The sequence below is a fragment of the Oreochromis aureus genome, linkage group 17 (assembly GCF_013358895.1).
Source record: "Oreochromis aureus strain Israel breed Guangdong linkage group 17, ZZ_aureus, whole genome shotgun sequence".
Lineage (NCBI taxonomy): Eukaryota > Metazoa > Chordata > Actinopteri > Cichliformes > Cichlidae > Oreochromis > Oreochromis aureus.
Genome location: NC_052958.1, coordinates 12,639,035 through 12,711,123, shown reverse-complemented (window position 1 = coordinate 12,711,123; position 72,089 = coordinate 12,639,035). Strand labels below are relative to the sequence as shown.

Genomic DNA, 72,089 nt, shown 5'->3' with positions numbered 1-72,089 from the left:
GAATTTTCATTGTTTACGAATCAGTTTGACTAGTGATTTTATGGTGATTTAAATGCAGAGCCGAGAAGTCTTCCTACTGGCAGATTATATTTATAACCCCCCCCCCCCCTAGAAAAACTGATGTTTTGCTGACATAAAATGTAATGATACATGGCTTTTTCCACACCCTGTCATCATAACATAAACTAGATTGTGTAATATTAGTTAAATGCCAGTATACTAACATAGGAATTATACATGTTTTTTTTTTACCTTTAGATGTCTGGAAAGCACAGATCTGTGGGTGCTGACATGAAATGAATCATTTGGGATGTTATATAAGCTGTGATAACCCTTTTAAAGTCTTCATGACAAGAAAGGGGTTCGAGGAAAAAAATTTAAAAAAAGAATGCAAAGTCGTGTCTTACCGCTGAGTCTGGGGGGCTGAATCCACACAGGCTGCAGACCTGATTCTTACACTCAGTACAGTTATTGTAATTAGGTGGCTCCTTAGATCCAACGTTCAGCTGGGTGGTTTTACATAGCGGGCAGAGCCCAGCTGCAGGCTTTCCAGTTCCCTGCTTAATAGGGGGCCCAGCAGTCTTTGCTGGGGCTTCAGGATGTGCACCAGGCCCCTGTGGCACTTGCTGTTTGGGTCCAGGTTTCCCAGGTCCTTGTTGTTGTTGTTGCTGTGGTGGCGGACCACCTTTTTGTTGTAGAGGGCCTCCCTGTTTGGGTCCTTGACCTGGGGGTCCTTGACCTGGTCTGGGTGCCTGTGACCCTGATGGGCCTTGACCCGGTGGTCCTTGACCTGGTCTGGGGGCCTGATGCCCTGGGGGTGCTTGGCCAGGAGGACCTTGGCCTGCTTTTGGCCCTTGGCCTGGTGGTCCCTGAGCTTGTCTGGGTCCTTGACCATGGGGTCCTTGCCCTGGCTTTGCTCCCTGTCCAGGAGGGCCCTGACTCTGTTTCTGGGGTCCTCCCTGCTGTGGTCCCTTCGGACCTGGCCCTTGCTGCGGGCCTTTCCCTTGTGGCTTCCCTCCCTGCTTGGACTCAGAAGCTGCAGGCAAGCCTTCCTCCTCTTCATCCCCAAACAGTCCAAATTTGGGAATGTTGACAGAATCACCCATGGAGGATATGGAGGAGGAGACAGACGAAGTCATAGATGATACAGCGCTGAGGGGGTTGGCCCCGCTGAGAAAACTGGAGCCGAACATGCCGGATGACTTGGTCTCAGAGTCTTTTGGCTCCTGCCGGAATTTTGATTCAAAAAGGCTGAGCGACGAAGGGCTGCGGCCTGGTGTGGGCTTTCCGAATGGACCCTGGTTGAAGGCGTCAACAGTTCGGCTTTTGCTAAGACCTGTTGGGCCCCGGGAGGCTCCTACCTGCTGGGAACGCTGCTGTGCGTCAGATTCTGATGGTCTGGAAGAAAGAAAACAGACACAGATAGGTTTATCTCTTATACAGATGGATAATAACACCTAACTGGGAACAAGACTTTAATATCTGGATAGTTCCAAAATCCACTTCAACTCCACCTTCATCCATTAATCTTTGTATTTTTAGAGAACAACCCAACATCTGGCGGCAGTTGAAAATTTGCCTTTGGCTGAAATTAACACATTTATGGAGCTTTAGATAAATGTGCACTGTCCCTGAAAAACAACTCATTTGTGTTATTGTTTCTGCTTGAATCATTCACATTGACTTTGACACTCCAACACATTTTCTGAACAAACGCTAAAAATAAACCAAAGCCAATCGCATCAGCACCACATGCTTTTAACATCTACCTGAGCCTTTTGTCTTAGTTACGCGTACATTAATGCTTAATAAAGCTTCCTTTTTTCCAATAATATTCTGAATTACTGGGAATAGGAACATTTATCATCTCCTTTTTTTCTTGGACTGTTTGCATGCTATGCTATTAATCCTTTCAACAACAAAACCTAAACTCATAAACTCATAAACGCCTAAACTTCATCTGTAGCATCACTGTGCTAATAACACAAGCTAAGCCCGTAGCTCTCAGGCCTATTCCACACATCAGTGAGCACAAAATGTGTAGTGAGCAGCCCTGGGGTAAAGCTGACAGGAAAGTGAATACCGTTGAATGACATGGGAGTGTAGATTGTTGAGATAGAGAGGGGAGACGCTTGGCTCCACGGGGGTAAGCTGAGACGTCTTTGTTAGCTCAGACTGAGAGGCAACATGCAGTAAGCACAAGCCTAGCCAAAGGACTGCAGGATCTTTAGAGAAACGCATCAATGTGCTAATGGACCGACTGGATACTGTTTGTTATTGTATCACCATGTGTGTATGCAACATACAGCCGAGATATATTGGTTCTGCTGTTTTAAAGTCTCTGAGGCTTTGGCCATTATTAAATTACATCCTCAGGCAATAAAGTTTAATGCAGTAATGAATACATGTGATTATTTTTATAGTGAGCACAGGCTGTGTGGGGGTACTTTAAGAGCCGAGCAAACAATGAAAAGTAGTGGCGGCGCAGTGCTTGCTGTGAGCCAGCCCGCTGCATTGTGGATTTCAGGACCACGGACAGCGACCAGCCTCATTCCAGGGCAGATGTGTCCACAACAGAGGCTGAAACCCGACTTAGTTAAACATCCAGCTATGAAGACATATATGAGTGATGACATTAAGGCCTGTTCTGTTCTATTTATAGTCATATTAATATTGATGTGCCCCCCTCCCCCCACTCTCAGCCTCTAGCTCAGATATAAATAACACCCCCCACCCCCCGCTGGAGCCAATTAGTAAGGCAAATCTTGGCATTTTATCCCACACCTATTCACAAACCTTTCACCGTGATAAACATGACGTAAAACCCAAATCTGCATATTGTTTTCGTCGGTGGGTTTCTACACCCCAGTTTCACAACCCAGCACCCCCCCCAGACCTCCTCCTCCACGACACCATCGGTTAAAATCCAATTCGGTGAAATTCAGGGGTAAACGTTTAATTGGCGACACCGGAGCGCGCATTCACAGCTGACGGAGGTGTCGGGTTTGTTTTTAGATGGGTGTTAAGGCGTCGTTCGATCGGAGAAAAACACACTGGGCACGACAGATTTTCTTACCCAGCAGGCATTTCGAAAATTTCGCATAAATACTGGAGGTGTGTCTCTTACGCACATACCACACATAAACAGTGACCAATACTGTATATTTCTTAATACGGAACACACACACATACACACAAATCGTTTGCTGGGTTAAAATGAGACTTGCACGTCTGCGTTAGAAGCGCGAATGGCTGCACGACTTAATTGCCAAGAGAGACATCACTCTCAGCCATGCAGATCATCAGATCTCGGTGATTATCCATAAGAGCCAGCTCTAAGAAGGGAATCATTTCTTGGTGCGGTTGACATGATTTTTTTTTTTTTTTTTAATGGGCGTGATCGGGCTCTCTGCCTCCTTTAGAGCATCTCAGAGATTCCCAAACGATGCTTAGCACAACCACAACACATCCACTCGTGCCCATCCTCTCTCCGTGTCGTATAAAATGGCCTGGTTAGTGTGGGTATTTGAAGTGCATCATAAATGCGGTTTAAATTCCCTGCCTTCGTCCAGCCGCCGCGCCTCCGGGCTGCCTGCCTTGCGCCCTTGACATCGCCGCGGAGAGCTGCCGCCTCTGCTCCTCGCTGAGTTCACTCAGGTTGACCGGTGTCCCGTCTGAGACCCGGACAAAGCCCCCCTTCCCGTCAGGTGCCAGCCCCTCGGGTAGCCCAGACGGCGGACCTTCGCCTCCTTCAAGGCTCGCTTCGTTCCCCATGATCGGCCCCTCCCGTCCCCCTGTTCTTGGATCAATGCGCGATCCTCTTCTCGGTTTTTTATCTCCAGCGGGAGAAAGCGCTGCGAAGATGCTGCTCCTCGGTTTCTCGAAACATCTCAGATGATTTGTGACGGCGGTTACTTTACGTTCAGGTCCGGTGTTGCCCTCTGCTTCCTTTCTCGACGTTTTTCTGTCCCTCGCATCTCTGCAGCTGTAGCTACAGCACAGTTAACCACAGTTTTCCGTAAGAGGGGTCTCCGTTTTTACAACCGCTCACAGCCACAAAAGCTGGTTTCCGGTACAGTCTTACAAAATAAAATCAAAATTAAGAGGAGAGGAAAGCGTTTTTTTTCTGAGCATTTAAAACGTAAACTGTGCACACAACGACGTATTTGGACTTGTGAAGGTTAAAAACGGATTAGTAAGGACCGTAAATGAAACTGAAAGAAAAAAAATAAACCAATTCATCCTTAAACGTTTCATCTTCAATTATGACAATTGGATGCCTTTATAGTGAAGAGGAATTTGACTTCCGCTTTGTAATACTTGACGTTTTCACGCAGGTTTTCCACCAGCCTCTCAGCTCTGATGCCCACCGCGCATGTTCCTCCTCTGACAGGTGATCCGAAGACATCAGCGGGGGGAAATATGGATTTAAAGGAGACCCATTCGTCATAATGTATGGAACAGGCGGATTCAATGATGCCTTCATTTTGAGTCGTATGTTCAGCTTCTCACAAGTTAAAGCAGGTAAAACAGATCAGACAGATTTGGAGCTCCTTGGAAGTGTTTATTGATGTTGCTGTAAAATGCCCACACCTGGACTAACCATTCAGTTATAGTTAAATTATATAGATCTAATATAAGGAGGAAAACATTCACAAAGTATGTAACGGACATCTGCAGTAGTCCACAGATGGCTCCTAACGTGAAGAGTAATTCATATGCCTTTTCAGTTGGCAGCTGTACATCTCTCTTTCTCAGTTTCTTTTTAATCTAAATACATTATATTGTCAGATATGATAATGTGCATTTGAAGGCTGGCTGGGAAAATCAGGTTTCACTGACTGAAGCCAGATAAGTTGCAATGAATTCTTTATCTCCTCTCTCTTTGTGAAGATTTGATTGCTGTTGTTATCATGGAGAACACAGCACAGGATCAAATGAGCGTAATATAAAAGGAGGGTAATGAAAAGACAACGCAGAGGCAGCAGTATGTTGCATCTTTAAACCATAACACCACCACAGCAACACACACACAACAGTCCAAAGCTGTAAACAGAATTACATTAAACCTCCTCACATGTTGCAAATTAAACCTACAGTGTATTTAGCTCTATTGTCTTGAGAACATCCACAGCAGGCCACCAGATTCGGCAAGTAGGATATTACAATATGTCTTCTCCGCTGTACATCATGGAGATATGTCACGATATGACAGCAAGTGCTCATTTGCTGTTTTGCATGTGGAGCTCTGAGGGGGGAAATGTGTCCTCACTTTACCCAGTTCAAAGCCCTTAGTACCTGGACTAGCTTGGTAAAGGGAAAAACTGGGTAACCAGATAGTGTTGTAGAAACAACAAAGACCAGAGCTTTAGTGCTTGTGTCTATTTCTTCCTGTTATATTAATAAGAGAATGGTTAGGAATAAGAGCATGTGGCACTACAAATCATCATTTTACCACTGTTTACATGGCATGACAGCCCCTGCAAGTGGGATGATATTTGTTTGTCCTTCAGATATCTTTGTTTTTAGGCATTGAAAGCCATAAGCCTACACATGAGAGTACAGTCTTTTGATTTTTTGCTATAATATGTTGGAATAGAAATAATTTGATAAAAATATTTGATAAAAATCTGCCATTCAATCTATTCAGAGAGATTATTTAATTAAAGTTTGGTATAGATGACATTTTAGATCAGATGATCACTCTTGTGTCTAAGACCCAAATTTGGGGCAAACAGCCCCCCCACCCCCTCAAAATTTGGATTATTACACATTTAGAGGTTTTAATTAGCGTTTTTTTTTTTATATAAACATGTACACAAATTATGGGGAAAAAAGTGATTTCATCAGAGTTAAAAATCAGCAAGGATTCCAGAAAGTTACTCAAAACACAGGTCAAGAAACAGTCTAGCACATGATTTGCACAATGTGTTTTTTCAGTGCTGAATAAAGAAACAGTGAGTGCGTAGGGTTATTTTTTTGGGAGTGTCTTTAGCTTTTATTTTTTGGCAAGAGAGTAAAGAGCAGACAGGAAAATAGGGAGAATGACATGCAGCAAATGGTCTGGGGTGGATTCAAACCCAAGCCCCTGCAGCCTTTTGGCATATGGCTCCCACACACAACCAGGTGAGCTATAATAGCCTGTTTTTTCCCCACTTCTCCATATTCCAGTTTTTATTGACACCCAAGCTAACCGTCTCCTGGCTGTAGCTTCACATTTAAGTGAAGATGCGTGTTAAGCATCTCATTTAGTTGCAGAAGAAGAAAAAAAGGCCAAATGTCACATTCTTTGTTTCTTATATTTTAGAGTAGGAAAATGTTAACCATAATTGGTGTGGCTACAGCATTCAAATCCACGCTTTACTCCATCACTCTCACTGTTTCCTGTAATGCTTTGCTTTTTCTCTGAGCCTTTAGTAACTCTTTCTGCAAAAACGTGCTTTCTTCACCCTAACTTCACCTCTTTGGCTTTCACAGATGTGGATATTTTTATAGTTGTCTCCCTCTTTCTGCTTTCTTCCTGCTTCCTCTCCTCCTCCTCCTCCTCCTCCTCACCTAAACGAATGTGTACGTGTAGGCAGAGGTGAGTTTCGGTGTCTGTCTTCGATGATAAATGATGGTGGTGTAGCGATTGCTCGGTTCCTCCCCTTCTTTTCACTGACTGCCGAAGCATGCCCTGATTGTCTCTACGCTGTGAGGCGGAAGCAGTCCATACATGCGCCTCCGTCTCTGTGCGTGTGTGTGTGTGTATGTCTCATCCACATAGTCACATAAACACACTGCCTGAAGTATTCAGTGATGCAAAGCAAAAGCATTCACTCAGACAGACGGACGGGCAGACAGTCACACATACAAACACAAACCAGCGTACAGGCGCAACATCAAACACAGGCCTAGGGACAAGCACTCTCTGAGGCATGTGCAAACCCAGCAATTTATACAGACACATACACACCTGCATACAGTGTACACATACACTTATTAGTACAGTGCTACCAGGGCCCTTTAGGCATGCTTCTGTTATAAAAAGCAAAACTGCACAGGAGTGAAATGAGTATTCAGATCATCTTGTTAATTAAGAGAATGAATCAATACAAAACAATCTGAAAGCGCTGCATTACAAGTAGAAATCCAACACTCCCAGGACCATGAGAAGTAATTTCAATACACCACTTCACTGGACATGTTGACACTCATGAGGCAAACATACACTAAAGCATTGATTTAGTCTTTAATCAGACATATATTTGTTTAATTTTTTTTATGTTTTATGAAGAACTTTAAATCAAAAATGCAACCACAGCTTTGTGGACTAGAAATGTACAATACTTCCTTCTGTATTAGAGTAGAAGTTGCTTAAAGTGTAGCTTAAAAGTACAATAAAACTAAACTTTAGTAGTACTTTAGGTACTCTCCAACACCGAATCAGGTGTTCTTCTGGACACTGCGAGAGGTGTGTGTGTTCGTGCTGTGTAGCCTCATAAGTGTAACTTGAGTCTGGTAACCAGATAACACACACTGGGCTGTGTTCATTAAATTTGAATAGTCAGTTGGGGTATGAAGCAAAGAAGCTAACAAATGCAATATGTACATATATATGTATTTTGCTCTTGCACACCACTGCAAAACTCAAGTTTAAACTACAATTTCCAAAGCACAAGAATAGGCTTACACTGTTATAAAATTAACCAAATACGCCCAGACACGACCTTGTAGATTGATTCCTTTGTGAATACAGTGCAACACCTGTTTTTCCCGTCTTATATTCTTGTCTAAAATTTAAAAAACAAAACCTGCTAGAAATTTCCCAACTTCCTCCAAACTGCCGTCCTTATTCTAAGAAGAGCAAGCAAGAGCTACATACCTGTGTTAACGTGCACAAATATGCGCCGCCTTCTCTCTCCAAAGTCTGTGTGCGATGAGGTGAAGCATCTCCCAGGTGACGGTGTACTTGCAAGTGACGTTTAATTTCTGGTACATTAGGACTGAGCTTTCCTTAACCTTATTAGCGTCCTGGCACAAGCCTAATTCCGCCCTCAGTGCCAATTTTTTCCTGACCACTGAGGCACGGTGGACTAAAAATATTTTTAAAGTCGCAGAGCCGCCTTCCCTTCCTTTCGTTTCTCAATCTTACTAACCTTATGCACAGGAGCGGACGCGCGTGGTAGGCGTGCTTGAGTGCACCTGCTGCCAACACACACACACAAACACACACTGACAGACAAAGACACACTCATGCACAGACATAAGCAGCCACTCTAATCCGCTTTCCCTCTGAAAGATAGGCCAATCACACACTGCTCTGCACTGTAAGCTGTTTTCTTGTATACAGACTTCATGTGAGCAGATCTCTGCTGTGACTTGGTGCCAAACTTGAGGGTCAAGTTAGCCCAGTGGGGGAAAAAAACACCCAAACAAAAACAAAACAAACAAGCAAGAAAAAAAAAAGGGATCCATCATCAATTATTCATCTCTTGCCAGACTTCATTTTTCCCCTCATTTCTTTGGCCTCCAAAACTGCACCGAGAGGCCTCGACACCACCATCTGTTGAACCCAGTAAACACAAACAAGGGGAGTGGGTAGCAGTGACATGACAGCAGCATTACAGAAAACATAGGATTACTCTGTGGTATTTAAGAAATAGGACGCGCTTCTTTCTCAGGGTATTGCTGAGGCCGTTTCCTTGGAGCTAAATTCTCTGTGAATAGTGTTCGTCGCTCCCTGAAGACACACAAAGGCGTCAGATTCAGAGACTCAACACAAGTTATATAAATCCCTTTGTTTCATACAAACACACAGCAGCACAAACACAAAGAGCTGAGAATGTCGACGTATGTATGCGCGATGAACTGTTGAAAAGCCTGAAATCATGTTTGAAATGTGGCTTGAAATATGATGAAAACCAAGTAAGACTTTTTCTTTGCTTCATCTGCACGGAGGAGGAGATGGAGTCTCACAACACCTGTCCTCATCTGCATCTTCTCCTCGATATACAAAAGGAGCACAGACTCGCTGCAGTATCACAGTGGTCAGCGCAAAAGATTTCAGGCTTCCAGTTTTAAAAAAATTGCAGGAAAAAAATCTAAAATCGATGTGTGTTGGATTTACTTCCAGGAGGTTGTTATGGTGCTAGGGTGAAGGGCGTGGGAAGGAGACTTTAACTGGTAACAGAACTGTTAATAGGATTTACAGGTCATTGTCTGGGAGCCAATCTCCAAGCCAATTTTCCAGTAGCTGACTGATGTAACAGCAGCGTACACTTCTTGCTAAATAAAGGTGAAGTGGTTACAGCGGGGTCTGGATATGAAAAAACTACAGGAAAAGGGGGTAATTATAGCACAAGTAGCCACAGTTTCCACTTTAGGCTCAGCTGGTGAGAGGCACTTGTTCCCAGTGATCAGTCAGCGTGACAGCACTCTGATGTTGTGTTCCTCGGAAGTTTGAATTCCTGTGAGCATACCAGTCATTGCTAAGTCTGCTCAATGGAGGCGGCAGCTCGTGCTAATTAAGAGAAACTTTCTGCAGCGCGTTCCACAGAAGCTGCAGTCAAGTGAAAACACACAGCGCAAGGATCCTTCAGGGGGGAAACTGCCTAAAAACTGGGGTTTTAAAACAGCGGTGAGCTCCTGTGATTTAGCATTAATTTTAATGTAAATAAATAGATTATTACCTTAAAAAGGCTTCTTAGTATTTCTTTCTGTTTCCTGAGAAGTCATGGAAGAGATACGGGGAGGGGGGAGTCGCCTCAACAGGCATTTAAGCAAATGAGACATCCCTGCTTCAGAGCTGTCATTTTAAAGTGATGTCAATTAATTATGGCGTATGGCACAGTTGCAAAGCCTGCTGCTATATTTTATGATCTCTGAGCATGACCGTGTTCGTGACAACTTATTTACTTTTAATTGAACTCACAACGTGCTCTACTGAGACAAGAATTTATTAAAGTCATACAAACACCCACAAACAGTGAAGGGCTTTGAAATTCACGCAGAGCTGATTATCTTTACAGCTAATATAACTCACGAATAGAAAAGGAACGTTTATTTGTCATGTTTCCACCATGTTTTTTTAAATATTTATTTATTTATTTTATTCCACTTCTGTGTCACACCTCTCTTATACTTTATGGATCCAAAAGACTAATGTTAAGGATATACAACTGCATCCTTCTCACATCTCCTCCAGCAGGCGTACACTGATGGTAAACTGGGATGAATTTAAGAGTCATGGACAAGAGGAAGGTGGAGATGATGTAGCTGGTCATGGTTGTTATGGTCCTGGGTTGAGTTTTATTGGACTTTTAAGTTTTGTTTAATTATTCATTGTTATTCCTGGTTTGTGTAATAGTTTTATTACCTTCATGTAGTCCTTAGTTCTCAGTTGTTTTAGCATTATTCCTCCCTTAGTGTTCTTCTCTCCTGTGCCATGACATGGAAGCATGCTATCCTTGCACAGAAGACAACTACAATCATGAGGGAAACAGCCAAAAGTCTCCCAAACTAACAAAATTCAACTACCAGCAGCTTTTAAATAGAAAAGATTGAAAAAAATAAAAGAACCACATAAAGACAAAGAATCTGAAAGTTTGGCTAATCATTGCATGGTTCTGGATTTATAAATTTAAAAACATTTTCAGTACCAAATCACGTGCACATGTTTGGACTGTGAGAGGAAGCTGAAATTCCTGGAAACAACCCACATAAACCGCACACAGAAAAGGCTCAGACTGGATTCAAATCCAGGATCTATTTGCTGGGGAGGCAAGATTGCCACCACAGCACCGCCCCAAACTGTTCTTTAATTTGAAAATGATCACGTCACTCTTTACATCAGCAACTCATCTGCGCTGTTGCTCATCAAAATATGTAATATGTATTTGCAATTCTAATCGCTGTTACTTTATCAAAAATATCTCAGTGAGTCAGATAGTAGATATCAATCTTACATTTCCTTCCGTATTTTATTTTCTCAGGGTAAATATTCAGTTTGAGAGCACTCTCCTAAAGCACGACTCACTGCTATAATGGATTTGTGTTGTGCCCCTCTCCCACTCTCACTCCACATTCCTCTTTTATTCATTGCAGTGAATTGACAGAAGTTGACATCTTAACTAATGCTACTCCAGGATCTAATGAGCTGATTCATCAGTAGTGGTGCAGGACTGAGAGTAGCCCTTTGTTGGGGGAGAGGGGGAGGTAGAGTGCTCATTTTGGAAAGAGAGGTGAAAGGGTTCATGTCAAAGTAATGTGGCTTTAAATGCCAATCAAGTCATGCACACCCCCGTGGTTTATGAATCATTAACAACACACACCTGTTGTCAGGGCAGTGCGTCACAGATCGTGGCATCGTCATTTTGCCACAGGGGAGTAAGTCCCTTGTGTTTAGCTAAACTAAACACAGATGAGTCATAGTGAGGGCAAATTCAACTGAGCATGTCCATTCAAACACATCATATTTTGGAGCTAACAAGGGGGTTACATAAAATACTCCACAGGGCTTGGGGTCATTCTCTACATGCTGCCGTATTTTTCATAAAGTATTTTCCTTGGCTTGTAAAGCTGCTTGGACCAGAGAGCTTCGGCAGCCCTTGAAGATTTACCCAATCCTTGAGCGTAACTCCACAGTCTCGTGTGAATCAGTATTCTCTCCAGAGATGGTCAGGAATAGGTCATTGACCACCTCATCAATCACAAGCAATCAGCGAGTGGTAGTGGTACGTGGCCGAGGTCAAACTGGTGAGTGCGAATCAGTTTATAAATGTACCAACACAATAAGGAGGAGGGATCATGATAATAAATCACAATTCCACAAGAGAGACCAACAAACAGGACACCTAGAAGGCACTGACACCCTCATTAACTTGGTGTTTAGGAAGAATATGGAAGTCATGCATGACTGAATGGCTTTTAGTTCAGTCCAAATTAAGGTATCTTTAAAGTCGAGTATGTTAAGAGGCATAATTGTGACTCATTTGCATGTTATCAGTTAATAAAGAAATCCATAAAATTCACATACTTTACACAACAAGCACCACGGGCAGAAACAGTACAAAAAAAGAGGTAACTATTTTGAAAGATGTGGATTTTATAAAGCAATAAATCTAGTGATTCTCAAGATGCATGATGGGAAATGTAGGCTCGAATCCACTGTTTTGGATTTGATGATATTAGACGGTAAAAACATGAAAGGTCTGGTTACTGACTGTGTGTAAAAGATAAAAAAAAATCACTGTGAAAAATCGAGCTGAGTGTTTTCACAAACCACACTGCCATTTTGAAACTGGACATGGCAAGTGTATACCGAGGGTACAGATCAAAGGAGAAGTAAGGATGATTTATCACAGACCATAGAAGGAGAAGAGGAGTCGCCTCTTGCTGGTCATTAGAAAGAATACAGGTTTAAAGATTTCACTCACTTCACTTTTCATACCCCAAATCTACAGCCATCCTTTATATACAGACTATGCTTCAGTATTATCATTATTATTATTACTCCTGAATGTTATCCAACCTGTACGTACAATACTAAACTAATAGAATAGAATTTTAATAGAGTAAAACCTCTATTTGTTAAGAGTAGAATCATAGTACTTTATATTAAAGCACTCCTAATTTTTAATTTGAATTATAAAGCCAGATCATTTAATATAATATACTTTAAATACATATTAGACTGAGCAGTGGGAAAATATATATTCATTTAAATCTATTTTCCATAAACCTTTCAAGATCTTGGAAGATTTAGAAAATTTTCAGCAGTGTGCCAAATCCAGTAAATTAAATCAGTGTGGAGCCAAGAAAAGAAAGCTGCACCTGGAGAACACAGTAGGGTTCAGTCTTGATGGGAAATGTCATCTATCATCAAGAAGAGCAGCTTTGTATTACATCCCTCCCCCAGTTGCCATGGTTTCCAGCTGCCACTCAGCTGCAGGGTTCCTAATTATGGGATCTCTTGAAGATTACTGCAACATGCATCAGTTGCATGAAGTATAGTGCAGCTGAGGAACATTATAGACTGTGTGTAAAAGATGGACAAACATGAGACAGGCCTATTCACTATTTGCCATTTTTAAAGGCATTTAAGCACCATTTGAGTTATGAAAGAATTTGCTGTAGGACACCCATAATAAGAGACCAGAACAACTAGTCTATGCTTTAAGAAATTTTTTGATGCACGAGCATGTGCAGGAGTGGACGTTAATGAACGTGCACGAGAACCTTCTGTTGTCATTTCCACAGTTTGCCATAACATCCTAACGGACATCTATCTATCTATCGCTCTCACACAGATGGACACACAAACACAGACATCTATGGGATGATCTTTTGCACATCGCACTGTCTCTGCCATAAATCTGTAAGCAGAGCAGAAGCTGACAAAACTGCATTTGTTTAATTGAGCAAAATGTTGAAATGCTACAAACTGATTAATATGCCTATAAGCCTAATATGTTCCTAAAATGTAACATTATTATTTCCTATTTTTGCAGAAAATATGTGAGAGTTAAATTCTTTGAACAAATATTTGGGTGTAAAGACCAAAAGCAGCTCAGATAACCTTAACCAAACCTCAGAAGACGACCTCAGAGACCAGCATATTTCTTCTTTCACCTGATGTTGCTCGCTTCTTCTCTCTTGTCTTCTCTTCTGACCTTTAGTAGTTAAGATCCAATTTTTTTAGTGTTTAGAAGTTTAATTTTGCTCAGTGTAGCAAAATGTATCATACACCCACAGGCAGTGTAACATAGTAATAAAATATTTCTCTGATAGTTGCCTTGAAATATTCCAACAGTACTGACTCTATAAACATGGTTTAGTTGTTCATGATTCAAAGTCAATACTCAAATGAGCTCAGTTGAAGCCTAGCGGACAGCTAAGGGAAATTAAATTAGCTGTAGAAAACAAAATGTCTTTTGCACCAGACTGTAAACATGTTCATTCATGCTTCATAGCTAAACACTTGCTTTTTGAAACGGCCCCAAGTGGCCAGTGCAGGAACTGCAATTTATTAAACTTGCCTTCCTTTTTGAGCTGTTGCTTGACCACTGTCTGTACATATGTGTGCCAGTGCTTCTCACAGCAGCTTTTTACAAGTAAATGACAGTTGTATGCAATGGCTGAAGCATTCAGAACTACATCCAGGGCATAGTAAGAGTTGAGCAGCAGCCCTCGAGGTAAAACTGAGTTCATAGAGAATGAAAAAATCAAACTGGAAAAAAAGCTGCACAGTATCTTCTGTATCTTTGAAATATACTAAAGTAGCAGAGAGAGGGGACTAGCAGTGAGCTCAGCATTTTGCTGCTATCATGTCCTGCCGTTGACCTAAATCTCCTCCTCTCTCTTTGCCCACAGACTTGATTTCCCACAATCCCTTGGGCTAGCTCCTGGGCAAGAAGGAATGAGTCAGAGCTTCTGAGCAGTGCAGAGCCTACTTTCTAAAAGTCGTGAGGACCTTTGGATGTGAATATACATATATTGCAAATGCACTAGCACATATCATGTACTTTATTTAAATAAAGTACAGTTAGCTAGAAGAAATCTGAATCTGGACTTTTTGCTCTTCCAGTACCTACTGTAAAATACTACTGAGATACTATTATAATACATTTGTGTGTAGACTTTTAGTAATAAATTTCAAAAACTTTCTTGTTCATCTTTCACACATTATGTTGCTCTTACATTTTCGTAAGCAGTCCACAGTTTAATAATCCACAGTTTAAAAACACTGTGGATTATCAGCACCCCAAAAAAAAAAAGAAAGAAGAAATAATGTGGTTTCAAATAGAAATGTAGCTTTGAGGCACGGATATGATAGGAGACGTTTAGAGGAAAGCACTTCAGACAGTGAGAAGCCCCCTTGAAGCAAAGGAAAGAGGAATAAAATCCCCCAACATAATGGTCAAGACATCCTGTTTCTACAGCTGAAAGTGAGTATCTTAAGAACTCAGACTGACACACAGGACATTCAAAGACAGTAGTCATGGTAACAGGAGCAGTAAATTCACAATGTGCATAAAACTTGAGGGGCAGGGAAGCTGTTTGCACCAGTCTATTCACTTCAGCTGACATACAACATGCATGCACTTACACATCCACATGTTACCTTTGAAGTCATTGCAACTGGATTTGAATGGAAGCTATTTTCATATATATATCTATAGATAGATAGATAGATAGATAGATAGATAGATAGATAGATAGATAGATAGATAGATAGATAGATAACCTTAGTAACTTCACAATGTGCATGAAACTAAGGTGGTGGGCCAGCAGCGACCTCTGGTGGATCTTCATGAGAAGCATATTTGGGTCTGAGTTTAAGGCTGTCTATAGATGGCACGTGATCACTAGAAAACACATAATTAACAATATTTTTCAAGAAAGATGAGCGTTGCAGTTTCAGGAAATAGAACAGGAAGATTGCTGATATTATAATAAACATCAACAATGCATCCATTCTGGCAAGTAAAGAGGTCAGTTTTGCAAGTCATCATAACTATAGTTAACTCCCCAGAGAGCTTCAAATGTGGGTGTAGATGTTTGCTAGCAGTGAAGAGCTAGTTCAGTCAAATTCCAGAAATAAAAATCTCACTTATCTCAAGTGGCATCGAGCCTTGCAGTCAGTTTCTATTGCACAAGTTGCCCCTGAGATTTTTGGCAGCATCACAACACAATAAAGGCACATTCATTATTAAAGCACTATGCAGATTGCACTTTAAAAATGTAACACCAAGACATTCCGCTTTCCAGAACAGGCAGACATTTGGACACTTGTCATAGCCGGGCACGCACAAGGGACAATATTTTGGTAACGACGCCTCAGTAAACGGTGCCAGTGAGCCGACATGCACAGAACCTTGCAAACTAATTCACCTAGCTCATTATGTGCTGTGCCAGGGATATTCCAACTGTGGTTTGCCAGAATGTCTGTAATGACTCTTTAAAACCAGGAGCTTATTATGCTGAACTTTTATTCCAAGAAATAGTCCCGATGGAAAGTGTTGTCAGTATTTTCTGCGAAGTTAATAAGCAGAGTTTAATACACTGCTGTGGAAATTTTAGCTATGCTCCCTTACCATCACCAGTAGAGCTTTCATCTGTGTAAAATACACTTACTGGCCACTTCATTAGAGACACCTGTCCAACTGTATGTTAACGCCAATTTCTGGCAGCAGCTCGATGCATTTAGGCATTTGGTCAAGACTACCTGTTGAAGTTCAAATAGGGTATTAAAATATTTCACCAACTGCTGATCTGAATGTTTTTCCACACAATCACCTCTTGGGTTTACACGGAATGGTGAGGGGGAAAAAAGAAAGAAAATATCCAGTGAGAGGCAGCTCTCTGGACAAAAATGCCTTGCTGAATCCAGAGAAGGGCCAGACTGCTCCCAACTGAAAGGAAGGCAACAAATAACCCAAATAACCACTACTAAGGTATACAGAAAAGCATCTCTGAATGTCAGACCTCGAAGCAGATGGACTTCAGCAGCAGAAAGACACACTGGGCACCACTATTTTCAGCTAAGAACAGGAAACTGAGGCTACAATTCATACAGGCTCGCCAAAATTGGGTAACGGAAGATTGGAAAAATATTGTATGGTCTGCTGAGTCTTGATTTCTGCTGCAACATTTGGATGATGGGGTCGGAATTTGGCATAAACATGAAAGCATGGATCCTTCCTGCCATGTAGCAGAAGTTCAGGTTGAGGGTGGTGTAATGTGAACCATCTAGTTTAGCCAGTTTACCTAATGAAGTTGAGCATAAATCAACAGTGACTCAGAATTCAAATCTCCAGAAATTCATCTTCTGGATGGAAGTTCCCAGAGCAGGGGTGTCGAACTCCAGGCCTCGAGGGCCGGTGTCCTACAGGTTTTAGATGTGTCCTTGATCCAACACAGCTGATTCAAATGGCTAAATTACCTCCTCAACATGTCTTGTACCTCTCCAGAAGCCTGGTAATGAACTAATCATTTGAGTCAGGTGTGTTGACCCAGGGTGATATCTAAAACCTGCAGGACACCGGCCCTCGAGGTCTGGAGTTCGACACCCCTGTCCCAGAGGATGAATCCAGTGCTGGTGGGTCTAGACCAGGGGTGGGCAATTCCAGGCCTCGAGGGCCGGTGTCCTGCAGGTTTTAGATCTCACCTTGGGTCAACACACCTGAATCACATGTTTAGTTCGTTACCAGGCCTCTGGAGAACTTCAGGACATGTTGAGGAGCTAATTTAGCCATCTAAATCAGCTGTGTTAGTTCAAGGACACATCTAAAACCTGCCTGGAGTTGGCCACCCCTGGTCTAGACTTTTCATCTAGTTCCAACATGACTTTAAATGCAGTCAGAATCAAAAATAAAAAAAATGTAATTATTTAATCAGAATGACACAGCTGTTTTTTGTCAAACTAATACACAAATGTCATCAACTGTCAAAAGGATTTCATTATGCAAGAGTCACTTTTTCTATAGGCTCTCAAAACCCAAGAAAAGGCCATGCTTTTTTCCTTATATCGGTAATAAAGTGCCTGACTGAGCTGTTTTGATTGGCAGCCTGGTATGATGTCATAAAAGGCTGGCTAGGCACCTCTCCTCAGGAAAGTCCAGGTCTGGAATGGCGGGGTGGCTAGCAGCAACTCATTTGCATATAACGCAAAAGACATTAAGAATATCAATTTTAGAGCAGAACTTGAAAAAACAAACAACAATAACAAACAGGTGTATAAACACATGAAAGAATGAATCTATATGGTGTTATGAGCAGAAACCTGAGAGACACATTCCAGGGTCATGAGGGTGCCCTTGGGCCCTTTAATTGTAGGAGGGTGAGGGCGGATCGAAAGGTTTTTTTTTTGACATGAATGAGAACAAAGACGCTTGTTCTTGTAACAGAGATGTTTATTTAGACAACTGAATGCATGCCAGAAAGAACTGTGTTACAGCAGTGGTAACTTTCAGCTCTCTCACATTTCTAACTCTGAGGGAAAGACCCGGATTAGGGACACAACAAACTTTTGAGCGTTGGTAGGGAACACTATCTTGCTCTAATTTATTGCATTGACACATTACTCTCGTCATGAACTCGGGGGGCGCGGGGAGACAGGAGGTACCATTGTTGAATCAAAGATTAAGGAGCTTGGACCTTAAAACAGCTTTGGCTAGGATATCATGAGTTGTTAATATCACTGTTTGGCAAAATTAATTCACACGTTGCGTTGAGGGATTTTTTTTTTCCTTTCTTTTTTTTAACCTCTCACACAAAACACGTAAAAAGACAATAAAAAAGATGCACTTACTGTAGGTAGCATTCACATGCAGTATAATGTGTCTTCTCCTCAGACTAGATTTAACATTTTTCTCCACTATTTCTTACAGAAATTCACAGCTAATGTTTTTCAGTTTGGGGAAATTATCTTACACATAATAGCTACTGGATGAAAAATGTTGATGGGATCGGGAGGAAAAAAAAGAAGAGGAAAATAGTGAGATGATCTGGTATGAAAGGCAAAAAGAGACAAAATTGTGCTTATCGTTGGTGGGATCTCTGTCAGACGTTTTGTTTAATGAACACACAAACCCCTGCACTCGTGCTTCTAATTAATTCATGTTCAGCTCCCTCAAAAAGGGGGGATTCCTTTTTGACACACAGACATCCGGCCACTTGGTCCATCAAAGATTTTTTTTTTTTTTTTTTTGCTGCTGTTGCCATTGTTTCTCCAATATACTGATGAGCCAAAAATACCATAATATCAAAAATAAATGCAACCCTTTCACAAAACAATGAGCAAATAAATAATAATCAAGTGGTGTTCTTGTACTGTATATGTACTGTATATACACAGAGAGTTACGTTTGTCGTATATATGTACACAAACAACTGGCAGTCTTGTTTCAGACTGGGCTTTTAGCATAGCGGACAACTGGGATTTGTGCCCTATAAATCCCAGAAAAAGCAACAACAAAATAACTTATACACAGAATCCTTGGGAGCAGAAGGGGTTACGCACACTGAAGACTACTATGTCGCCTGCAATTTTTGCCCCCCAGAAGGAGAAGCACTGGTTTGGAAAGGAAAGCAAATTTTAAAAAAAAGAAGTAACTTTTTGCTTTTTAGGGAGGGTGTAAAAAAAAAGAGCCTCTTAAAATAATTAGCTTATTATTAAAACATTAACAACAACATGCACGATGCTTTCCGAGCCTCAGTTGAAGAGGGTTATGATGAAGCACTTTTGCACAGTTGCATGACTTTGCAGTGTTTTTTTGTTGTTTTTTTAAATTTTCTCCATCTAATAATGCTTCTGTCCTGCAAAAACGACCGGTGCCATCTGTGCACACGTCGAGGCGAACCGCAGCCCCTCTGTGCCCTCCAGTGAGCGTGCTGCTCGTCTTGAATTGAAAGACGACGTGAGAGGTTCTATTCTCCTCTCAAGCAGTTCTTCAAAATAAGAGTTTTGAATCCTTTTCTTTTAGCAGTTCACATGCTCAGGTCAAACGGGCCAGCGGGCCGCACTGAATTCCCACTTCTTTCAACGTCTCCACGGCTGTCGTCCCAGCATGCTATGTCCATTTGCTTACCAACGAACACCTGACTAAACATTTTTTTTGTCCCAGTCTTATTTTAGTAGCTTATGTACAGGAGGTTGACGTGTCTGCCAGCCAGTATCCCAGGCAACCAGCATATCCTCACACATTTACAGTATGCATTCCAGTTTTTCAGTCCTCTTCTCATCTTTGTCCTTTTCACAGGTTGTGTGCTTTTGTGTCTGAATGAGAGCTTCACTGACGTTACATGTGCGGAGTTCATGTTTCTACCTAAAAAGTGTTTCAGATGTTTTGCTTTTTCTGCTGTTATGGAGAGGTCACTGAATCACACATTGCATCTATAGAACGTATTTGTGTGTTTTTGTGTGGATGCGTGGGTTTGTGCTTGCATGTGTGTCGGTCTGGTTTAATGTGTCCTTTTTTTTTTCTTTTCTTTTTTTTCAAACGCTGCGTGGAGGTCTTTGAAGCTCATGGGTCCTCCTGTTGCGTCCCTTCTTATTTTCCTGCATCCGTCTCCACTTGGTTGCATGTTGGCTGCTCGCCCGAGATCCCCCTGCGAGCTGAGAACCAGCTAGCCTGGCCTGCCCCTTCTGGCCATTTTGGGTTTTCTGGTTGTTCTTAGGTGCCTGACTGCTCAATATACCCTTTTGGGTATTCTGACTGAGTGTTGGCTCTTCTACTGTTAGATCTCCAGCCTGAAGCCATGGCCGACTGAGAGGTGGACTGGCTTGCTGTTTCTGAGCAGTGGGAGCTAAAGCTCTAGGCTGTAATGCAGAGTTGGACCCGCCTGCGCTGTCAGGCTTGCCCTGACTGTTGCTGTTAGGTGTCTTCACCCTCTTCTGTTTGCGCTCTTTCTTCCACACTCTGTCACAAAACTCCTCCACGCTGTTTAGCTCTGGGTGGTCCAAGAGAGACAGGAAATCTCGGTACCACATCCTGTGTTTGGCTGAGTGACCTGCGCCACCTCCCGCACCAGGAATTCCTGGCAGGATGTCACCCAATCTCTGGGTGGGGATGACCTGGAGATTGAGGCGGAGCAGAGGCTGGATAAAGCCGTGTTCCACAGCCTGGCAATGGTAGACGCCTGTGTCAAACTGAGTGAGGCTGCGTATCAGCAGACCTTGGTCTGTACGCAGCACTCTGTCATCTAGCTTTATCTGAAATGAAACAAAGAGGAAGACAAAGAATACAATGGGTGAAAATACTGAAAAAAATAATGATGGAACATGAGAATGAACCACAGTTTTTATACATATTCGATAATCTATATCAGAGATGCCTGTATCCTCTTAAATTAATTCACACTTGTCTTGCAGTGCTCAAAAGTACCCAAAAATAACCCATTAGAAAAACTCTTTCCAGAAATCATGACCCAGTTACTCAGAAAAATCCATAAAGTTTGATGTGAGAAGTTTTGTGACAGAACTATACAATATTCCTTCTATTAAATTACACCCCCAAACCAATTTCTAATAATCAGATCGGGATTTCTGGAAGGAGATACTGCCATTTAGCCCCCTTACATTCAGGGCAAGGGATATATCTCTTCAGCTGGTATCACTTAACCAAGGAAAGTCACATCAGTAAAAGAAAACACATTTTACATTATAATGTCAAATTTGGTCAGGAAAGAAGAAGAACAATGAACAAGGGTTCAAAGGAAATGCCTTGTTTCAGGTCTCACTGAATACATGAGTATCGGTAAGAAAGATCGAAGCAAACTCCAAAGGTTCCTTTCAAGCTAACGCTGCTTCACACTGCATGGAAAAACTGCAGCTACATCAATCACCTGGGCTGTCAGCACAGAGTGATGCTGTCCAGCAAAAAGTAGAAGCTGGCTTAAACTTAGCAGCAAATCATGCAGCAAGTGTGGGTGGGCACAGCAAATTCTTATTAGGTTAATTTCATAGCTGAACACTATTTTTTGCTGAAACAGTAATATCCTTCCATATAAAATTATTAACGGCTGTGTTTCACATTTCAATAAACCCTCTGACTTGTGGATCTATTACACAGCTGGACTTTTTTGTATCGTATTTCTCTTTGCTCATTGGTACCTAAAATAACACACCTAGAAAGGCCAGCTATAAAAATACAGCCGCAGTACAAAAGTTAATCTAAACACCCACACCCAGTGGTTTTCACCCTTTTGGGTCTCTGAGGTTAAAGATTAGAAGTGTCATAAGTCACTAGATGATGGAGCAGGAAAGGTGGAGCCCTGGATGGAGATATTTTGTCTGGAGAAATCTGACTATGTGTAATATATTTTATAATCATCTAGCAGTATATTAGCAAGTCATCTTAGGCATACACACCTCAAGCTTGCGCTCGTCGTTGGGCTTCTGCAGTTGCCAGTAGATGAGCGCTCTTTGAGACTTGGGGCTGCACTCTAGAAACATACTGCTGTTCTCCACACCAAACACACTCCTGTCCTCCACGCTGTCCCCTAAGCCATCCATGTCATCTGCTCAATGCAAAGCACATGCAGACAGACTAATGAGATGCAAATGGCATGAGGAGGAGACAGTGTGTATGTGCTTGTATGAAATCTTTAAGGTACCGTGATGCTGAAGGTCTGAGCACTGGGAAAGAGGATCTCCATTTCTGATGTCTTGCCGTCTGGTTCGCCTGTGAAAAAACGACAGTGAAACTGAATGGAAGTGGTGGAAACAGACAGCTATAAGGACCTGTGGAAAACTAAGTACGCTGCATGATTCAGTAGCTTGCAGCACTACCTTTAGCAGCAATAACTAGTTTTCTGTAGGACTTCATCAGTCTGTCACATCATTGTGGAAGAATTTTGGCCCACTCATCTTTACAGCACTGTTGCAGTTCATTAAGATTTGTTGGCATTCGTTTATGTACAGCTCTCTTGAGATCATGTCACAGTATTTCAATCAGGTTGAGGGCTGGACTTAGACTGAATCACTGCAACACTTTTCTCTTTTCTTTTTCAGCCATTCTGTTACAGATTTGTTGCTATGCTTGGAGTCATTGACCTGTTGGATGGTCTTGTCTCGGTCAAGCTTTAGCTGTCGGACAGATGACCTCACATTTGACTCTAGAATACCTCAGTACACAGAGGAGTTCATGGGGGACTCAGTGACTGCAAGCTGCTTAGGTCCTGGGGCTGTATAGCAAACCCAAATTAATACCCCTCCACCACTGTGCTGGCTGTTGGTTTATGGTGTTTGCACTGATATGCTGTGTTTGGTTTTCTCCAGACATGGTACTGTGCATTATGGCCATTTCCAGAAGTCTAGTGGTTTGTTCAAATGTAATTTTGCAAACCTAAGCTATGCTGTCATGATCTTTTTAGAGTGAAGAAGCTTTCTCCAGGTGATCACACCACACACGGCATACATATTTGAGTCCTTTTTCAATTGTACTGTTATCATCTTTGCTCTCAGTTGGCATGCTAAATGTTAGGGTTGCAGATGTTGCCCTTAAAGTTTTTACAGTTTATCTGAGCATTGCGAGGTCTGACCCTGGGGTAAATTTGCTGGAAGATTGTGGAATTATGTGGAACCCAACTCTTTTTGTACATAAATGAGTTTAACTGTACTAATTAAAGTGGATCTGGACAATCCTCAAAATTTTTCAATTACTGTCAGTTAACTCTTTTAACCACATGTAACTATTAGCTTCCAATTCCACTGCTGTAAGCTAATACTTGATTTCACAGCTATATAATTACACGTACAGTGACCAGATTTGACGTGCTTCTCCATAAAGTTTAGCTAACAGTTAGCCGACACTGTTAGCTAACAAATTTCACTTTTTATCCATATGCTATTTAGCCTTTAACATACACCATTAGCTAATAGCTAGCTGTACATTTAGCAAAAAAACAACAAAAACATCTTTTTAGTTACTGACTGTGTTGCAACTGTTTCATTTGTTGACCCATGTCATTAGATTTCTGTTTAATTTCTCCGTTTTCTTTATTGCAGGGTTATTACCTTACAATATAAAGCACCTTGAGGTTACTGTTGTTGTTATTTGGGGCTATAAAAATAAAAGTTTATTGAAAATGATTACCCATGCTATCAGGTAAAAACTGTTCAACTGTTATACAGTAAGTGAGATATGTTACCCAGATATTCACTTTGTTTCCATTGCTTTTTTATTTAAATCTTTTATGAATTTCTTTTGGCTGCTACTACTTAGTAAATTATACTTTTAGTTAACTTATCTAAGATTAGCTTTGCAAATATCCAGTGGTATATTTGTAACCTGGTTGGGAATCATTGCTGTACATGACAAGTTATTTCTTATGTACTTTTTTATTCCCACCACTTGGGGGCAATGTTTACCCAATGCCCAAGAAAACAGGCACTAACTCAACCTTTAACTCCACTGTTAAATCACATGGAAGGAAAAAAAAACAGCAGAATGTAAGAAACATAAACCTGCTGAGCAGTGAAACTGCGCTTCATTGCCTTCCGATGAGCCGTTATTATGAAACACATACAGCATTGTTTTGCCCTTGAAACGCCTTGTAAAAGCAGGCCCAGTCTTTGTCCTCTCCATATGAAAAAATCTACTGTGTGATTTGGCTTTTTAATGCGATGGCAAGGCGTTTTCAAAGTCTGGCTTTACTGACTAGCTGTGAATGGCTCCCTAGTTCCTAGTTGTCATGGTTCAAAAAACGCTGATGGCCGCTGCAAAAATCAAATCGGGTGCGAGCCAAACATGAGGCAACGGCTGGAAAGAAGAGAAAGAACCAAGGTAGGGATAAAAAGTAGAACCACTGAAGGTTTAAAAAGAAAAAAAAATGCTCAGCATGTTTGTGTGAATTCTCCACACAAAATTATGACCATTTACATCCCGCTTTTTTCACACGTGTCCCTCGTCTGTACATTTCCTGGGCTAACATTCCTGTCTTTTTTGGCCATCTGAGCACGTGCAAGGTTGGGTGTCTGGTTCTCATTCTGGTAGTGAAAATATTTGCAGTGCAGTGGAGAGCTGAGAGAAGCCTGTCCCCACTTTAAACATGGGGTGTGCCACCTCGTCTGTAATCTTGCCAAGCTGGAGTATACCCACTGGCCTACTTCTGTTGGTGTGAGAAGTTCTAGATGAATGAGACATGGGGGTGTCGCGCTATGTGTGTGTATGGGAGGGTAGTAGTGGTGGAGTGGTCAGCCTAATCCTGCTGGGTGACACCAGAGGGTAATTTGAGGGTGTGTATGTTCATACCTCCTGGCTGAAGGGTGAAGTGGTCAGGCAGCTCCTGGTTGCTATAATTTATTGTGTGTTTGTTTGTCTTTGGATATTTGTGCATATTTCTTAATGTGTCTTGGTCGGTAGGATGATTGAAGCACAACTCAGAACAACTGTTACTGGCTAAGATGCTGGATTGTACTTTTTTGGAATGCATAATTAGTGCGTATGTGTGTTTAATGACTCAATTTCGTGCCGGTGTAATATTCAGATTACTTCCATGTTTAGAAGTTTTGGCATACAATGGCTATCTGTGTCTGTTTTTTGGAGTCGCCACACTTACTAATAAGCCAGTGGAGGTCTGACGCTAGAGAAATGAGGCTGCGCATCAGGATGCCCTTGAGCATAACATTTAAAACCAATTGTTTTAAAGCCAACCAAAACAGCAGAATGCAGGTGTACTGATAAGTCCCAGGTGTGACTGCATGTGACGACATTAATACAGGATGTTGTTGAAAAGCAGCGTGCATGCTCAGCAAACCCTCCGAGGATAAATAAAGGTTAAAGAAGGGTGTTTAGCGATTGCGGGCTCCTACCTCTTGGCAGTAGGAAAGTATCTCGAGCACTCAGCACCGTCCCAGGCGCAGTAAGGGTCTCTGGCCAGGCAGCACTCAGCGCAAGCTTTCCCATACACTTCGCAACGGTGTAAAGACATCTGCGATACACCCAGGGCTGAGCCAAGGTACAGCTGTTGCTGTGGGAGTCAGAGAGAGAGCGAGGATGTAAAAATTAAATGTTCCTGTGCGCCTCAGTTGGAAAGGTTCTTGCAAAAAAAGGTGCTTGTGGGTTTAGTTCTCAGTGGGCACATTCTTCGCTTATGGATAACAGTGTATGTTTAAAGACCGAGAATTTCTCGCTTTTTTTTTTGTTTTGTTTCACTTGGACCTTTACCCTTGTCAACAGCTTTTGGATTAATTACACAGTGAGAAAGCAAGTTTTTACCTGCTTGGTGGACAGCTCCATAGCAGTAATGGGAGTAGGCTCCTGTACAAAACAAATAAACCCCATTTAACGCCACTTCTACGGACAATATGTGTTTTTATAGGGAGGCTATTAGCACGCAATTACAAAACGTCATACCCTAAAGACAGTCATCTCTTCCAATACAACCTCCTCGAGGTCATGCCAGCTTTCTCTGGGGATCGTCACCACCTTCAGCACTGTTCCTTTATCTGAAAGGCAAAAGACAGCATGCAGTAAGTGTACATGCAGGCCTGTGCTGGTCATACATTAACATCTGTGGTGCATGTATGTATGGTTTAAGTAACAGATTAGAAATACGTGTGTGTGCCTTATTCAAAAATACATGTTAAGTGCAAGAAGAAACATGGAAATAGATCAAAAAATTAAAAACGATTAAAAGAGATTCTCTGCGTTAAGCACTCCAGCATATTTTCCTTTATTCAGTCACTTTTCTTTCTGTTTGGTTTTTTGTATGTGTATAACACTTTTTCAGTCTTTCTCTGTCCACCGTCTGTGTTCTTTTACCCATCCTAATCTTTCTATTTTATTGCCCAGTCTAAAACACAGCTTGTTCTTTATAACTCAGCAGAGAAAAGCCAGCATCCAGGACTCTCTTCATTGTTGACACTGAGACTGGTGCTTTTCAGGTGTCATTTAATGAAGCTGCCAGTTAAAGGCACTGCGAGGCATCTGTTTGTCAAACTATAGATTCTGATGTGCTCTTTCTCAGATGTGCACACAGAGGCCTCCCACTTCTCTTTCTATTCTTATTTCCAGGAACAATAATACTCTGTGAGTTTCAAAGAAATATCTTTTCTTTGTCCATTACAATACTCCAGATGCTCAACTATCCAAACATTTTGCTCCTTTAATCAGTACAACAGTTTTCAGCTGTGCTAACATCACTGGGAAAGGGGTTTCCCACCGATCAATCAGCTTTATAAAGTTGATAAACTGGAATTAAGTACCACAAAGAACCACTGGAACACAGGAGGGGTCTTTGTGTGCCTAGACAGATATTCCATTAAAAATCACTAATAATTTATGACTAACGGTCCTGCTAGTCGTTAATTGTCTTTCCCAAAATTTCTGATTATTTTAATCCCATTTTAATTAAAAACAAATTGAGCTCAGTGGTTCAGGCCAAGAAGTTAATCGGAATCAACTGGTATATCAACTGGTCCCAGTGCCATGTGATGGCTCATGATGATATCCTTTTACACACTCGGGTTGCCATTTCAAAAAGTGAAATTTGGATTCTGCAAGCTGCTTTGAAACCCATCTTCACTCAAGCTCCCCCTATTTCAACATAGACATTTGTTAGTGACATCAAGCTTTTTGAGTGTATTAGATACTAATGTCAGTACACTGTAAATAAAAATAAAATAAAAACAGAAATTAAAAGTCGGTTAAAAAAAAGGAAAATATTATTGTAATTTTCCGTATCTGTTTTTGAGTGGAAATATCTGTAAATACTAAATCGTAAAAATCTATCTGTGGTTAAAAAATGCCTTTCATTTTAAAACAATACACTGGACTTTATTTGATCTGATTTTGTTTGCAGTGTACAACCAAAAGTACTTATGGCGGACCACCCTGGCGGTGAAATAAACATACAGGAGCACAATATTTATTGCAGTGTCATCTGTTGCATACCTGTGCCAATGAACATGACGTCATATTGCCCATCCTCTGCCTCCACTTTGTCCACCACCAGCTGGGTAAACTGGTAGTCCACGTCCGTGCGTACCATTATGGGTCGTCCCCCTATTGGGTGCACCGGGTTGTACATGGCAGGGTGACCCCTGGCGAAGGTGATGACATCATCCGGAAGGTCCTTTGTAGAATCGAAACCTCCAAATGTCTTGCTGGGGCACTGAGATCAAGACGTGATATGTTTGTTTCGTCTAATATCGTCTTATAATGTCTCATTATTGCTCATAAATTTACAAAATTTTTGCTAAATTGCCTTACAGTTCCAGGGCGAGGGTAGGGCACCCTCCCTTGGAAGGGCACCCACTGGTAGTTGGGTCCATCTCTGTGGGCATAGGGACCCAGGAAAACCCTCCTGATGTCTGCCATGTTGTACATACACACTGCTGAGCCTTTAAATATGTTACTGTGGAAGGAGAGAAAGAGAAATAAATCCAGAAGGGGTGAGTTTAAGGATCAAGAGGGGGAGGAAGCAAGAGGGCGGTGAAATAAAAGAGATGACAGAGACAAACAAAGGGGATTCGTAAATGATCGGTCACAAGACAGGGATTAGGAGCTTGTTAAAAACTGAAGAAAGACAACAAAATGACCCATCATCGCACAAAGACAGAGCGGAGCAAAGTTGTCATTACTTGAGTACAGCAATGACAGATTGGAACTTCTCTCTGATTGCTTCCAGCCTCTTGAGAACAGACAGGAATTTGGGCACACCACCAACAAACCAGGAGACCTGGTTCAGAGCATATTTGAAATCCCCTCCAATATTTTGTGAGCATTTGCTTGAGCCAGATGGGTGGATTTTGCTTTCACAAGGAAAGCAGGCAAGGTCGATCAATCACGCTAAAAAAAGGGAAGTGATGTGGATTTTATTTTTTCAATTTAAGCTCTTTCGCGGGTCATCCAGAAGACAGCAATTTGAGTCGTGAGTCATTAAATGGGAGAATCGGGGAGTTTCACATGAATATTCCAACGTGCATACTCCACAAGAGTTATTAAATATTCTTGTGGAGATTATGACAGAATAAGCACGATGCTTGCAGTCTATGGAGAGCGTGAAGTCTATAAACCTTCCATCATATCTATTCATCTATTTCACAGTTTCATAGATTTATTATTTTTTACTTTATGAGGATAAATGCCCCAAATAATCATTCATTTACTTTCCAGGTGTCACATTTTACAATTACAGATTTTCTTTTGGACAGCAAATCTCCTTCACTCGCAGGAACCGAATGCTTCAAAATGATTCGAGATGTCCTTTGTCTTGCTGACTGCAATGGGAAGTTGTATCAGCCTAATTAGGGATGTGGCTGGCAAACATACAGCCGACAGTACTCCACAAAGCATGGAAGATGAATGGATTAGCATTTGAAAATGTTAATTACAGAGAAATTCAATTAACTCCAGGGGCAAAAAAAATGACGCTCCAATATCTGTGCTTATGAAGAAGGGTGAAAATGTGTTTGTGCAGATACACACAGACTCACACAGAAAGAGGCATGCAAATTCACCCCTAGAATGCACACACACAGACACACACACACCGAGGTACACAATCAGACACTGATCTGTCAGTGGCAGCTTCTTTGTGCCTCATTAAGCAGTGATATTAAAAGCCGGTCCCTCTGAATCTCTGCTCTATTCATCTCTGAAAACCGGCCACTTAGAAAACCAATTAAACCACTCTAATTCCTCAATGCCCCATAATTGAATTTTAAAGTGTACGTGTGTGTGTGCGTGCTTGTGTGGGCAGACGTGGATACGTGGGTGTACGCCCACCAGCGCCCACCAACCTCTGGGTTTTAATACATCCCTGAAAGCAGTGAAAAGCCAAACAGGTCTGGTAAAGCAAGGCGCCTGTCACTATGCGTTAGCCTGCACCGCTCCTCTATTCAGCTCGTCTTATCATTAGCAGTGATTGATGATGAAGTGTTTGTCCTCCTCTTGAAGCGGTGCAGAAACAGTACCGGACACACACACACACACACACACACACACACACACACACACACACACAAAAGCCCTCCTCCTTCCTGAATGCAAATTCATCATCTTCATCATCACGATAAGTGCCACCATCTGTGCCATTTCAACTCACTTATCTGCCCTGCCCCATGCCTTCACCTCTCCACATGCTTCAGTAGAGACACACCCGGCTTCTGAAAACCCCATTCGAAGCTGGGGCGGTGGCCGAGGGGGGTGGGAGGAAAAAAACAACAACAACAAAAAACCCCCGTGGATTTCTGTTAAGTGAATATCATGTTTCTCTCGCTCCCTCCTGCTCCATAATCTGATTTTCCTACAAGCCTGCCAAGGTTTCAGTGAAAAACGGGACAGGTAGTGAGGAATTGGGGAATCTGATAAAAGCAATCTCCAAATCTGAGACGAGGGGAGGGCTACCCTCGGAGAGAAAAGCATCCATGAGACACCTGTAAGTGGATTACGAGAGCGCCGTCTGGGAACTTGACAGAGGCGCACTTGGTCGCTTGCATCGTGCCGTGCCATTTAAAATGGTTAGGAAATTACAGATAAAGGGGCAGGATAAAGGAGGAGAAAAGAAAGGCTTCTTGAAAAGAAATACGAGGCGCGTGTTTTTCAAATGCAGAGGATGAAACCTATACAGGAAGGTTGACCGTTGAAATAATCGAGTCTTTCTGATCTCTTAGCAACACATCAACAAAACAATTCTGATACTACCAGCATCTGTCACGCAGTTTGAACATTTGAAACCCTTGCATGCTCACTTTGGAGGTCAAGGGCATAAGACTGTACCTGGATGTGGTGAATACAGCGTAGATAACAGGATTCTTTGGGTCCTTGGAGCTCATGAGAAACACGTCCTCTAAACAGCGAGAAGAATAATGTGTGAAGGTGAAGCTCTGAGGTGAGGTTAGAATTTTTCCACATCGAGCAAAGACACAAATAAATAAAATAAAACGCACTTACGTAGTTCGTCGAAATGTGTGTCAATGCCATTGACGCCAGGAACTGCGCATATTAGCCGCGCTTTGAGGAAAGTGGTCCATTTGTTGACCAGGCTCCTGTGACCTCCCATGTCATTCTGCAACAACATTTGAAGTGCTGTCAGCTCACACCTCCGTATGCACTTTTGTTAGTAAGGTCCTTGTAAATATCACATTTATATAAACAGAAAGTTTAAAAATGTTACAGAAGTATTAAGTTTCTGTTTATAAAAAGTATTGCAGTAAACATATTTGTTGTATTATTAGCATTAGACGTGGGTGGGGAGGTCGATATGGAGTATTATCGCGATATTTTGCGTGGCCGTATTGTGTTGATACAAGGACACCAAATGTCGATATTTTATTAAGTAAACTAAAGTCCTCTGGGAATACTTTGAACAAGAGAGCTCATCTCGTGCACCACCATCCTGAGATAACATTATCTGAGCAAACTTGCATTAAATTGGCTCACAACAGAAAAACCAGCAGTGGACACACTTACCTTGACAAAGCTACGTCCTAAGCTACTGGTTCAGTCACACGAATAAAAATAGGACTGCAGTCTCCTTCTATATTGTATCATGTGTGAAGTTTTGTGATAATATCATATTGTGGGGCGTTGTGTCTGAAGATTCCCACCTCTAACTAACTTATACCTTATAAGGCATTTATAAGGAAGGTAAAGGTTAACTATGGGCATATGATCGTTAACTTTTTTTCAGCTACTATGACTCTGGCTGTTCATTATTACTTAGATTTTCTCATTAGGACACGTACATGTTACTAAATGGCTTTTTAAGGGCTTATAAACTGATAATTAAGGCACATTATAAGAAGTATGCTACTTTTTTTGTGTAACAGAATCATATTGATGCCACATTACACTGTTATAACAGTTTTGTGGGATTGTGTGTGTTGTTACCTTACACAGTTGTCCTATCCTGGCAATAGTAGCTTTCCCAGTGTGCTCCCCGTCCATGGCGTTCTCTTTGAAAAACAGGAAGATCTTGTCATCTTCGGGGTTGTCGCTCTCAGGGATCAGGTGTATGCCTACGAATCTGGGATCTACAAGAAAGAAAATAGAGGAAAAATAAACAAATAAAGCACATAAACTCACCCCAGCAGACACACAAATACAATTTTACAATCCAACCTCTGCCCCGGTGACAATCATTTCACCCCTATTTTACACCTCTGTAACCAATCCCCCCCCCCCACGATATTCTCCAGTCACGGCTCGGTAATAGCAGCCCTTCACTTTACACCATGGTGTTATAGTATGTGACTTTACCTCAAGTGAGCGCTCCAAATCCAAATCCCACATAAACCCTGTCTCTAGACCACATCCTCGCAAACACACATGGCTCTGATTGTCCCGGGTAACACTTGAATAAATTTATCCTGACTTTAAGCGCAAGAGGAAATCAAAGCTAAACGTAGGAGCCAAGGCCTTAGGGCTGGGATCTATTGGCATAAAGGGGGCGTAAGAATCGAGGAAAAGTCGCCGCAGTCACTAAGGCGTCGCCGCGCGTAAAGCGAGCCTACGTCCAAAAGCTCGGGGGTTTAAGCGGAGAGAAACAAGCAGTGCCATGTTACACCTCCATGGGCGTTTAGGATATAGAGTAGCTGTGAAAAAGGAACGTGCGGCCAAAGTGGGAGGCAGATTTATAAGGGTTGCGCAGGTGCGAGACCTCTGCTGTGAATTGTGTTTACCCCACACACACTTCATACCTCGATCATGAACATGTGCCCTTATATGCAGACCTTCATAAATTTGAGTGCGCACACCACAGATAAAACAAAACAAAAACAAGCTGCTGACCACTGAAGTCATACCACTGATTACCTATAATCCAAACAAAAAGCTGCTTTATTCAAAGGAAATCCAACCATCCATATAAGCAAGAGGTCATTAAAATGTGAAGGAATGCGTAAATAAATCAGGACCACCAAAACTACAGTTTAACCCCAAATCCTTTTAGAATCAGCTGCTATTAGGGATTCATTCCCTGGTTTCTCTATGTTACATTTGAGTACCATATAACCTTGTTGATAAAGCCTCAATAGAATATCTCCACCCCGGTAATCCATGCAATTACAATCCCCTCATTGTGCAGAAGACGCTGGATTCTGCCGAGCCGAATGGATACAATCCCCAGCGTATTTGTTTGAACAAGGTGAAAGATCGATGAGGATTAACGCTATAACAATGACTTCCTCGGTTTATACTGCTCTTTATTAATATGTCACAGTAATCAGCACTGGCGAGACCCGTGTTTGTGATTTTTGATGGTGCCTGGGGAGGGGGACGTGGGCGGTTGAGGGGGACTGGGAGGAATTTGACTCCACTACAGGAGGAAAACAGCTAAGAGCGGATTAGTTCTGTGGGAAAGAGGGTGGGGGGGATGGCACAGCTTGAGGGAAAGGTTCAAACTGACCTTTTGTGGCTCCCTAAGTCCTCTGCGGTGCCGAAAGATAGCCAGACAGACTGAGCAGTCAATAACCCTCACTGCAGCGCTAATCTTGCTAGCACAGGCAAATCCACTGACTTTGTGAATGGGCTCTGATATCTGATGTCTGCACATGAATGGAAATGATTGGAGACTTGAGGCTTGCGAAAGAATTTAATGCCTCAAAGTCTGCTGAAAAGCTCAATGGTATACTTTTCCAAATAATGGCCAATGACAGGGATTTACATCCAGCTTTTAGGGAAAGGTTGAGGTCTATATAGACCACAATGGTCTAATTTTACCTTAATAGCAAAGTATTCTGAGTCATGCTATCTAGTTTTTGCAGTCTCAAGTGGTTTATACTTCACTGCTGCTACTAGGAATAAATATAATTGAGAAGCCTTCAGAAGAATACACTATAATAAAAAAAATTCAACCGCTGAATTGAACATGAGAAATAAAATCACTCTAAGCTCGTCTTCTAAGATTTTTTCTTTTTTTTTTACCATTCAGCCATCTTGAATCATGCTGCTCTGTTCTGATTGGATGATGATCTCCCAGCGTACGGAAAATGGCAAAGTCCCTTCCCATGAAGTCAGCAGATGTGCCCGAGTACAGCTCTCCATCTGCCAGCGAGAAAGGATAGTTAGGAACAAATGACCAGCTCTGAAGTGACAGCGTCCTCCCTGGAAGTAATAAAAGCACGCATCAAACTCACCAAGGAGAAGTGAGGCTGAGAGCATTTTGGGGTCGTAAGGGCTTTTCCCGCGGCCGTTCTCAAATTGTGAGGCCAGTCGGAAGATGTTGTCCTGCGGTGGGTAAAGGTCAAAGATCGAAATGAGGGCAGCGAAAGCCACAACGAGCATGGTTAAAGGTACATTTATAGCACGTGTTTCAAGTTACAATACATTCTCATTATAGTGCGCTACTTTGGGGGGGTGGGATGCAAAAAAACACTTCCTCCAGACGGGAGAAACAAGGAATGTTTTATTACACTGCTGCCTTTTGTTACCAAATGCACCAAAAAAGGGAATATAAGCAGTAAAATGAAGTAAAAACAGACACGACCTCTGAGTCTTTTAAAGAAAAGCGAGTGAGTTTTTTGTGACTTTTAATTTATTCAATCAGTTACAGACTGTCAGCACTACTTTAAACTGAAGTGAACGCCTCTAGGGTCTACCCCTCCCTACTGCTGGACGGCAGGATCCATGCTAGTACATTGATTAACCTGTAGAAGTTTCTCAAGATGACTGATTAAACTTTAATGCAGGACGGAAGGCTGTTAAATATTCGACAGCTGTAATTGAACCATGTAGTGACCGCTTTTTTCCACTGCTTCGCACAAAAGACAACACTGATGAGAAGATAATCGTCAGAGGGAATGAACACGGCTGTACGTTAGACGATACTCAGACTTTCTTTCACATGAATTTACTATAGCGCTGTTGTCACATTTCATGCCTTCTTAATGAATGCTCAGTTTAAGATTTAAATGACCCTTTGCATATATATAACTGATTAAAACTCCAAAACATTTGGTTACAATAAAAGCCCCGAATGAATTACCTCTGCCTTCTTGCCCATTTCCAGATAAGCACAGATGGGGTGGAAGGCTCCTGTGCCACAGATGTACAGATGGGTCTGGTTGTACGGTTGAAGGACACGGATGAAGTTAGAACACTCCTTCTAAAATAGAAATGAGACACAGGAACATAAAGCCTCCACTATTATAATAACTTAATACAGATCAGGCATATTCAAATGACAAAACTGGGTTTATCTGTGGAACAAAATACGATTTTCCAGTGAAAAATCCAATTTTACATAAGCTGGTGTTGGTGATGTAAAGTTTGTTCTAGTGATGAAGTTCACACAGGTCTCAGTGGTAATCATCAAATGTAAATAGTTGTTTTTTTGATATATTAATGCAAATACCTTTTACCAAAATATGACGTAAAATTTGCATTTCTTCTAATACCAGTTTGCTAGAAATTTAAGCATTTTTATGACCATAAAAAGTAAAAAATAAAAACCTTTCTTTATTTTGGAGACTAGAGTGTGACAAGCAAACAATTTTTCACAAATCCTAAATATAATGAAAATACTTTTTAAACTTGCAATTACTGAGGATATCTTTTTATTATATGAATATATTATTTACAGCATGCATGAAGATCGCTTGACTATAATAATTCACCTTCATATTAATATGTTCATATGTCAATATGTGTGAAGTTGTCGATAACAGTGCATAACTTTAGCCATGCAACAACAACTATAAACATTACTTTAAAAGACTGAATTATTTATAACTTTTATATATCCTGCGGTTATAATATGCTGCAGTTGTGCTGCAGGCATAAGGTTAAATTATGTTACAGGCTGGTGGGATGAGTTTTGTACACCATGCATAAAGTTTTACACCACATTTCACATGACAATAAAGTTAAACAATCATAAAAACTAGCATAAAACAGACCTACATTTTGGCCAGTAATGGGAAGTTTTTGGCTGTAAGGCTGTGGCTTACAGGATACTGTGAGATATAAAGCTGGAAAACTGTTTTGAATACATTTTTGTTAATGTGATACCTATCTTTGTTTATGCTGTAATGTTACCAGTGTAGGATATTATACAGCCACATGCAACTCTGTGACCTTTGCTCTTTATGAAAGATCTGATATGTTAACAGTAACCTCATTCTGCCAATTGCCACCTTCATATCATAAAGTTTAAATTAACTGGTATGCTTTATGAAAATAAACTTGACGTTTTTATTAGAGAAAAACTGAAAATAGAGACTAATAGAAAGCAGAATATAATATAGCAAAGATTTGCTGGAATTTAATTTTAAGCAGGGACTTTCCAGTTGGTGTGTGAAATTGAGTCTCTTTTAAGGAAATCCCACCTGTAAGGAAAATCAGGCAAATCTACCACAGATCTTTAACGACCCATATGTTTGAATTTACTGAGGATATTTGGGTTGGCGCTGCAGTGCGTGTTGAAAGTCCCAGTGGTGTGAGACTGTTTATTAGAGTGCTAATCAACGGGATTGGTTAATGTAGGAGGCCTATTAGCAGCCTTGAGGAGCTGATTTGGCCACATGTGTTTAAGAGATTAGGCTGGGGTTTGCCTAATTATAAATACATGCTGGATACCTACCTAACAAATAAGTACACATTTGCTCAGGGATTTGCAAATACAGCACACATCACACAGGCAGCCAAATTATCCTTCTTCTTCCCTCCCTAAAACACATGTATCTGTTCAGTCTTTTCAAGCTTGCAGACATTTCGCTTTGATGATTTGATGGTGTCTCTTATATGAGCCGTAAATGGATGCTGACATTTTCCAGTGCTGCTTAAAATAAACTCTGGGATCACTCACTGCAAAGCCGCCTCCCCCCCTCAAAAAAAAAGCAGAATTTTCTGTAATTATTCTAAAAGGCAAAAACTGTTGTTTTAGCTCTAACTGTTTCTCCTCCGCAGTAACCTGCACGAAGAGAAAGTTTGACATTTTGGGAAAACCACTGACTTTTTGTTTTTAAAGGCATGAATACCACTCGCATATCTGTGTGCCCAAGAGTTAAATAGCTTAGCAAGGTTGTTAGCTGGAGGCCTGTTTGAAGGTTAAAAAAATGAGCTTGTCCATGCATTTGTTTGTATTGTAAAAAGTTTGTGGTTTTACAGGAGGCTACTTCATTGATTGTTTCATGGTTGTAAGGATAGCGGAAAAAAGACGCTACAGCATAAGGTAGAAAAACAAACTGAACTGGATCGCTATGCTGTTAGTGTTTCTGAAACATGAAATTATCAATAATATGACCTACTGTGAGGTACGGCCCATCCAAGAAGATGAGGCTCCAGTTCTGCTGAGCTAAATTCTAGTATTTCTGGTACATTGCCCTAATTAGCAGGGATTGCTAGTGTTAGCTGATAAATATGGTAATTTCAAACAAACTAGCATGGCATTAGCCAAACTGCTAATGTTGAGCTTCAAAATATGAGGTTCAAAACCATATACTAACCACAGTACTGTGCAAAAGTTTTGAGCCACCCTTCATATGCTCTTGGATAATTTGAGGATATCAAAAAAGTTGAAGGCCTAAAAACTACCTACAGCAGATAAACAGTATCTGGAAATCATGTGCTTAAGAAATGAGAAAAACTCCAGCTGACCTGACACGGGACCTGAATGATGCATCGGACCCATCAGTTGATCAATCTACTGTTCATCAAAACATCATTAGGAATGCTTTGAGGGGAAGGGTAGCTGTCATGAAGCCATTCTTATGGAAGGCAAACATGGAGAAAAGACTGCGGTATGCTATATTACTCAAGAAGTGGAGAGAAAAGCAGCGACGCTTATTAAGTGATAAATGCGAAGTTTAAATGTTTGGCTCAAGTCGTCAAGGAGGAGGTCAGGAGGGAGGAACAACAGTGAGTGTCTACGGCCATCTGTAAAACATGATGGAAGCTCTGTCATGGTTTTGGAGCTGCATTTCAGCCAGTGGTGCTGCGGATCTTATCAAAATTGATGGAATTATTAATAATACCATGAGATTTTGATAGACAATTCAGTACCATCTGGAAAGCATTTGATTGGAAACGGCTTGATCCTGCAGCATGACAATGATTACAAACACACTGCCAATGCAAAGCATATCTTGATAGAAAAACACATAAGGGAACACTATCAGTCTTTGACTTGTCTCCCTAGAGCCTGAACCTCAATATTATTGAAGGAGTCACCTTGACAGAGGATGGAAATAAAGACAGCCTTTGAATGTTTTTCAAGAGAAAGACTGAAGAACTTTTCCTTAAGATTATTTCAAGAAATTACATGAAAACTTTTTGTATCCACAAGTCCATTGGACTCCACTTGCCTGCCTGTGTTTTGTGAGCATGTGGACTCGCCGTCCTTGGGGCACATGCATAGTTGATGAATTAATTCAATACCTTAACTATGCATGTGCCCCAGGCCACGGACTTCAAGTGGACTTCAAAGAACTATAACGGGAATGACTGGGCTGTTGTATCTCCAGTTGTCCATGCCCGTGTGTGCAACCGAGTTAAATCAAGGCTCAGGAGAGTTTAAGCTTTGGTCATATCAAATATTGATTTTCAAGCTCATTAGAATTGTAAAAACTCAGTTTTTCCCTTATATACTGTATTTTAATGTATATTTATAGATGTTTCAGTAAGTCTCTGCACCTATTTACATTTTCCAGTAAAAAACATAAAGAAACAAGGGGTGGACCAACACTTTTGCGCAGTACTGTGCATCTATCCGTCTGTGGTGGAGACTCCATTAAGTCCTTTCCACTTATATTTCATTGATTAAACAAACTAGATCGATGTTAATCAGTGAGTGTTAGAGGTGTTGGCAGGCAGATTTTGTTACCTGTTGAAATGGCCAGACTGGTTAATTTCCTGTTTCCTGTCTGTTTTGTAAGGTAACTGCCTGATGCTGTTACAGCATCTTAAAATTTATCTTACAGACTGTAATATCAATATTCTTGTCTAACTTTTGGAAGAAAGCAAATAACTCTATCTCCTCTAGTCCAACTGTTCTCTTAATATAAAATCTGTGATAGCATGCTAACAGACTGGGGTTTTCCATGTATTTAAACACCTTTTAACTATGTGTGTTATCATTAACTTAACTTGAAGCCCTGTGGCTGACCTTAACCCTGCAAGTCTTTGTGTGTCTGTGTGTCTAATGGTTTTACCCTCTGTGTACTGCTGAACAGCGAGCGCGCATGTCCCCCCACATCATTCTCACGGCCCTCGTTATATACATTTCATCAGCTTCTATAATCCCCTCCAGGGTCAGCTCTGTTTGGGATTTTACACGGCTGTCTCAGTTAGAATCATTAGCTCCGTGGTAGGTAGGTCACACCTAAACACTGAGAGACGGTCGTTATGGTCACTCAAACTTGCGGCTCTTTCTTATTCCGTGGAGAAAAATGACTTCCCTGATCACAAACCATGTCATTATGTGAAAACCGCAACACCCGCAGAGGATAAATGAGTCATTACTGGATGATATTAATGGCTCTCGTTGGATTGGTTGTTAATGCTGACCTCCCATGGGCAAAATAGGTGGACAGATTTGTAAACATTTAAATGACTTGAATGAATTTTAGATAATGCTGAGTTCTCTAGTTCAATAAAGAAAATGCACTGGAAATGTGGGATAACTCGAGAGTATTATTTTCCCATTAATGTCTATAATAGCTGGACAGCAAATCCGAAATGACATCAGGCACTTCTACGAAATCGTAAATCCACACTCTGAACGCTTTGTTCAGTGAATCAAATGCAACAACTTGGACCATGTTACACAGCCATTCTACCACGGATAGTGATACAGCCATCAGGCATTTTTTAGGGGGCAGCTGTTACATTTGTTCTGCCGCTGTAAACTGTGGTTTGGGGAAATGCATCACTATGGGAGCTCTGAATGCTTTAGTAATGTCCTAATCAAGGCCTCTCCGTGCTGTACTCTGTCTCTACTCTCACCGCCTCATTTTCAAGGGTAAACATTTTCACAGCAGGCAAATACCTCATCATTGTATTTTGTGTGATGTTGTGCTGCCAGAGCACACTCTTTCCACTGCACGAGGGAGTGAAGGTGAAGTATTGCCTACGTGGTTGTGCGAAACCCAAAAAGTCGCTAGTGAGTTAGATCCCAGTGGAACCACTATGATTTAAAAAGACTGCGCAATTCCCGATAATCCTAAAAACCCAGCAGCCCCGCACTCGAGACTCATCCAGCTATGAAATTAGGATCAGATACAATGCAGCCAGGGCCTTTCCAAACAGAAACACACACACATACAAATAAAGCACACTAACACCATTGTGCTTACAAAGTCAGCAGCATAGAGTGCGTTCAGCAAACTTGCGACATGTGAGCTAACACACCGCGTCAGATAACGAGAACTCAAACAATACACTCCCACATAAATATGCACACAAACGCGCACTCTGAGGCACATAGATAAACATGCTCCCAAAATTAAACTGTACATCGCAGAAGCAAATAAGCTCATTGTCCTTGTGCCCCCGACATGCTGTGTACACTATCGTGTGACCGAACATCTGCTGTACAGTGTGTTTAGATGTAGGTGTCATTGCGGGACAGCCTATAGAGAGTACAGCGTGCCAGAGGTGAAATGGAACACGGGTACTGCACCATGACTTTTATCTGAGCTGATTTAATACCTCTTCGTGCTAGTGTTTCTTTAACGGCTGCTGGGCCCTGAAATTATTTCTGTCTTATATTGTTATTAGGATGTTAAAAAAAACAAAAAAGGGAAATTTGAAGACAGAGCAGACATGTAATTTCCGTGACAAAAAGCAAACATTACACGGAACAGCTCTAATCATGACGCTGTTATAAATGTGGACTTACCCCTAGGTCTTTCCCTGCCCACTTGCATTCATCCCTCTTAGAGGGGGTGGCGGGCCACGCAATCTGTGCAAATGAACAAAAAAAAGAGAAAAAAAGCAAAGTCATATCATGCTGGGGGTTGAGAGGAACATTTAGAAGTCATTTCATGAAACACTAAACTGGAAGGCAGTGAGTCGATAGAGTGAATCAGAGGAAAGAAGCAAGCCTCGTGTAATTCCAGGACATGATTTAGAAAGATATTTCCTGGATTACCCACCTTTATTTCACTTTATATCTTTGGCAATTCCATCAGAAACATATGTGCACACATAATAAATATAAGGACGTTGTTGAACAGCCAAGATTGACTGCATTAAAGGGGAGTAAAGAAGGGTTTTATTGACAGACATGAAAATGAAAAAAAGAAATAAAATCTGATGTTTTATTGAAATTGACTAATATACGTTTTATTGCCCTCTCTGACATTTGCTGTGTCAATACAGGCATTTTATACAGCCTAAACAGGGGTTCTGGTTTAAATTACAGCGTTTCTACGCTTGAAATCCTCGCCATAAGGTTGTACTTTTCGCTTTAAATATGAAAAGAAACCAGGGTTTTGCTACTTTGCTTTGGAAGAGATAGGTCTCATTGTCATCCATCTGTGGCCTCTGGTGTCACATGAATTAAACACACATGGGGCATATGAAGTGTATGAGCATGCATGTGTGAGCTGTAATAAGTACGGGAAAGATTATACTCAATTATACTGCAAAAATGGGTGCGACAGAGCTGAACTTTTTGCTCCTGGCCACACAGATGTCTGCCGACAATGGAAATGTATGCATATGTCCATGCCCAAATGTATGCACGTACACATATCCGCACGGTTATGCGCTTACAATAGACACACACACTGCTCACTCTATTCCTAGATTTATCTCCTCTCTAGATCAGCTGACTGTTCCCCTCATGGGATTCTGCATTGCACATTTTTTAGGATAATTACATTAGATTTGCTTAATCACTGCTTTTTTGGCCTTTATCTCGTAATGATGCAAAGATTAGAACAAAAGAACGAAAAGGAAAGGAGGGGGCAAAAAATACACATCCGAGCCAAGGGCAAAAGATTTAAAAGACGCACTTTCCCCTCTCCGCATTGACTATGTATTTTTCAGCACTTTCATTCCCTTTTTCAGCTCTCTGCAGCCTGCAGGCAAGTCTGCGTCAGTCTTGTGTGTCTGTGATAGAAGCCTGAATCAGATAAAAGAGACTGTTAACCTAGTCCAGGTGGAGTAATGGAATTACGGACAGCCTCGTCTGGACCGAGACAGACAGTGGGAGGGATGAGGGGAGGGGAGAAAGTGATGGAGTAATGGACTCCAGAGGGAGCAGCAGGCAGGGGAAGATGGAAAGAGAGAGACGACTTTTAGACAAACCTGAAACGAGAGTTTTACCTGTTTGTTGTCCCTGTTGATATTAACGAGATCAAATGAGAAAATGTGGTCCTCAGCTCCAACCAGCAGTCTCCCTCGCTCCTCGTCCAATAGGAAACTGTCGTAGCTCGAGCTGTTTGCCAAGCCATTGAAGGTGATGAGGTTACTAGACTCTAACATCTCTGGAAGGAAAGAAGAAAAACATGGTGATTCTTAGATGCACAGAAATGGTGAAGAAAGGGCTTTTTAAATGACAAAAACAAGTCTATATTTATCCAACGCACTTCCACCAAGTTTGGACTAACCACAAAAGACTAGTGTAAAAAATGCATTTGCAACACACAGTATCTTTTTGATTAAATATTGCATGAAATCACAATTATTCATATCTTAAATCAGTCAGTACCAGTGAATGCCTTTTAATCAAAGCCATGTTTCAATGGCAGGAAAAAAGAACAAACAAACAGTTCTTCCCTATCTATGATAATGTTGTAGGATATTAAGGAGATTTCATGTTTCCTTAATTGTGTTTCCACACAAACACTTGCACGGACACATGTCAGTCAAGTATAGCGTGAGACATTTTAAGTGAACACAGCATGTCCCAATCAGGGACGCGGTTCAGACTGCTCAGCCGTGTGATTGGCTGAATAATTCATATGGAGTAAAGGCCAGGGGAGACACTTTGTGTAAGCAAGTATGTGCGGAGGTGTCCATGTATCTTTAAACGGGTTACTATGTTACATAAACGAGTTTGCGGCTGCACGTATACTACAGCACATGTGTGCAAAGCCATCATGTATAAACCTATAATATGTGGTCAAGCTTAATGAAAACCAAAGACCTGGCATATCGGCTGAAGTCTAGCCAGTCAGTTAAAGTTTAATCAGCAAAGATGAGTCCCTTCCACTTTGCAGGGTCAGCTATCACAAGAGCAACAGTATTATATTAACAAAGAACAGCACTCCCACCCTGGGTTATCTCATCGTTTATGCTCGTGAACCTACTTGCCCAAAACAACCAAGAAAACCAATTTTTACGATTATGTAAAGTCAAAGGCAATTTTATAAAAAAACCCAAAATAATCTACAGTATGACATAACCTGACATGGATATTAGACTAACTGCTTAGTAAGTGAACTAAATTATAATAATATAATAATTATCACAAAAATAAGAAAAAAAATATGTATCAAAAGATTGTTGTTTGCAGACCTAATTAAATATGAAAGAAAATCCTTTACTGTGTATAAAAACACTTTAGTACGGCCATTCATGTGATGTTTTTATTTATTACATATTTCTGTTGTGGAGAGAATACGTTGCCCAAACCCATTAAATTCTATTTAATTATCATTGTGAATAAAACTCTGTAACATCATTACATGGGAACAAAAATAAATATCCAATATGTCAACCATCATTTTGGCTTTTCACTGCATGCTGCTCCAAATTATAACAATAACAGTATCTACCTATCTATCTGAAAACACGCACAAGAGTATACAGTCCAGTGGATTGTGATCCCCGTGCTCTCCTGACAAAGCTCTGATTGACGGGCTGCTATAGGAGCCATCTGTGCCCACTCACAATGTGTAAGATCTTAGACATCTGTGTCCACATAAAGAGTGGATTGATGGAAAGGGGATACGGAGGAAGTGGTGTGTCAACCAGCTCTGTGGATCGAGGGCTAGCCGGGTGGATGAGGGCTGTGAGAAGGAGCGGTCATCACCTAATAAAGACGCTCGCAGCTCATCTGTGTCAGTTGGATTTCGGTTTGAGGCTACCTTTGAGGTTACGGAACCTGGAGGGGGTGGGTGAGGGCATGAATGGAGGTCTGTGGGAGTGAATTTGTGTGAAATTTTGTACTGTACCACACATGCGTTGAGCGCATGCGTGGGGGTTTCAGTGCGTGTAGGTATCTTTTCCTACGCGGGCCATTCCCTGCACACTGACATGCTGGCATTCATTTGCACACACTCGGCTGCCACGGGAAAATAAATCCACAGCGCTCAAGGAAGTCATTGTTTAACTTAAGAGCAATTTTCATAAACATTTTGTTATCATATGCTAACCAGTGGGGACCCACTTTTTTTCAGTTTACCAATAAGACATGATATAGCAGGGTCAGGAAATGAGTTTGAGAAGGGAAGTCAGGAAACGCTGTTTCCAGCCGACAGGATGCCAGAAGAGGTCTTCTTGTGTTTTCGCTATGGCGTAACGGAAAAAGTGATGGACGTGGCAGAAAGCCAAGCTGGGCATAAAAAAATGAGAATGAAATGGAAAAAAAAAGATGAAAACAAAGGAAGAGAGGAAGAATAGACTTTCAAAAACAGCAAAATAACAAACCAGAGGACAAATGGCAGTTTCCTCATTGTGTGAATATGAGTTGAGTTAGAACTGCGGTCCAGTTGTCAGAATCTGAGGTCCTTCATGAAAAGTTTCCTCCAGATGGGCCCAAAAAAAAAATAAAAAAAATCACCGCACACATATTTCAACACGTGGTAATCTCTGACAAAGACAAGGTGGCCTGTGCGCACAAAAACACACAGAGAGGCTTTATCTGGGGCCGGGATCTACTGCGGTTTGGAAAATCGGAGGAACTGGGGCGTAAGCACCTAAGGACCTCCAACCTAAACACAGACACACTCGTTTGGAAATGGGAACAAGAGAAGATAGAGAGCACAAGGCACAGCTCATACAAAATATAGTAACCAAGCAAACGCTCACACAGTCAGCGGGCATATAGAACGAACACACACACACACACACACACACACACACACACACACACACACACACACACACACACACACACAACCACACAAAAGAAAAGCAGGTCTGACATGAATTCACAGCGCTCTAGTTTTTAAAATGCAAACACCTGCCACACCCTTAAACTTACATGCAGATATTGACCTAAATGTATACACCACATTAGTTCTCTCTGAACACAAACACACACACACACACATATGTATATACATATATATATATATATATATATACATACACACACACACACACACATAGTCCAAGTTGTAATCCAATCAGAATTTGTGCTTATACAGCACGAACTCGTGGAACAGTGAGCGCACTCAGCAGCTTCCACCTCCAGCACTCTCCCTTGCCCGGACCCCCGACACACACACAGACACACACAGACACACACACAGAAACACACTCTTGCTCATGTATGCGTTCATACAAAGCCACATGCCCCCTCACCACACACAGTCTGCTTACACTAGCCATTGAACACGGAAACGTTTAAACACATACTGGTGCATGCTTATACATTCCCCTCATTTCACACATGCACACACACAACTCAGTGTCTGTTCCTCACTGTCTCTTGTTACACACATCCTCTGTCTGCTGTCTTTCTCTCGCACATTTTCCTTTTGCAAAAGGCACAACGGCCGATGCGGACGGCTTCAGACAAATACGCCAAGGGCACACCTACACACGCAGATGCAAATATGCAGCCACACCGGAAATTCCGTGCCATCAGTGTATTCTTTTCCCTTTCAGATTAACACAAGAGTGAATGGCCATATATGCTGATCTACATTATTACACGTGTAGGCTACTAGACAGCCGTTATATGTCTTTGTTTTCATATTCAATCACTGCAAACAAATATTCAAGGACGCAGCTTGAAACAGGCAAATACAAGCAATTCATTCAAATAAATTACCATTTGCTCACCGTCATACTCCATTATGGAAAATAACCTGGCTCTTGTCTTAAAAAGCTAGAGGGGAAAAAAGCTACATTCAAAATTCAAGTGCAATTGTCTATGGAGTACTCTTCACTCCCCCATTCTCCAAACAGCCAGGCGTTTTAGACGCCTACATGCCACGCAATAGCAGAATAATGAAACCACATGAAAGAAAGGCGACGGGGCATTAAATTATGTTTATCTGAATGCGTGTATGTGAGGATGTGTGTGCTGTGCGAGTGACACGAAACATAAAAGCCTGACAGAGGAAAACACTTGACTGGGAATCAACAGATGGATAATATTCCACTAAAACAATGTCGCTCTTTTTTAAAGTCTTTTTCCCCCCCTTGTTCATACGTCCAAGTGAATGCTCGTTTTATTCAACCACGTCCTGTTTATATCCTCCTTTTTCTTGTGCGGTGTGTGATTTAGACCTCATAGGTGCTGTTTCTGTGGATTCAACGAGTGTGTAAATCTAAGTATTACGAAAGACCTACTCCATTCACATGCACGCGGGGGGGAAAAAATGGCACGTGTTTATCAAGCTTAGCTTTGCAGAAGCAAAGGCGAACAGTACTATAATATCTCCAGCGGTTTGGTTTGGCATCTCAGCTCTTGAATGCTTTCTTTTCTCTCTGTGTGTGGTGCAGTGTACATTTTGCCTCTCTCGTGATGGCCTCGGCCACAAAACGCAGGTGTGAGGCAGAAAAAGAGGAGACAGCCGCCGCATGGAAATTTGCAGAGAGCTTTGCTTAACAAAGTGCTCAAACATTATCCTAAGCTCAAGGATATCCACACATGCCTTAAAAGTTCACCTCCCCTCTCGGTGTTCCTCCCTCCCTTTTCGCTCTCTTTCTAAGCACAGTAGCAGGTGTGGGTTGGTTTCCATGGCGACTGTCTGTATAACACAACCTGGACTGTTGGATTTCTCATTCAGGTGCAGCTGAGTGACAGCTCTGACAGGAAATGTGCTTCCTTACACACAGTGCCCCAAACTCTACAATTAAGAGGAACTCCCATGAGTGTTTTACTCTACAATAACGGAGCACGTGTGTGTGTGTGAGAATGAAGCCCCTGTTGATGGACTATTTACTACAGCCACACTAAATATGTCAGAAATTTGCTTTTGAAGCCACAGTGATGGTGCTTTGCAGGAAGAATGAGCATGTTTCCTTTGATTTCTACACAGTTTCAATAATAATTTTCTATTTTTTAACCAAAAGTGACTCACAGCCATAACTCATAGTCAAGTACCGTATCTTATGGGACATTTTAATACCATATTCTGTCCTGTGAATATGACTCAGTGTATGTGAAAACACAGAATATGCATCAGAGGCCCTAATAAGGAAAACGTGACCACAACCCAAACCGCACCGAATCTATATGAATAGTTTAAGTATGTGTTGAATTTCACCACACAGCCCATTCATCTTTTTCAACCCAAATGCTAGACTTCCTTGTCACCGTATGCCATGCCTGTTTTCCCTCGAGAGGGAGAGAGAAAAAGACAGAGCGAGGAGGAATACAGAATACAAGAGGACAGTATACTAGAAAATCTGATGGGAGTAAAAAAAACAGAGAGACTGAGAGAGAGAGCAACAGACAGAAACCTCTGTCAAATCGAGGATAATGACAAAACAGAGGCAGAAACCCGTAAAAAGCTCGTGTACAACAAAAGTGGTCAAATATGGAACCGTTTCATTAGCGTGTGTCTCCTCCTGTCATTGGACGGCTGGACCACAGACCAGGGCTACGACCACAGACGGCTCGAGGCCTGGCCGTGCCTACCGCACTCACACACCACTAAATGTTCACGGTATAATGAGGCTGCCCTGGTTCTTATTACTTTTAAGGAAAACACAGACGCACAAGGGAATCTAAACACTGACTTTTGTACGTAAGCAGTCACCCATCCAAACTTCTCGGAGTATGAACAAACTGGCAGAAATGGTTGTGTCTATCCAAGCACACATACGCGTAGACTCAAAGAAAAAAAAAAAAAAAAAATCGCTCCTCTTGCAGAGCCACTGGTGCTATCACCAGGCAGTTTGATGGATGGACTTTGAGAGGAACCAGGCTGTGGTTATGGTGGTCATGTCTGGAGCCACTGCCTGTTAGTGCAGCCTGTCAGCTGTACAGTGTAGCTGAATGTCAGCTCTGCCATTTTATTACAAATTAATGAGGCACGGCCAGAAATCTGAACGTGACAGCAAACACACTGATGCGACACAAATCCACGGGCGAGGATGCACATTTCAGCTCCGTGCAGCATTTTTTAGGGGGGGGGGGGGGTTGTGCAAACAAATTAGGTTTTGTGTCAAAAACAAAAAAAAGGCAAGAATTATTGCTGTGTGCACTTTGTTAAAGGCAGTTCCACTGGAAAATGATAATGAAAGCAATTTAAACTGTCAAGACTAATATTGTCATAATGAAGCAATATGTTTTCAACCCCTCCTCATTATGTCTTATGCTGTTCCTGTTATTTATGACAGGAATAAAACAGCAAGTCTGAGGAAACGGGGGAAAAAATGACCTCACATTAAATTGAGTCTTAAATTAAAGTGATTTTTAAGGCACTGTTATTTCAAGTTGACCTCTGATTTTGACAGTAAAACACTAAAATTGGTAGAGTCAGATTAAAATCGTTAACAGTGTCTATAATTTTTACAAATAGCCACTAATGCTTAGTAATATTAGCCTGTGAAAAAATCATTACACACTCTACTTTCTCTTGACATTTTCTTGTTAGCCGCTCCCCTTTTATTCGTCTGTTGTCGGTCCCTCAGTCCGTCTTTCTGCAGAGATGTCCCCCTCATTTGTAACGCGACTCTGCTCAGATTGAACGGTGCACCCTTTCTCCATCTGACTGACAAGACTTAGCAGGTGGCGGGACCCATTCATACCCACGGTTCAGCAATCTGCACCATGCTGTAACCTAAGCCTACATCCCAAACACAGATGCAAAGACACGGGATATTTTTCCCGCGTGCATGCCCGTACTGTGTTTATGCACGCGGAGGCACAAAAAATGCACAGCGAACATACACAATTGCAGTGCGCACATATTCATCTCCCGGCAAACACCAACTGCGCTGACGCTCCCTTCTATTGTGACATTTGAGTGCACATGCAGATTATTTTATTATGACAATTTAAAAAAGAAAATAGCTGATTAAAAATTGAAGCGATGGGAAGAAGACACATGCAACGGATGCTCATAGAAGTTGCAAATTACACGAAGGGTTCTGCTGTCTTCCTCCTGCATTATATTCTTATATATGCCACAGGATGAGATCAGCTGGTGTGGTATAAAAGCTCAGTGAAAACAGATTTGCTTTTTTCAGCGATTTGATGAATGGATTTTTGTTTTTGTTGCCCAAGTGGAGCTGGGTATCTGTGGGGCAAAGTGTGTCACATAAATACACACATATGCACAAATTCATTCTGCCATCTTTAAACTTGTGGACTCGGGGTGGTGGGAGCTCACCAAACTCTGTGGTCAGGTTTGTGAGTCAGGGGAAGGAAAAGTAATATATTCCGATGTAACACAGGGGCATAGTTGAAAACCAAACCAGTGCAAAACATTGGTTTATACTATTGGAATGTGGCTGTGTGGGAGAAAAGATGAGGGCAGTTCAGTGTGTGTGGGTGTGTGTGTGTCCAAAAAGAGTTGAAAAGAAGGATAGCCAAAAGATATGTATCAAGTGAGCTGCAATCAAAGAGACGGGAAAGGGAGACGAACATAAAAAAAATTATAAACACACACACACACACACACAGAGCTTGCTTGAAGATTGTACTTAGGGTCTGCGGTGTTGTGGTTCCTCAACTGAAGCGACTGAGCCGCAGGAGAGGGAGGAGGGTTAGGGAGAAAAGGACGATGAGAAAGAGAGAAAGAGAGAGACGAAGGCAGGCATCTCCAAAGTTGGCGCGTTGTACGAACACCTTATAATTATCTACATCCGCTCTGTTAGCCCCAGCCCGCAAGAACGGACAGATACAGCAGCGAGAAGCTGAGAGCGAGACACCCAGATGCTCATTCACATATCAAAGAATAAATAGAAAAAACACCCACTGACGAACCCAACGCACATGCAAACACCCGCAAACATACAAACAGGCGCATATTTTCACAGGCGAGCAGGCACGCCCACACACAAGCACACATGGACGCACAGACAGGCTTATTATGGGGGCTGAGTCCAGACTGACTGCGTTGAGTGCGGTTCCACACCAAGTGTCTATTTTGAAGGGTTGTGAGCCAACTCCAGATTCCCCGGCTCCTCATCAGCTCCACCCATCGAGCCAGCGTGGGGCGTCTGTGATGGCGCTGAGAGGTCATACCTAGGCTCCATAATCAAACACACTGAGAGTATTTATCAGGTTGTTTGATGGGACATTTTAAAGTTTTTTAAGTCTCGCTTTTCATTTGATTATAAGACCGACACACTGGGTCTTGGTGGGAGTTTCACAGAAAGGCCCCTCATGCTGCATGCACCTCAGATGACCTTTAGGGGTCAGTCTTCCTCCTGATGGCTACTAACACAGTAAGGGAGAGTGCTGTACATTGATTGTTCAGGAATGTGTGTGCAGGTATGCATTGATCCATGGGAGTGTATCCGTGTTTTCTCCTTGTGATTCGCATGCATGATGTATTGCAGTGGTGCAACAGGACTGTGGAGCAGTCGCAGTTCATTTTAAAGTGATGATTTCCACATGTGTTGCACAAAAACTCAAGGTGGTAATGACTCACTTTGAGTCAGCCTCTCCTTTTTCTTTTGCTTTACAACATTACACACACAGCGTTAAACTCTTCTTCACGCAAGCAGAACTGTGATGAGATGGTATCAACACGTGCCACATATTTAAGCAAGATCATTTGAACTTGGACTTGAGTTTCACCTTACGCCTTCCTTGCTTGTGTTACTACTTCAAGGCGACGCAAGTAAGCGCTATTTTGGTCTCAAGGAGACGAGAAAATCATTAACTCTTGTGATCAGCGTCCCGTCCCCGCAGAGCACGATCCCTTTTTTGCTGAACGTCTAACTGACCCCACAGGGAAATCATTTACTCCACGCTTGCCCTGCCAGCCGTCCCATGAGAGGTCATTTTATCTACCTGTCTCCCATTTCTCAGTCGCTCTCCGTCACAAACTGCTCACTCTGCAATCTTCCGCCTGTCCTTTCCAGAAGAAGAAAATCACTCCGTCTTGTGTGACTATCGGCCCCTGGAGGCGTGTCATCAGTGCTCATTTGAGAATGATTTCATGGGCCCCTGCTCACATGCTCTGTGTTTATATGACTGCCACAAATAACAAACCTTGCTAGTTCTTGTGGCTGTCCTATGCCTGGGAGTCTCTCCTTCACTCTCGGCTCTCGAGCTGTACTTTTTGCTCGGTGCTTGCCCGACTGTCCTTCCCGGGAGCTTTCCTCCTCACTGTTTATTTGACTTAATTACTAAGCTGGATTTGCATGGGGAGAAGGGATGAGCGACACTTCACTCGAAGCCCGGCCTCCCATGCTTTTGCGTCATCAACTGTACGCCTGCCAGCTCTTCCTTCATTAAACGCGAATCTCATCTCCTCCACCATTTCTACCAGCGTCCTCCCTTTCCTCCCTCCATCCGTCACAATGTGGGTGTGAACTGCGAATTGTCTCCTGACAGACATCAAGAGAGCCATCAAACACCTGTGGGCCCGAGACACAGGCGCAGATGCTGGCGAGCGGTGACACACAAAGAGAGCGGCGCACGATACGCTCTCATGCCTTTACACCCCACGCCCGCTCGCGCTGTGACATGCACAACGGCGCAAGCCAACAGCAGAATGCAATCACGCATAATTATAGAAACACTGATGCAACGGCACAATAAAAGAAACTTATCTGTGAGCTCATGCATATGCGCGCGGGCACATGCACATGCACACAACCAGGTGTCTAATTATATGGGGACACGCAAGACCTGACACATTTGCGCCACACACACACACACTCGCATGCAGAGACACCACTTACAGTCTAAGGGGAGGAAATCACAAGAGAGGGTGTTGAGTTCTCACACCAAGATGTGGCAAGAACATTCGCACACATACATAAACAACAAAGCTTTGATGCACTTTTAAAAATTAAAAAAAAAAAAAAAAAATCCATAAAAGTACGTCTAGCGTGACAGGCTTCCCGAGCAGACCTGCTCTCACTCGTCCATCACTCACACAGTCAGTCAATGCAGACTTTGATGGTTGATGACATATCTCTTGTCTAGTGCTGTTGTCAGCAACATGTTCACTTGTCAGACTGAACAGTGAAGAGGATCACAAAAAGGGGGCAGGAGGGAACTATATTCACATTCTTTAAACAGATGGCTGGGCAAAGAAGGGATGACATCGTCTCATCATGCCTAGAGGCTTGGCTTCGTGTGAACTGAAGAGATGGAGCCCAGGGGATACACGACTTGCAGCAGGTGAGTTCAAGAATGATGCTTCCCAGATTTATTCAGCTCATGTGGAAAATGCATGTCATCACCCTTTGAAATCCCGTATGATGATGGCACTCTTAAAGCTTTATTTTTCTTTTTTAGAATTTTAAATGCTATTTCACACAGATTTTATTTTGGATTTAAAACACATACAATCATACACATTTGGAAGTTGAAAGGGTGATAAATGAAAATATACTACTTCCAAATTACAACGTGCATGTCATATGGCAGGCCTCTAAACATAAGTTATAGTAAAGGTTTTGTCTAAAGATAGAGAATGAATTTGTGACAAACATCATATTCACCCTCCTCAAGCCCGAAATGTGATTTTCCCTCAACTTGGACTGAAATCATGTGAGGAGCAAAAGCTCTGGGTGACAGACGAAGCGCACACGCGTACTTTTCAACCGCACGCTCGTGTTTTCGGCTGCAACCCGACGGCAAATCAGCCTGTTCGTAAATTTTCAGAGGGCACGTCTTACGAGGGAAACGGGACGAAAATAAAGAATTGAGAGACCACACTCCCAGGCATATACTTTCGGTCATGTTTTAGGACAAAGAACCACAATAGCCTTCCCTCACTGACATTAAAAAGCAAAAAAAAAAAATGCCAAAAATGTTGCCAGTTATTTCTAGCTGCGATGAAAAGTCTGCTATTACAAAGAGCCTGATTTAGTGTAGGGTGTGAGAGAGGAGACGAGACACAGAAAGAGAGAGAGAGAGAGAAAGAGGGAGGAGGAGAGGAAGAACCGGCGCTCCGCAGTCTCCCCTCAAAATAACACACAAGGAGAGAGAATAACATGTTTGCTATATACGTCAAAAACTTACATGTGCACGATGTAAAACAAACAAAAAAGGAAGATGAAAAAAAGGAGAAAACTAATGAATTTCTCTTTACTCGCTACCATTAATGTATGTTCTAGTGCTATAGGTGATTTAATACACACACACACACTCCAACTGTTGGATCCGTACAGGATACAGTAATGTGAAGCAGAGAAATCTACCTGGCCCCATAAAGAGGGGCTCTGTGTCACAACCAAAGCAGATCTCCTCCTTTTTTTCAAGAGTTTTTGGGACAGAAGCCATTAAAACAGAGGCTCTACTGCCCGTGCAGAGCACTTAACAGGGCTGTACAGTACTAGCACAAGGGGACAGCACAAGGGAAAATTGGTATAGGGGCCAATATATACATTTAACTTCAGGCAAGAGCCGTTCACAGCATATGGAACCAATTTGACTATTTGTAAGTAGAATAGTGACAGACAGAACTGGCCAGAAAGAAGGGGTGAGTTAATGGGAGTGAGGAAGACAGTAGGTTAAGGAGAGAGTTAGATCATGTATGCTGACCAAGAGGGAGAAAGAGTGAATGAGACAGACACAGAGGCAGAAATAGATCCACAGAAATAGAGGAGGAAAAAGCCATACTCAACATGAGGAAGAATAGATGAAAAGCAAAGCATAAAAGAGAACCCATGGGCAAGAAAAATATACTGGACAGGCTAGTGTTGGCTAAAAGCACCAGCTACTACGGTGAGCCTATATAACCTGGAGCCAGGGGAGAATGGAGAATGGGCTTACCCTTGTATGACAGCTTTAGTCTGGGTACGTTGTGCTTTGGATTAACTCCTCTTCCCGGCTGCACCGCCCCACACAGCAGCACTACAATCCCAAGAAGGTATTCCATGGTGCTGGAGTGCTGCTGGCTGGCCTCCAGACCAGGGGGGCACTCACAGCCCGACCAGTGCCCTGAGAAGAGTGCCTTCCACTGGGGTACACCAAGCTTGGAGAGTCCCTACACTCAAGCCCGGAAAGTAGAGATTCCAGGGAGAGGGGTGAAAAATCCTGGTTGTTCTCCCCAGCTCAGAGTGCAGACTGTGGAGGGAGACTTCGGTAGTGTGAAGTCGGTAGTGGTGGTGGGGTGCTGCTCACATGGCTCCCCGTGTGGAGGTCCAGGCAAGATAGTCCCCCGGGCTGATCTGTCCTCCCCCAGGTGAAGGCGCAGCAGCGCTTCAGCTTGGTGCGACTTAGATGAGAGGTAGATGCTGTGTAAAGGTAAATCAGAACACTTATCCACAACAGTAAGGCTATCCTGTCCTAGAGAGTTAAAAAAATAGATATATCTCTTTCTGCCTTCTTCTCTTTGAGCAGACACTCACAGCAACCCTCTAATCCTTGTGTGCAGCTCCACCAGACTGCGAGAGAGAGAGAGGGAGAAAGAGAGAGAGAGCTACACCATCCACAGAAGGGGAGGGGAAGGAGAGCAGCGAGAAAGAGAGCAACAGAGAGAGAGAGGAGAGAAAGAGAGAGGAGGGCGCTATGACTTGAACGAAATGATGAAGCCAGTGTAGAGGATAGAAGTATTGTGAATGGTTAGGTTTTTATAGTTTCCAGTCATCCCTCCCAATTTCCCGATTTTTTCCTTTTGTTTTATCATTCGTCATCAGTTCCTCTCTAATGCTGTTCTAACGACTTACTTTAAAACTCATATGCTTTCAGTTTTTCACCCAGTCTTTCTCTCTGGCCACGTACAGTAACTCACAGCTTGATCTCAGGTTGTAACGATTAGCAAGGAGAGTAAATACTTTCACACAAAAGAGCGTGACTTTAATTTGAAAACTCCAAATAAATACAACTGACATAGATGTTTGAGTTTCTATATAGCCGTAGAGGAAGGGTTTTTTTTTTTTAATTTGTCATTTGCTTGCTTCAAATTTTCTGATTATTTTAAATTAATAAATTAATCTACTTATTAATTAAAATTATTTTTTTAAGAATACTTTACATAAAGGTTTTAGACATGAAATACATTACTGTCTACATGTTTATGTTCTCGGTTCAAATCTGGAAATTTTTATTATAATAATAATAATAAAAAAAGTTAATCATTGGCCAAATTTTTAGGTGAAATAATGAAAAAAAGGCACCTTTTATGAAATTATTGTTTAAGTAATGTGTGATTTAGTTTGTTTTTTTTAGACTGACAGACATCATGCACATGTTTATGATTTTTTACGATCTTCTAACACGTTATATATCTTTTATTGCAGCTGTTTCAGGGTGCTGTCAGGATGTGTGATTATACGCCCAATAAAAATTCCCAAAACACACCGTTTTCTTGTTCATTTTCTTGGTTCGCACTGTTTCCTCGCAGCAAGGAGGTCCTGGGTTCAAATCCACCGGTCGACTGGGGACTGTCTTGGTGGAGTTTGCATGTTCTTCACCCCACGGCTGTGTGGATTTTCTCCTGGTACTCCAGCCTCCTTCACAGTCCAAGCCATGCATGGGGTTGGCGATTCTAAACTGGCCGCAGGTGTGAATTTTAGCCCTGTGACCTGTCCAGGCTGTATCCTGCTTCTTAGCCTACGGTAGCACTTATGCAACCCTGAAGTGGACAAGCAGAATAAGAACAAGCAGAACCTAACCAATAATATGGGTGGAATTAAATACATACAGGGGAGAAAGTCTGATAAAAAGTCTTGCATTATTTTATTCAAGGTGAAACTTTTGACTTTTTTTAGGTTTTTATTTATTTATTTATTTATTTTTAATTTGAAACTTTCAGTTTGAAGATGGTGGTGCTAGAAAAAGTACCAGACATGAGAGTCTAAATTCCTTACTAACAATATTTATTCATGCTAAGACTATGCTTGGCCCCAAATGTTATTACTGTCAGATATACTTCTTTGAATTTTGAATTGCAATATTTTATTCATAAATGTTTCCACGCACACGGCGAACGTAGCGCTCCAGCGTGTTTTCGACTTATCCAGATGAAACCTCATTGTTAAAGGGAACACATGCTGGTAGTTAACCTGCATAGTCTGAGAGGGATCCTGTCTCTGCTAAAGTCATTCACATCAGCGAGGCAGGTCAACAACACCCCCCTCCTCTTAACCCCTGCCGGCCCCCGCAGGTGCTGGTGTGTGTGAGAAAGAGGGGGCACCTCCTGTTTCCTCTGAGGGGTGACATAGCAGTGGTGAGGTGATAAAAGCTTTGATAAACAGGAGTGCTGATGTGTCAACTCACACACCTCAAGACACTAAAGGAAAACAACCTGAGAACTGGGCCGGTATAAGTATAAGTCTGCGCGGTGAGTGTGTTGTAGTATGAGGGCGCCCCTATACGCCAGCGCTCCCACCAGTGTGTTTGTGTTTTGAGGCTTTTGTTGCTGTATCACAAAGCAAATCTGATCTGTGTATCTGTCTGTCTGTAAGATTTTAGCATAAGCTTTAGTATCATTTGCCCCCCTCCAAACAAAAGAAAGTGTTGTTTGTTGTATCTGCCGCTTTCAAGAAGGTTATTTCCAGTTTATTACAACTTGTATTACATTTTTGGAGTTTCAAACATCTTCTATTTACTAAAGTATTCTTTAAGCGAGTGTTTCTGAAGGTGGAGCCTACAGACTGGGTTTTAACATCTACAGACTGGGTAGAAAAAGTTGTACCTTTGTGTACATACATCTTGTGCATCATCTTGTTTTCTGACCTGTCTGACTTTTAAACCTCGGGGTTATTGGTCTTCTTTAAGCACCAATATTACCACAGCTTTAACAGTTTAATGTATTAAAGCTATGGCGATAAGCAGTTTTCCTTAAAACCCCTCCCCTTTTATGATGCTCAGAGAACTGACCTGTTGATTTAAATGATAAAGTTATTTATTTTTTGTACATTTACAATCCTTATTTCTGTCTTAGTGGGTGTAATTGAGTCTTGATGCGCATCCTTGTTCCATTATGCATTCACTTCCACCACCGTGGTGTCCCTGGCTTCGTATCTCATCACCCCTTTAGTCCAAACAGCCTTTTTAGCTGTTTACCCACAACAAAAAGATGTGTGGACAGACACGTGAAAGTACCCTCTCCCGTCTCACTCAGCTCGTCTCCATCGACCTCGGCCTCTCTCCTCTGCCCCGATCCGCCACCTTCCTTCCATTTATCTGCATTAGGCAAACTAATAGCGGCGCAGCTACCTGCATCGATCCTCACCGCTGGAGTGAGATGTGCTGGAACACGCCTTTATGGGTTGCCCTTTAGGGAGTGCAGCAACAGTCTGACCTATCGTTGCAGATCTATTTGCGACACCCCCCTGGCACGCCGGCAGCCGGAGCGGCCCTGAGTAATGACGACTTAATAAATGGTGACACGCCGTTGGCGGCGGAATGAGATGCCCATTGACAAGGAGCTTCCACAGGCTTTCAGCGCCTGACGGTAAAAATAGAAGAGGACACGAGACACCCTGCTTATGAGGACACCGCAGATAGGAGAGCGGCGTCAGGCGGGTCTGTGTGTGCGGCGAGTGTCAATGTGCTGTTACTGATATGACGGTGTATCTTCATCCGGCGGTATGGAAACCGCTGTTAATGCCTTGTGTGCGCGTTAGAGAAAATGATTATGGTAAGATGATCCCAGATGTCTGTTTTAAAGAGAACATCGGAAATGTCCCACCCAGTACTTCGCACACACCGCCCTCTGACCTCTTCTCTTCTTTAGCACACACCTAAAACCTTCCTGCTCATATCCTAACTGACCCCAAGTTCCTGAGGCCATTGCCACCAAAAGCAACACCGCAAAACTCCTCGCTGTCCCGATAAATGACATTTCAAGTTCAAGGTACGGCCAACCATCATTTCCTTGATACTGCCAGGGTTCCTCTTCTTGTTCACTTCCTATTCCCAAACACCCACACCCACTCTATGTTAACAAAGGTCACACAGCAGCCCCTTACTCAGCAAATGACATATCCAGGAAATGAGAGGAAAAGGTCAGGATAGATAGGAGGAAGGATAGAGGAAGAACAGTAGTATATCGTGGGAGTTACGAGAGCGGCATCTCCTTGCGTGCGTGTGTTAGAGAACAGCTAACCAAGGCCCTAATGTTGCTTATTTGGCAAGCAAAAGAAGGATACTAGGGTCAGTGTGGTGTATGTTTTTCATAGACGCACATATGTGCGTGGGACGGGAAGGAAAGGGGTGATCATGTAACACCTTAAAAGATACAGTAACTTGACAAGTTGAGAAAGGAAACTGTAAAATATCAGCTATAGTAATCATGACAGTATTTACTGCAAAGGGAAGGAGAAGGAAAGAGTAAGTTAAGACTGATTACTTTGCAACTGCGTGCCTTTCCATCACACACATTTTGTTGTAAAAAGGAAAATCCCTTAATATGTCACCACCAGTTGCACAAATGCTATGTCACAATTAAGCATTTGCCTGAGCATGTAGCAGTGTATGGGAAAGCAAGCAAAAAAAACCAAAACATCTGTGTGGACAATCATCATTGGAACTTGGTAAATGTATATTTCTCTGTCAGAAGTTTACAAAGAGCTATATATCAAAGTAGATGAAGCCTGAAAGTATTTTTCCATAACCATGTGAAAGAGTTTTAATATTAGGGTCTCTAATATTTCTCAAATCCGGAGAAAGAGAGCATTTTTGAAGGAAAAGCAGCTGAAGTGGGACAGAAATAAGCCATTATGTGACCCCTTGCTAAGCCTTTTAAAAGGAAAAATAAAAAAATATAAATAAATCACAAAACATATAAAATCATCCTCTTAATTTACTGGCTCCCCAGTCAACACCTGTTTCTGCTCTCACATGCTCTTTTAGCTCTGCTCTTTTGCTCGTCAAACAAAGTGGTGGTTTCATTAAAAATCAATTCTAGAGCTCATTAACAATGCTTCCTCTACCCCAGAAGAGCCTCCAACTCTGGTGGAGGGAAATGGGAGGTTTCCCTCCATTTCATCGCTTCTCGAAAGGTTAGAGGTCGTCCTTCAGGTTTACAATGTGGGTCACGCAACCCCATCGTGTGCATGACAGAACTTGGGTAATCTCTTTTAGCGAGAAGCTCCGCCGACGCATACTGACACGCAGTTTCGCATGGTGTTTCCGCATCCACTCAAGACAAGGACGGGAATCGGAGCGCAAATAAACAAAAGTGGAACCACATTGCGCGAGGGGAAAGCTGTAACATCTGTTGCAGTGAGGGAGGGATGGATGAAGGCAAGCTGTTGGGTGTATTTATTCATCGCTGATACATTTCAATCCATCTTCTGGTCTCCTGTGGAGCTCTGACTCACACAGATGTGTCCACCCCATACATCTGATGACGGTGGTACGAGGGATATCAGGAACCGTTTACAGGAAGGAAGGAAGGAAATTTGACTGAAGTGTCACACTGATTCATAAAAAACTGGATTATTTCCTGCGCAATACTGCTGACGTTCACATGGGAGGGGGCGATGTGGAGGAGTTGTTTTCTCCGACATTAACAGGCTTGCACTTGTTGAGCCACAATTTGATGATGTCACAAGTGTAATCTGTCCTTCTCGGTAATTTCAGTTCGACTTAAAAGAAAAAAAGAATTATGTTTAGTTATTGAGCAACCTTCAGCTCTGGGGTGAAAGACTTCTTGCAACTTGGTTGGTTCCAGAGAAAGCTCATCATGCAGCATCACTGATGCGGAAAAGACCAATAGAAACCTTAAAGCGAGGGGGGAGTGGACTAATCCAGGACCTAAAGGATTCCTTTAAATTGTATGTATATGTAAATGCAAAACACTCGCATTTCTGAATGAGGGTTTGTTGGGGGAGGACTTAAGTCTGCAGTTGGGCTGAGACAACAGCGTAGAAGCTCATTATTCCCTGTGTGTAGTTAAATCAGGGAGCTTATAGGCCTCTAAGAACTCTCTCACCCCTTCCTCCCATCTCCACCCAGAGTCAAAGTGAATAGGGGCTGTGACAGATCTTCTCAAAGAGCATTAACTTCTCTTCTAGGTCGGTGAAATTAAACCGAGTGGCAAGAATTTTGTGCGGAAGTAACGATGACACAAAAAGCATCAGAGTGGAACCCTGTTCATGCCGTGTCGGCTCAGAGATTAAGTTTTATCCTAATAGCATTTGTTTTGCCATCTTTTAATCAAACATTTAACTCAAGATGGTTGGTTAGACAAATCAAATGTCTAAAACTGTTATCTTGCTATTTTCATCATAGCATATGTGTGTATGTCTGTAACAGGTGGTCCAATCTGACTGAAACTTTCCACGAGCATCCTCACACATACAGTGACTATTAACATCTATATCTATGTTTTTAATCATTTATTATAACTCACAATTATTTTTGATTTTTTTAAATACATAATGTTTATTTCAGTATCGCTGTGTTTGTTTCATGTGTCACGTTCTCAACGTACGTCGCCCGTATGTAATCTAACACTCACTAAAATTTGTATCCGTGACGGAATTTTGTTTGAGTCACCACTAAATACAGAATGAAAAATTTGTGCCGCAGGCCCGATATGCCTAATTTAAAACACTAGCACACACACAGGCGACTGTGCAGCTTACAGGTTTTGCCTTTAGCTTTTACACGACAAGTTTCCCCAACTGTAGTGCAAAGTAAAAGGAGGCTAAAGTTACACAGTTCTGGCCTTATTCACGTGATGGAAATCTGAAATAAGCTTTTTGCTTTTTGACAAAGAGAGACTCGAAGCCTGAAATACTTATAAAGACAAGTTGTCTTATCTGTCATGGTCACAGAATGCAGTCAGAACACTGTGTAATAAAAGATAACGTGTTATATCTGAAAGATTACATGGAGACAGAATAAAAAAAATATGGAGCCTTCACTTTATTAAGGTCATGTTGACACAGACAAGAAGAAGAATCTTAAAATTTTCCATCACATGCAATAATCAGGTTTTTAAAAAACCCAAACAATCTGTGTAGTAAATATCTTTAAACTTTAATAGCAACAACTTGCATTTCTTATAAGACTCACGTGTACAGTTTTGCTTCACTGTACTGGAGTTTCAGCTTTTACAAGCAGGTTTAATAAAACTGCCGCGGACTGCCTCAAAATGTGAGCGTGAAACAAAAGATAAAGATTCTGTGCAGTCCCATGCGAAGAGAAAGACCTGACCTGTTCATGCAGTCTAGACAGTTTTTAGATTAAAAACAAATCTTCATAATTATGAGTTAATGAAGAGTTAATGCTGTAACATCTTTCTGTTCTGAAACTAAAGTTATTGTTCTTAAAATAATGCTGCACATTTTTTACAGCTGGCACTAATACCATCAAATAACGATAGCTGAAAATAATATGACAAATATATGACGTCATCAGTATCCGACCAAACAAACAGACAAAGATGTCAAATATAATTTTAAATCTAACTTGTCTGCATCTTCAACTAACTGTTATTTTGATTCAAAATTACTCTGAATCCATGCACCTAACTCTGTTCATCAACATTTGTTAAAGTGAAAATTTTCTTCTTCTTATTAATATTGTTATTATTATTTTATATTACATTAATGGTTTTTTTTTCTTTTTTACATTTTTTGGCAATTATTTTATTATTTATTATTTATTTTTTCACTGGATAATAATAATTCATTGGATAAAAATAATAATGACAAGGAATACAAACCCTTGACAACCAACACAGCCTCTAAAGAGCATTTTAAAAATGATTTTTAACTTTTTAATGTTTCGTCAGGAGTTGATAACTAAAAGTTGTCAGTATTTTTTTCTGAGCTTTGATAATTTGGGAGGTCTGCATTAAAAAGAGAGCATGAAGTGGAACATTTTTGAATACCAAATTTAAGGATCATCAAAAATTAGATTTCCATACTAGATCAGTTGAGTTCTGGTTAAGAATAACCCCCTTTCTGCTGCTGTTGACCAACAGGGTGCTGGTGAAAACTACTACTGGGCAAAGACAAAGGGGGGTGAGAAGTGAGAGTAGAGACTTTATATGTAGGGACTGTGGCTGCTTTAAGGGGAGAAGAAAGAAGAAGGTTAATTGATGAGGTGAAAGGACGACATGCAGAACGTTGGCTGACAGAAACGGATGCAAAGGACAGGGTGAGACGGAGGCAAATGGTCTGCTCTGGCGACCCTTAATAGGGAGCAGACGAAAAAAGAAGACGACGATGAAGATGAGTCATAACTGCTATTTACTTTCACACTCAGTATGTAGCAACAAAATGCCAAACAGATGCCCAAACACACAACCTAACTCTGGAATGCTGTTGGCTCCCATCGTGTTTCATCCATATCAAGTTAGGTAACAACATCTATACCAACTAACATCATCTCCAAGCATAAACAGCTTGTATATCCATGTCTGTGTCACACAATCCAAGAATGTGACTGTAATGACGAATAAGGCCTACGTTTGAGTTTTTTTAGCTGCTTCATAATTTATTCTGTCAGGAAGAAATTCTTTTAGTATTTTATCCGCCTTCGTCTGCAGGGCCGACAGAGCCGGAACAGTGACACAGCACTCCATCCCGCTCTTCTATTAAATATTTACACGCTTGTGAAACATATAAAACTAACCGCCGGCGCTCGCATTACTGCGCAGCAGAGGAGTCAGATTTAATATGGCTCACATTCGCTTCCAAGAATATGTGTGTTAAACGAGGAGAGCCGGAGAGACATACAGACACACAGAGACACCAACTGCGTTCGTCCTGCTGAGCGAGTGGTCAAATGGGAGTTCTCTTGTTTTTTTAAGTCAAACTGAAGCGTGAAATCCCACAGCGCCCCTTAAACTTATATCTTTATGTAAAATGTCTCAACCTATTTTATTTATGACATATATGACTTATTTACCAGAGCATGTTTGAGAAAGTTAGCCGGCTGGCACAGAGTTTCCGCTTCCACCATTAATGCGTTTTTATTTCTAAAGGCAAAGAACTAAATCAAAACGAAACGTCATTAATGTTAGTATTTGAGCCTGGCAGACATAACTAATTGAATTACTTGTCAGTGTTCAGAAGACTGATTAATGAAGTTTTACTTTCCAGGAATAACATTAGAGTCGCAAAGTCTGATTTAGTTAAATTGGCCCTTTTAAGCATCACCACTCAAGACATATGCACTGTTTACAGTTTATGCATGTGACTGCATCCATCACATTAATGAAGCATAGATAAGTAAAGGACACTGATACTTTTCTTCTCAATTTGGAATTATTTTCTGGCACTGAATGTTAGATTTTGTACAGTGTTATTACTTTAAAAAAAAATCCAATCCTTTGGAAAGTTGGGAAACTGAGCAAAGTCCATTTTCAGCAGTAGGAGATGCAGCTCTTGCCAGTTCAGTGTGCATAACTAATATATTGCGCGAACGCTACAATAAATCACTGCTCTCAGGGAGTAATAAGTAAAGTGATAACATTCGTTTTAATGAATAAATGAGAAGTATAATATACCTTGAGAAGTAAGGCCAGCATTGATCAGTACCATATGATTGCAGTTAAAGCTATCTGAAAGTAAAATTGTGCATTTTTGAGCTTGCTCGCCAAATGTCTCCCTTTCGTATAATAGATGCCTTGTGCCATGTGGGCGATTCAGCCACCACATATTTCCCCACTTTGTAACAGCTGTGTGAACAGCCTCACACATCCTCACCAAGGGAAAAGTGCGCTGCGTTTTATCAAGAGAAACAAAACTAATCACAAGTACACTGCCGTTCTGTCAGAGCGGCTAAACTTTTTCACCTCTCATCATCATTTGTCTTACCTTCAGATAAAAACCATACTCCTAACCAGAGCTCTAGACCCTTGTTTTTAACCTTTTAACCATAATTACCTTTTCTTATTTATTGTCTCAGCCTTCTCCCAAAGCCATTAGCGCAGTATTATCAGGTCAGCTTTATCAAGGCTCATAACGCAGCCTGGGGAAACTCCAGGAAACCTTTGTTCCTCAGTCAGTGTGTGTGGGGGGGAAAGGTTCATGTCTGTCACCTTTAACTTTTTTATGAGACCCCGTGTCATGTAACCTTGAGAACAAAACTGTCATGTACTCCCATTCATTACAGGGCAGACAAAGTCCTCGTACTCTGCTAGCTTTACAGCATTCATATAGAGCCCTGGGTGAACACAAACCATCTGTGTAAACACAGACTTCTGACAGGCCTTCATGGTGAGCGATGAGTCCCACCTGTACAAAAGCACAATGCCTCTGGAAAAATCTCCCAGGCTCTCTTAGCGGTTGTGTTCTTATAAAAGTCACACATGCACAATCATGCATACTCTTGCTTTAAACCTGCGAGAGGTCATTCCTGATAAGAGCAGTGACTGAAATGACTCACTCCAATTTGACGAGGCATAATTGAAGGACAACCTGCCACGTTAATGAATGATATATCCTGCCATCTCCGTTCTCTCTAGCGCAATCACCCACTCACAAATTGATGCTTCACATTTGCCGTCCCTTAGACACCTTGTAAATCAAGTATAATTGACAGACAGAAGTGATGAAATGCAAAGCGGTACAACTAAATGACTCCATCAGAGCAGCTCCATTAAAACCTCCTAGGTGACCAATTATCTTTCACTCTTTCTTGGCACGTAGGCACATTCTAAACAGAAAACTGTTGGATGCACACGAAAGTGTAGAGCAAGTTTGATGCAGTATGCAGATATGAAAGTGCTGTTTGAAAAAAGGTAATGCTAGAGCAAGTATTTAATGAGTGAGGATTTCTAACCAGCTACAATTATTCATACTACATTAAAAATACCTTTCATGAGACTGCATACTTCCAAATCTGTCATTCCTGCAGCAGAAAACTTACGTCTTCAGGTTTGGTCACACCTCTGGATTTTAAATATGAAGCCAGTGCTTTAAGTCAAAATCAGCAGTTGAGCCACTTGGACTGGTTTAAAGATGAGCATTTTAAATCCTTGTGATGATGTGATGAATCTGTTTAACCACTCATTAGGATTAGGATTTGTATTTGGACAGCTGGGTTCTCACCACTGACTGTATAAAAAATGAAATGGATACAGCTTTCAGGTCTGAACAGTGACGCCAATAAAGAAGTGACTTAAACCTGCATTTGTTTTAATGGCCGCTGGGGGTGAAAGCTGTGGTTCTAAAAGGACTTCTGGTCCCATTTTTGGACACGGGTGACTGCTAACCATGTTATGTTAACTTGCTTGCTGGGCGTGTGACAATCATGTTGACAATGTCAAGTCATGTGAATAAGGCCCTGGTCACACAGGCCTGCAAACCAATCCAGTCTGGTAAACACCAGTCATTGTCACCAGTCACAGTCTTTCCCATACAATATTAGATGCCTTAGGCGACTGTGGTTGTGATTTGGTGCTATATAAATAAAATTAAACTAAATTGAATTGGTTGGCAAACAGATAACAGTTTTATGACTTGATCTCTATAAACACTTTCCTAATTTTATCATCTCAATCTCTCATTTTGGATAATACTGAATAAAAAATTAAGTCCATTTGGTAAATCTCAGTCATATGGTAAATGGCCTGTATTTATATAGCGCCTTCTAGTCCCTAAGGACCCCAAAGCGCTTTACATATCCAGTCATTCACCCATTCACACACACATTCACACACTGGTGATGGCAAGCTACGTTGTAGCCACAGCCACCCTGGGGCGCACTGACAGAGGCGAGGCTGCCGGACACTGGCGCCACCGGGCCCTCTGACCACCACCAGTAGGCAACGGGTGAAGTGTCTTGCCCAAGGACACAACGAACGAGACTGTCCGAGCCGGGGCTCGAACCTGCAACCTTCCGATTACAAGGCGAACTCCCAACTCTTGAGCCACGATCGCCACCAACATATGTTACAGAAAGGAGGATTATTTAGCCTATGCTCATTGACTAGTGACTTGTGATTGACAGGTTGTGAGCCAATGAACACAGTTAGACACCCCTCTCTCATTAAATTCAGTTTCAAAATGTTCACCCTGGCTTCACAACAGGATTTCAGAAACTAATAGGTGACATCACTGTAGCCACACTATGGACTAATGTATTAAGCCACACCTCTAATCTTTGAATTCAGGTGATTTCAGTCCATTTGCCACAGGGGCAAAATATAAAATAGGGCACCTGGCCATGCAGTCTCTAATTACACACATTTACTTGCAGAGCTCCAAACCTCCTTTGACATTAACATCAGCAAGAACAAAATGTGCTGGGAGATTCATGGCATGGATTTCCATGGCCGAGCAGCTCCTTTAGATGTAAAGTGTAGTTAATCCAGTACTTTTGTCCACATGATGTGTGTCTTTTATATTATGGCAGCTGTGTATACTTCAACCACAGGTGGCTGCTGCCATTTGCTGTCTGTTAGGTGTCACTTCAGTTAATTTGAGGCACTCAACTAAATTTTTCAATGACGTCTGAGATGTTGAGACAAATAATGTGACTATAATATCACTTACTATTACCTTGCTTGTTCTAAAAACCTGTCCAGTATTTAGGCAAAGTCTGAGCCCGAGTTTTGATGAGTAAAATTAACTTGAGCATCTTCTTCCTTTTTGCTTTTCCTAACAGGAAAAGACTGTCAAGATGGCTCACTGTTGGTCAAAAGTCAGAATTAGCATAACAGAAAAAAAAGATAAAAATAAAAAATCTCTTGAGAGTTCTCTTAAAGTATTCACCAGCATCTGTCAGAATCCATTTTTCCAAAAGAAAAAAGTCACTACTTATCTCCTCATCATCCACACACTTCAGTCCTTTAATGTATGTAAAGGAATACCTTCCTCGAACTACTTTTCCTGACAGACTGCAGACCGAGACCCATTCTCAACTTAGACTATTAAACCACAGAGATGGATTCAAAGGACCATCCAGAGGATGATTAGGTTTCATTATGGCAAATGAAACACCCCATTACTCTTTACTATCTTATAATAAATGTCTTTAAAGAATTTCCTTGTGACTTTGAAAAAAACAAAAGACTGTCCAGAGATCAGGATGAATGACCATGATGTTGTCTCCTCAAGTGACCAAAAAAAGCAAGAAAAAAAAGACGGAGAATGAGAGAAAGAAGACAAAGAATCACGAAGGTCAGCTATTTGTGTGTTTACAACAAGCCCTATTTAAAATAAATAAGTCAGTGTGTCATTGGTATGTTCTCTTTGACCGGAACAACACAGTCCATCTGGGACATGAGCGAAAATATCTCAAGCTCAAGCATAAAGGACCAGCTTGAACAGTCTTCTATCTGGGAAATGAGGAGAGAAAGCAGACACACAATCAATTCACAGGACAAATGACGAGTTGTGGTTTGTTCCACTACTCAGTGTCACAAACAGGAACCTTATTTCCCCTGTTAAAGTGCTGATAATGCACAGGCGACCGTCATCTAATACCAACTTGTGCCACGTCTAAAACAACTCGCAGCACACACAGCGAATTCTGTTTGGACAGTTCCCTGGAAATTTTGTTATCGCTGCATGTCCAGAAATGAATGGAGGGAGGGTGGACAGTGGGTGGACGGTGGAGGGTCTGCGGGGGTGGAGACTTGTTGGAAATATTAGTGGATGGTAGCCCCCCAGCTGAGGCTGTCTGGCAAGGGATCAGTCTCATTCCTCTTCAGTCAAAGGCTCCTTTTCTCTGACCCGACAGTCCCGATGTCTCGGAGAACTGACGCGAGAAATGCAGCTTTAAAAACAGCCTCTGGTCCTGCTGGTGAGAACTGGGCAAAGCTCGCTAACACACACACACACGCATAACTGCGTCATGCACGGGCATGCATACAAGACTCACTGTACTCTAGCCATCTTGCACTTCAGTAGGAAGAGCCAGCATAATACTGTACATAAGTAAGGGGCTGTGTGTGTGCGGTGGGGTGTTGGTTCTTGATAAAAAGAAAAGATTAAGATGATACGAATATATTGAGTGTCAGAAACAGCTGTATTGCATATGTTTTGGCGCCGAGTCACGCCTTTGAACTACAGCCTTTGTCATGACTGCAAAATAAGATGTAGAACACTGACAGTTTAAGAGACCACATCACTCACCTGAGCGATGAATGGAGCATAATGGTATATTGTTCAAATTAGCACGGCTTTTATTTAGCTAGAGTCCCAATTTAAAAATACCCCAAAGCCTGAAGTCTATTCAGAGCTTCATATGCACAACTCATTGATAAAGCTGCATTCGATCCAACTCTTTTCTTTTTTTTTGCACACTCGTCTGCTTCCAAATGGAGCAAAAACAAAATAAGAAAACAGAAAGAAAACTTTCGTGCAGGCACAAAAAGCCGTGCCAACATACAAGTTTCCAGGCCGGTGCCACTGTGGTTCACCAGTCACCTCAGGCACAGAAACTCATCACATCCTGTTTTTCCTGTGCCAGCCAGGTTGGACAATAGCAACGCATCACTCGTCCCTGTGTTTTTCTTCAGGGTGGATTCTCGTTGGATGATAGATGGAGCAGTGTCCTCCTGTTTCCCTCTGATGTTTGGGCTCTGGATTATCCCTGAGCTCAGTGTGGTTGTTTTGGGTGGATTCTGCTCTAATCTCGTGTGCTTCTGTCACACTGCGATGAAAGACAGCCTGTTGGTATTGGCTTAATTCTGAGGCTGACTCACAGGCACAGGTGCACCGTGAGAGAGAGAGAGAGAAAATTCACACTACTGGGCGCTGAGCCTTACAGTACATTTGCATCATCAATAATATTTACTCTGAAATCAAACTGTACCAAAATAATATGGTGTTCATCCAAAAGAAATGAAAAATAATTAGCTGTGTGGGGATTTCTGTTAACACTTCATTCACCCGACAACCATAAAACATACCCATACGAACCTGATTTTGCAATAACTAGACAGTTTCCTGTATTGTGCTTATCCCCTTCCCTAATCCTTTAAAAGGGTACAGGTTTTTAACACAAACAAGTCATTGCATTCTTTGTCGTGGGATGTTGAACAGCTGAAAAGTTTAACCTCGTCAGCTAAGCTATTAATGATTAACACGACTATATGTTCAATATAAGAGATCACCTTAAAAAAACAGCTGTCAGAGCAAATATGAAGACAAAGCCTACATCTCAAAACAAGACATGCCCTCTGACAAAATGCCTGCCCTTTGAGTCATCTATTATAATCCGCACGCACCAACACTGTAGAATCATGCTATGTAATCTCTGCAGCAAGGACATGTCCAAAAACACCTGCGTGCCACAGGTGTGTTTGAATGTTTTAGAGAGTCAGCAGCCTTTATTCTTGTTGCATTTCCTTCAAAGACTTGAATCAAACCACCCACAACACGCAACTTTGCTCCCAAAGGCCAGAAGGCAGAATAAATGAAAATTTTAAAGTTTCCAGGCTTGTAAAGATAACTTACCCAGTCTAATTTTGGCATTCTTTAAGGTTTTTCTTCGGGTGAATTAATTACCATTATAAATAATTAAGTGAAGAGGAGTTTGGCTGTTTGTTGGCTTTATAAAAATGTGGTAGTTACAACACAAAACCCCCATCATGCTGCTACACAGCATGAGGCCTCTTATCCTAACCAGACAACTCCTTTATTTTACGCTTGACCAAGAACCAACATGTTTTGATTTCATCGACTAAACAATAGCAGTTAAAACATACATGTATTCATGTCAGGGTGGGCGAGTCTTCTTATTTGGCTGTCTACCTGCTGGGCTGTGATGAGTAAACAGCAGTTCTGATGGCGGTTGGTGGTCTAGAGTCTTCAGGTTTTAGTGGGGATTCGTTCCTCTGGGGAGCAGTCCTGAAGAAGAGGGGATTACCTCAATCCTCTCTCCCTGCTTCACCCCTTCCAAATCGACACTTCAGATTCAAACAAAGGCCCAGGGACTGTGGGCCTCAGGCCCCTGGCGTGCTGCTAATCCCATTCCAGCTGGACAACAATCCGTCTGGCTGGTGGCCCCTGCAGGGCTGTAAGCTCCTAGTAAGAGGCTTGAAGGAGAAGTCAGACAGCTCGTCAAGGATGAGGACTTAATTAGGCATGCAAAGTCAACCTGGCTAATTGAAAAGATTCGACCCGAGTGCCACCACAGGAACACAAGAGTGGGAGAGAGCATTTTTTGGAGTTTTTCTGTATTGTACAAAATGTTTTGTTGCCAAGCACAGAAAAATGCCAAGGATGAGCTACCCCATACTGATTCAAAGTTGGCAACATGCAAAAGGGGCCTGTTTGTAAGGTTAATTGGGCTGGACAAAGTGTTGAGATAAACTATGGAACAACATGTCTTGAAGTTTTCTTTGGATCTGTGCTTAATCTTTCATGACTGGCTTTATTGGTTGGGTCAGAAGTGTAGTTCTGGGAGGGATTCTACAAGCTGGTGCTATTGAACGACTCAAGCATAGGAAAAATAGGGTGTGCTCGACAGTATGTGACTTTCTTCCCATTTGCCTACATGACGGGAACGTATGTGCGCATTTGTCAGTTCACTGTGTTCACCATGACTATGTGTGCGCCAATAAACTCTCAAGTGTGCTTGGAGGAAAAACGAGTCACTCTGGTAGGTTTGTGTACCCAGCCTGAGCTGATGTCAAAACTCAGTCAGCACTCAGCGGACAGACAAAGCACACACACCTCGGCGAAATAAAACAGAAACTCTCTTGACCCCGTCTTTCTTTCCACTCTCCATCAACACTCTGTTTAAGCATGCCATCATCGCTCCGGCATAATGTGTTTAGAAATGTTGCACTCCCTCAACCTCTCCGACTCTGTAATGCATTTTGCTACACGACCCCCATCTCTCTTATCCATAATGTGTTTGAATACGCCACCTCTCCCCAAACACCGTGTGTTTAAAGAATGCCACACTCTGCCTCTCAGGCTCAATCACTGTAACGTGTTGGAGAGCGCAGGCTACCTCTCTCTTTGTGTAATTTGTTTGACGACGCTAGCCTCTTCGACGCCTCTTACACCTAATGTGTTTGAGCATTCACAGAATCGCAGAATCACATACACCCACATGGACACATGTACAGAGCAACACACATACATTGGGATGATTTTTTTTTTTCTTTTTGCTCTGAGCACACAACCGATTAAGCTGGATGCAGAGAAAATAACTAATTCATGAGGCGAGGCAGCAGCCAATTCTGCCAGCATTTATTACACATTATTGTAAGACCAGGGCTTGAATAGATAAAATATACTGAATATATATATAATTAAAAATGTATTTTTAATGCATCTTTGAGGCTGGTTGTGAGATTGGACATTTATTATTTTAGTAGCATGGCTCTGTAGAAGGCAATATTGGTGTGTTGCTTTTGTCCAGAGTGAAATATTTTAAAAATTCATGATTGGGTTTGCTCAGACATGCATGGTTACCAGATACACTGTGAAAATGGGTTTGAGTTGCAGTTGAGGTATGGCAATGTTTAAATGATTCTCATTCATTTCTTTGCTTTAGTGACTGTGGTATATTTTTGGGCTTTCTATCATGCTATGGTTATTTAAGTGAAAGCATGCGAGTTAAGTTTCTCTTGTAAGTGACGCAACTGTGTTGTGCTGATCTTGCTTATTAACTTATTGTTAGCTTAAGTTAACAAGTCTAAACTTAATAATTAAATCAGGTTATGACCAGTTGACATAATATAATGAAGTTGTTTCAACAATTCTTGATTTAGTGTTGTAAATCCTTTCATCTTTGGTGACACTTTGACTTTTTTCCCTTTTGTATGAGGTTTTGTGCTAGTTAGCGAGTAAGTAGCTAGCAGGCTAATCCTTGATGGTGAACATTACTAGTGCTAATTTAGCTTGCTAGTACTACTAAAAATCATACGGTGCACACAATAGCAGAGAAAAATATTTGTAGCTCTATATCGACTCTTAAATACTTAAAGGTTCCTTGTTGTCTATTAATCACCTACAGCTGAAGTGTGGTGGGATGAAAGGGGCAAAGAACCCCGAACTAAGTTTTTATAAGAGGCTGAAAGGAAAAACTGAGCGGATACAGCCTTTGAGACATCTGCAAGAAAAATGGAAAAAAATGTGAGATTTTGGCACCTACACACACACACATTGTATGTGTAGGTGTACAGAAAGCATTTTGTCACTGTCAAATGTCCAAGTATAAGTTTTAGGCTAATTTATTTCTGTAAGTTGAGCTAAAGCTTTATCACAGATTCAAACTTCTATCAACAGGAATATTAATCTATGAGAAGTACGTAAAGTAAATATTTTAAGTTACAGCTACAGGATTGTGCAAACTTCTGATTCCTTCTTTTATGGTCTTGAGCAATAGCTCTCCAAGCTTTCTGAAGGCCTTTCAAAGTTTTTCTTTGGACATTGGCTTTTTCTTTCATTTTCAGTCAGGTGTTTGTATCTGACCATTTTTAGAGTTTTTTTCCCCTCTGTTTGTTAAACCACTTAACGCCAGTGTTGGGACTAACGCGTTATTAAGTAACACGTTACAGTAACTACGTTATTATT

The 72,089-nt window shown here is 41.7% G+C and overlaps 1 protein-coding gene across 1 annotated transcript; it reads right to left on the bottom strand.

Moving 5' to 3' along the window:
* Window positions 1–17,876: 17,876 nt before the first annotated feature.
* Window positions 17,877–54,202, bottom strand: sema3aa (sema domain, immunoglobulin domain (Ig), short basic domain, secreted, (semaphorin) 3Aa). Its single transcript, XM_031726567.2, has 17 exons — window positions 53,470–54,202; window positions 41,703–41,863; window positions 40,270–40,332; window positions 34,417–34,536; window positions 33,569–33,659; window positions 33,357–33,476; window positions 31,323–31,465; window positions 30,384–30,498; window positions 30,210–30,279; window positions 27,699–27,843; window positions 27,381–27,600; window positions 25,842–25,933; window positions 25,704–25,745; window positions 25,298–25,455; window positions 22,099–22,166; window positions 21,854–22,002; window positions 17,877–20,695 (listed from the first exon to the last, which is right to left on the bottom strand). Exons 1-17 carry the CDS (start codon window positions 53,573–53,575, stop codon window positions 19,979–19,981), a joined length of 2,580 nt encoding a protein of 859 aa, XP_031582427.1. The 5' UTR covers window positions 53,576–54,202; the 3' UTR covers window positions 17,877–19,978.
* Between the last annotated feature and the right edge of the window lie 17,887 nt (window positions 54,203–72,089).

What these genes read in the sequence shown, in the direction of transcription:
- sema3aa (XM_031726567.2), bottom strand. Translation starts at nt 53,575, where the DNA reads ATGGAATACCTTCTTGGGATTGTAGTGCTGCTGTGTGGGGCGGTGCAG. An exon ending in TGATTCAAGATGGCTGAATG is followed by an intron (nt 31,466 to 33,356) that starts GTAAAAAAAAAA and finishes TCTTTCTTGTAG; the next exon opens with ATCCCAGATTCGTAGGCATA. An exon ending in CTCAGACCTTCAGCATCACG is followed by an intron (nt 22,003 to 22,098) that starts GTACCTTAAAGA and finishes TGCATTGAGCAG; the next exon opens with ATGACATGGATGGCTTAGGG.